General features: G+C 42.8%; 2 protein-coding genes across 13 annotated transcripts; one reads left to right on the forward strand and one right to left on the reverse strand.

Annotated features, from left to right (window-relative positions):
- The first annotated feature begins 2,471 nt into the window (after positions 1 to 2,471).
- Positions 2,472 to 51,364, forward strand: mark2b (MAP/microtubule affinity-regulating kinase 2b). 12 transcript variants are annotated; one of them, XM_027277453.1, is made up of 22 exons: positions 2,472 to 4,019; positions 20,530 to 20,697; positions 22,077 to 22,130; positions 23,864 to 23,912; positions 24,212 to 24,277; positions 24,676 to 24,746; positions 25,100 to 25,156; positions 26,803 to 27,039; positions 28,381 to 28,500; positions 29,361 to 29,463; positions 29,638 to 29,750; positions 30,103 to 30,141; positions 30,520 to 30,586; positions 31,232 to 31,383; positions 31,877 to 31,971; positions 35,344 to 35,490; positions 39,927 to 40,193; positions 42,793 to 42,819; positions 46,378 to 46,416; positions 47,147 to 47,253; positions 48,821 to 49,166; positions 51,252 to 51,364. In XM_027277453.1, exons 1-22 carry the CDS (start codon positions 3,969 to 3,971, stop codon positions 51,256 to 51,258), a joined length of 2,382 nt encoding a protein of 793 aa, XP_027133254.1. In that variant the 5' UTR covers positions 2,472 to 3,968; the 3' UTR covers positions 51,259 to 51,364. The 12 variants fall into 12 exon arrangements, with proteins under 12 accessions (XP_027133254.1, XP_027133248.1, XP_027133250.1 ...); XM_027277447.1 differs by having other exon boundaries at positions 2,473 to 4,019; positions 30,103 to 30,177; XM_027277449.1 differs by having other exon boundaries at positions 2,473 to 4,019; positions 30,103 to 30,177; positions 46,381 to 46,416.
- Positions 51,365 to 54,336: 2,972 nt separating this feature from the next.
- rcor2 (REST corepressor 2) lies at positions 54,337 to 67,887 on the reverse strand. Its single transcript, XM_010729767.3, has 14 exons — positions 67,662 to 67,887; positions 64,282 to 64,407; positions 61,973 to 62,029; positions 61,173 to 61,253; positions 61,038 to 61,090; positions 60,786 to 60,947; positions 60,544 to 60,668; positions 60,160 to 60,226; positions 59,797 to 60,036; positions 59,398 to 59,475; positions 59,085 to 59,142; positions 57,360 to 57,427; positions 56,890 to 57,051; positions 54,337 to 56,137 (listed from the first exon to the last, which is right to left on the reverse strand). Exons 2-14 carry the CDS (start codon positions 64,403 to 64,405, stop codon positions 55,790 to 55,792), a joined length of 1,623 nt encoding a protein of 540 aa, XP_010728069.2. The 5' UTR covers positions 64,406 to 64,407; positions 67,662 to 67,887; the 3' UTR covers positions 54,337 to 55,789.
- Positions 67,888 to 71,809: the final 3,922 nt, after the last annotated feature.

Genomic DNA, 71,809 nt, shown 5'->3' on the forward strand with positions numbered 1-71,809 from the left:
TATTGGACAATACATATGGTGACGTGCTCTCCTGTGATCCAGCATCATATTGGACGAGCTCCAACATGCTGGAAATAAAGAATAAAAGAGGACATACGCTGCCAATATTTGTGTATACTGAAAGATAAGTTACAAAAAAGGGCCCAGCGATACAGCAACAATGTTATTAATTATCTGAATACACTTCTATGCACTGAAAATAGAAGTGTTTGTCTCCTCTAACAGTATATATACCTCCAGGGACACTCTGTCTATCATCAGGGATGTGATTTTTCCCTTGGTTCATCGGGAAATCCTGCCAGTTGGATGCTCTCCCAGTCATTACTAACAAGCCTCTCACAGACCTTCATTTCCTGATTTCTTTTTTATTTTCTCCGTAACATCCTTGCATTGTGCGAATGCTGAATATTTGGTTTTGTGGCCGCTCTCTGCAGACCTCCTGATTGACAGAGTTCAGCAACATCACCACTTCCAAAGGCAGCCATATTGTCTTTGTCAGTCCATGGCTGTTGCTAAGTAACTTGGTAATGTCTATGCCAGCTGGCAGCATCTCACAGTCACACTTATGGGTACATATTTACAAGTGACACTTTATACAGCTGTGACTGCAATGTGCACCCATAATCCAACCGTCACTGTATAGTTTAATAACATGTTATGGCCTCAGATAAATTTAGAAATTATGTGGAAGAAACTCTGTATATAAAAGGAGATATTTTATGGAACAATGACACCTTTCAAGCAGAGGATCCACGGTGTCACTCTGCCTGTGAGCAAGGCACTTATATAAGCTCATTGCTGTAAAGTTTTTTGTGTGTTCTCTGTAAATTTTGCTGTTGTGTAACGCCGTGGCTTGATGAACGAATGCCAAAAAAACAACAACAACAACATGAAGCCGTCTGTTTGTTTGTTTTTTGCTCGGCTGGATTCTGTGTGACCGTTGAGAGGAAATATGGGATGTGATTTCATCACAGAAAATACCTGGCAGTTCCTGCAGGTACCATGTGAGCATCACCTGCAGAACTGGAGTTTCCAGAGAGATGCTGGATAAAAAAATGAACAAATCTTAACAGATTTGAGTGACTTGATATGTTTCCCGGGTAGAAAGAGAGACAAGTAAACTCGATATTAAATCCCAGAATCCTCATGATGGTTGCTTGTACTTTAATCCAGTAGGGTTATAAGACGGGGCAGGACCAAAATAATAATAATTGCCACGTTATCTGATGTCCGGTTTGTTTTGATTTTATTTTTTGGGCTTATGAAAAACCTCATCCAGTTCTTCCAACAAAACGTTGTGAGTTTGTGGTAGAATCTGATGAGTTGTTCTCCATCATCAGTGGCATACTTGAATACAGATTCTCAATAATCCGTCTGGTGGATTGCGAGTTGTACGCTTTAATAAACATCTGTGGAACAGCAGATTGTCTGTCCCTTAGCCTCATTTACATAATAGTGTTGGATTTGCATGTGTCTATAACAATCGTCTCTCTAAAGCATATTTTTCTGGACTGGAAAATTTATAAACTCCCCAGCCTTTACTCGGGAATGGTAGGGATGCTGGCTATCTCTGTCTGGATCTGAAACTTCTTCACAGACCTGAGCTGCTTTGTAGGGATGTTGTCAGGGATTATAGCCTCCCTAGAAGACTACAGTTCTTGGCTCACTTCATTCGTCCTACTGGAATCTGTGCACTACCTGTGGCTCCCTGGAATAATCACAATATTTAACACTACAAGCAACAGCAAGGATACATAACATTAGTTTAGTTACTCACATGTACAGGGTTCCCACACCTTTTTCATGAACAAATTCAAGCACTTTTCAAGCACCTTCAAGCACCAGTTTTTCCATTTTTCCAGCACCTTTAAATAGGTAGCCTACTAGTTGTGTTTGCCATGATGGTCATGGGAAGCGCAGCGGTGCCACTGTATGGCATAATAATATGGGTCTAATTAGCATTATTTCATATGGTGGTAGATTGACTGTTTTGATTTTGAACTAATTGTGAATTGGCTTGTATTCTCAGCTTGTGAGCGGTGTATTGTGTAACTACCATAGCGCAATAACAGTGACAAATAGACATCACACAAATTTCAAGCATTTTCAAGCACTTCACAAAAAAATTCAAGCATTTTCACAACCTTGAAAACACTGAATTGAAATTCAAGCATTTTCAAGGAATTCAAGCACCCGTGGGATCCCTGCATGTAACAAGGAGTGATTGACTTGTTTGTAGGCCCTGGGGACAAAAAGTTGGGACACAAAAACAAAGTAATAACGCAGGACTCGGGTCATGATGTACTATGTATCTAATACATGTGCTTGTATCCGCAGATACATCCCTGCACGAACACATTCCCCTGCACCTGCCATTTACCAACCTGGTAGGAATCGCGGTCACCAGTAAGAGCGACGGAAAAAGCCGAGTACATCCGAAAGCAGACCGAGCCCTTCTCCCTCCCCTCCCCTCTCCAAATCCTCCTCTTTCAGTCGTGGTGCAAGCAGCCATGTTGCCGCGAGCTTGTTCCGGTATCAGGGCAGGATCGTGCGCATAGACTGCAGCTCGGGCGCAGCTCCTCGCCTCTCTCTCTCTCTCACACACTCACTCACTCTCTGTGTCGCCGTGACACGCACCTCCTAACAAGAAAACCCCAGTTAACCGATAATGGATTTTACAACTTGATGATTCCTCTTTTGAGTCGGCTGCTCACGGGAATAACAGCAGGTCGGTGTACCGACAGGACGAGCTGGTGTGTGTATATATATATATATCGCCACACTGCAGTGCAGCACTGGTGAACGACCTTATTCCAATCACGCAAACACAAGGAAGAGCGCCGGTGATTTCCGTGGATTTTTTTTTTTAGTTTTGTGGGCTGCTCTGTGGCAGTCACCGCCGCCGCGGCCGCAGGAGGACAAGCTAACCAGCTAGCTCTGCCCCTAAAGAAACACTGAATCAGCTAGCTACATGGGCTAATATTGGCCAGCCAGTTAGCCAGCGCGACAAATTAAATCGCGTTTCTTCACCTGCCATGTGATTTATTATTTTTTTATACACATGCTGCTGTTTTTATTTTTCGGATACCCCTAAAAAAACAACAAAAAAAAAAACCTGGGAATATTTCACTGGGAATTTTTGACTTGCGTTTCGTGTGTGAGTTGGGGAAGGTCGAGACCTCCTCGCCGGGAATAACTTTGGCCTCCTGAAAGTTTTGTGTGTTAAAGAGACCTGCTTTTCTTTTAAAAAAAAAAAAAAAACTGAGAGGAAACACATCTCTGCCACGAAGAGAGAGAGAAGAAAAGAAAAGAAGAAGGAAAAAAAACAGGCGTCGACACAAAAACAAGCTCCGTGAAAGACGACGCCGGAGTTTAAAAAGATTTGCTGTGAAGAATTTCGGCGACGGTTGGAGGAGACGTTGGTTAGCAGCCGTTAGCATGCTAACCGCCTAACTGAAGCTCGTCTTGTTTCAACCGTTGCCCAACTTTTTTTTTTTTTTCTCTCCGAGCTAGCTCTCAAACGTCACCGCGTCGGTGTGAAAGCTCCGCTGGGGTCACCGTCGACGCCGATAAATGCTAATTGGGAACTGAATGTTTTCAGGCCGAAGCTGAAGAAGACGTTTTTTTTTGTTGTTGTTGTTGTTGCTTTTTTTTCTTCTTCTTGTTGACAAACATGGGACGTGCTGCTGCTGCTAGCTAGTCTTCTAGCTAGCTGGCTAACTCGGCTGATGTGGGATTCAACTTGTTGATTCACGAGCTATCTGTCGTGCTGCTGCTAGCTGGCTAGCACTGGACAACTGTTGGAAATTTATCCCCCCCCTTTTCTCTCCCGTCCTTCACCATCAACTAGACAGGTTTTAAATGCACAATAGACACTGAAAGGTCGTTCTGGTTTTTACCGTTCCTCCCCCCCCTCCCCTCCTTTTTTTTTTTTTTTTTTTTTTGGGGCAACTTCAAGTCTTTCAAAAATGTCAACAAGGATCCCTCTGGTGCAAGTCATTGAAAACTCAGCCGGGCAGGTAAGATACACATCTCAAAATGACTCTCCAGAAAAAAAAAAAAAAAAAAAAAATCTTACTTCCTCATGAAGCCACTTTAGTTGTTTCTGCTTTATCTGCTGTTGAGATGGGGCCCTGGTTTGGCCTTCTACAGTCTCTGCTTGTCTTCTTTGCCTTTTCTCTGTCTCTGTTGTCTTTGCCACACAGCAGTGATTCACCAGCTTGCCTACGCACTCGCACTGGATTTCCCACTCCTTTGCAGAACAGAGGAACAAATTTAGGTTTCTGTTTAGTCTGTGTGTTGGGGCATGTCCACCTACTTGACTTCCATTGCTTTGACCTGTTGCAGCCAGTTCCACATGAAATCCATACAGCTGACAGCACAGAAACACAATATCCACATATTACACCCGATGCATTGTTATTTCACTTTAGTACATGTGTGCTGTTGTCCAAGTGCGTTTGAGATAGAAGAAGAGGGTTGATACACCACGAGAAGTTGCTTTTAATCTATAATATTTATGATAATCCCCTGGAATTAATGTTTAAACTCACAGGGAGCAAGACTTTTTGGTCACTGATTGATAAATATATTTTAGTCCAGAGCATTCCTGGAAAGAGCTGGTGGAGTAACACGAATGGAGCTGTCGTTTTTGGGTTTGGTACGTGGTGCATGGTGTGATTAAAGACACTCATAAACAATACACATCCTCTTCTGACCTAAAACGGCTGACCCTTATCCAGAGGCCAGAGGGCTCCTAAACACACTATAAATATCATCAGTACATGTGTCACATGGCGAAGGACATTGAGAGCTGTAGATTCAAAGAGACGCCGTATTTCACTTTTCCATTCAGCTGATTTGAGGGGAAAAAAAAGCACTTTGGTGTTGGGCCTGAAAGTTTGAGAAAGACCAAGAAAGCCTTTGGCTGCGCTCTGTAAATCATTATTAGAAAGCTGGAACAAAGCCCTCGCTGCTCAGACGAAAGTATCTGTCTTAATGTTGCAGACAGATTTATCTGTAGATTCATTGCAGTTACAAAAAAAGAAAGAGAGGGGGGAAAAAAGCTGCTCACATGAAAACCATTATAGTTTCTGATAGTTGCACGGTACCCACGGTACTTCTACGCAATGGTACCAACGTGGATTACTATACTACCAGTTTCCACTACTTAGCGGCCGCCTCTACTCTTCTCAAGGCTTCTCACTGCATCCTACTCCCTTGTAAACAAACCAACATGCCAACAACTGCAACCAAACTACACAGCCGCTGAATGATTGGCTGTTTCCCTTTTACTGGTGACGCTGTGTCCGCCCGTCTGTTAGCTGATTGGCTGTTCGTGTGCTTCTGCCGGCAAGAACGAACTTCGTGAAGACCGCTCCGCTTTGATAGGAATTAGCTTCAAAACAAACATCAAGCTAAAGTTCTGTCTCGCCCAGACGCGTGCACGCCCTGCCGCGTCGTCGTCCGTGACAAATTTAGCTAAAAAAATCAAACTCGTTTCAAACTTGTTTGTCTAATTCTTACTTCATCAGTATTATGTTTATCATGCACCAAACAACATTATAAGTAATTTATAACTTGTACAAATACATTACAGTTTATAAAAATAATAATAAAAAAAGGCCGCAGTATCGCAATAATACCCGGAACCGTGATACTTTGCCTGGTATAGTATCGTGGTTACTCATTTTGTTACTGTGACAACTCTAGTTTCCGATACACATCTTGGACAGCTGTTGACAAGCATCATGCGATGCAAAAATCTCTCCTGAGCGTCGGATGGAAAAACTTGTGCGTGTGCATGTTGACAGAGTAGCCGGTGGATGATGTCGACACGTGTGTGAAGCTAAACCCCGTTTCTATATTTGTGTGGCCCACAGTATCTAATGGTATATGAATGTAGCCGCTGTGAGGCTTGTGTGCGATATTGTTTTAGCAGTTGGTCAGCAGCTTTGATGAATACAGTGACCTAAATAAATAGTAAATGTGCGCACACGAAGAAGCAGACATCATAAATGAGGAGGGCGTTGTTTAAAAAAAAAAAAAAAAGCACTTTTTGTTTCAATCTGTCCCGAGAGCTGCACCCTCTGTCAAACTACCTGAAACTCTAAAAGCCCAACCCAGGCGCGCAAACTGTGTCTGCGCAGCCAACCAGACGACTGAGCTGCTCTTAAACAGCCAACGGGGAAACCTGTCTGTGCTGGAGACTCAAAGGTTAAAAAGATTTAGTCTGTCTTTGCTCCTTGTACAAATAAAATGCTGACAGAAGTTGTCTGTTGATACCATGATCTCACTGCGAGTGTCAGTGTGTGTGTGTTGTGTGTGTGCGCTGGCTTGTCTCACACACAATGGATCACTGCTTCCATTAGACGGTACAGTTAGACCTGTATGTATCTGTGTAAGTGTAGGCAAAGAGAGAGTGACACAGGCATATTACACAGCTACACCCTCACCTGGAACAGAGGTCATAAACAATACAGTTGATTATATAAGTCTTTGACTGTAACACACACACGCACACACGTGGCCTCTCCATATCCAGTGGGACAGTTGGAACACACACTAACCTTTCATATTGGCAAAGTTTCTCATTGAATTCAAGAGTATCAATTCAATTTTAGTCTACGACGAGGGAGCACGACATTATCCAACAACACACTGTGATGATGGCTTATCAGATACGTGCAAGCGCACACATTAGGTAGGATACTGTGTATCATGCAGCACTGTGCCACAAGAAGATCAGTGGGATATCAACTGCTGCTGTGATAACTTTCTAACAGCACATTCAGGCAAGACTATAAAACTATAAAGTGCAGTATCTCAGGCTGAACTTCCTGATATGCCTTGTTTGTGTACCCTTTTGCAATGCACTGGTACCAATGCAGGCCCTTGTGGTGTTCTGCCGTACTGCTATTGTTACCCTCAACTCGTCCCACGGCACTAAGTGAGGATTTAGGGGTGGAAAGAAAAAAAACTTTGGGGTCATGGCAAGTCCCTAACTGGGTTTGTAGGCAAAAGGTCATGGATGGATACTCCCACACAAACGCAGTCTGTTTTTGAAGGCCATGTATAGAAAGCCTTTGGTGTCAGGTCTCAAGATACAGGACAAAATGGCACCGGACATGAAGACGGGACTCGGTGTTGACATGACTGTCCCCATCCCTGTCCCTGTCAGACACTTGTCAGCGTGCTGCTCGGTAAAAGCAGATATTCTCTGAATATCCTCACCGTGTATCTGCAAAACTGGAATAGAAAGGCGGTTGTAAAAGTGACTGACCAAGACAGACAGACCACCGTCCTGTCATCACAAACAGTCGCTGGTAGAGCTGGGTAATAAAACCTGATGTTAAACACCCCCGGGGGTAAATTATTAAAGACCGTACTATTGATAAGTTCTGACGTTATTGGTTCTGCCTAGCCTGTAGCTTGTGTCTCGTTGTCCCATCCACCTCAGGGATGTTATTTATGCTGACAGCCACACATGGTTAAAGTAAGCCAGCTGATTGTTGGGTATAAATATAGGTGCATTCATAAATGTCAGATCATCATGCAAACTTAAGCTCCGAAATGTAACATTTTATTAATGTACAACATCGGCCACCTGTTGCGTCTAAGATCATTCCCACCTTCCTGGTTGTACGAGATGTGATCTTTGTCTGACTTTAAAGTTAAGTTGTCGTTGTAACATTTTGTTACTGTGGTCTGCTTTCACCCTTTATACATCTAACATCACACAACACACAGATGACACTATCCAGGTGAGAAAGGAAGGCGTTGCCTGACCTTAAATGCTGATGACAACCAACTACCCCCGCATAATCTGTCTGTAACAGTATATACAGGGGTGTCTAACAGATGAACTTGTGAAGCCTGGCTCTCTGTCTTGAAATCGAGTTGAATTTTCATTTAATCACCGGTGAAGTAGTACCGTTAAAATCTTAACAATACCTGCTGCTGGCTGTCAAACTCAGAGGAGTGACTTATGACATCTTCCTGGCAGTGTGAAAGTGGCGTGTTGGTGTATGACTTGATCTGACATGTTACACAAGGTTTTATACTGGCTGTTAGTTTGAGGAACTTATTTGCATATGGCACCCATTATCAGCGTGACAGCAGTTCACTGCAAGCCCAGCAAGAGAGCAGGTTTATCAAAATACACGGCACGGTGTATGTCGATGTATTAAATGAATGCTGTAGGTTCAAAACAGAGTTGTGCACAAGTTGTGTTGGTAACGTGTTTGCTGTTGGTTTGTACTCTTTTTCCACTTCCCCAGACATGATCTCTTGATTGTCTGATTTCCTGCTTTACAATGTTCCCTCTCCATTCATTGAGCCATGTCTTCTGAAAAGACAGACTAATGCAGCCAGAAATACTGGTCTGCCTCTTCAATCGCTACTTCATCCCCCATTTCATTGTTTGGGTAGTTGCTCACTAGCCGAGCGAACTGGATCCTCCCCACATGGACGTGTAATGGATTTGAACCATTAATTTGTCCGAGTGAGACATGTACTCATTGTAGAAGTCATGTAGAGAGAACCAGAAACTAACTAGGAAATGATTTGATTGTTTTCACTGGGTTTACTCTCGGTCCCCAGTGGAAATGGAAAAAGGAACAAGGAAATGAAGCAGGAAGATGGTCTACCTGTATTCCAAATGGCATCACCAACCTTAGTGCTTCACTAAAGGTGACGAAACAATCCCATTTAAAAGCTCAAGAAACTATATGTATGGTATGATACTGAAGTCCTGGAAAGGTTTTCTAGGTTAGTTCAGTGTGCATCTGTTTATTTTTAACCAAATTAATGATTGCTGTTAGTTAATTCTGAATTGAAACAATGTTCTGCTTGTACACTACTGTTATAAAGCAGGAAAAGTCGGGATGGGATCTGTGGGATCCTGCAGGGACAGCAGGACGATTACGTAGTGTTCGGTACCAGATGTGAATAAAGAGACTCTGACAGAGTTTTCATGAGCCACAGTTGGCAGGAGTTCAACGCAGAAGCCTCGACATCCTCATCTAAACACTTAAAAGGGTTGCCTATCTTGTCAAGACTTACCCGCGAGCTTAAAAGTTGTTTTCTGTTATCTGAGCTCGATCTAGATATCAATCTGAACAAACAAAAGTTCTATTTACATTTTGTGACTCTCACCACATCATTAGCAAAGTCAGTTTTTAAAGTTTTAACCCATCAATCACTGTGAAATGATGAAAAATCTTTTTTTTTTTTGGATCAATTTATCAAAAGTGACAACATCAGCAGTCCTGTGATTTGTCTGACTCAAAGTTTTTATCAGATGACCTTCATTTTTAGGAACTAGGGAAGCAAAATGGCAAAAAAAAAATAAATCCATTTATTTATTTAGTCAATTCTTGTCGTTTCTCTGAGCTAATGTCCGGTCTTTTCCCGTATGACCTTTTGTAACGCTCCGCGGCGGGAATAGTGACCGTTGCAGGTTCAAACTGCCGTCAAACGCCACAGCAACAGAAGACAAAGAACACTGTGTTGGAAATATGAGGTTAGCCGAGCGCAGTTTGATATATTTCACCTGACACCTTGGGAGTGTGGAAGCCTCACGGAGAGTCTCCCAGCAAGCTGTTGAGCTGGAAATTCAATATAGATGAGAAAGAAGCGCTGAACGTGTAAGTGTGTTGACACAGGTATGCTGCTGAAGACGTGTTTTTAATATTCTTAGTGTTCACCTTTTGCCTGTCCTCATTCATGCTCGCTTTGAATGAGTCATCTTGTAAGCAATCTATAGCACACACACACATACACACGTACACGTTGCTGTTACGCCCAGGAAACCATAAATTATGCCTCTCTCCTTACCAGACCAGTCACTAGGCAGATGAACAGAGAAAGACAAAGCTAGCCAGAGCCCTAGCAACAGAGAACCTGCTACACACACACACACACACACACACACACACACACACACACACGATCATTCACTTCATCACGTTCACATTTGTTCTTGCCGGCACACAAGCAGGCCTTCATTTTTCACACACACACACACACATGCAGTTACTTGTTGATTGGATTTGAATTGGATTTAGATCCAATGAGTTCTGTTGGCCATTTATACCTGGAGTTCCAGCGGACACATAAATATAGGACAAGCAGGTGCTACCTGGGTGTTTAACCAACAGCGCAGTGAAGTTCAGTGCTTTTTGTGTGTGTGTGTGTTGGATTGTCTCTGGGAGCAGGGTAAAACAGGCCTTTCCTGTTGAGCCGAGCAGTAGGTGTGGCAGCCAACTGTAGACCTGCGATTTGAAGGCCTTGACGTCATTCAGGTGAAGGTGTGTGGACTTCTTTCTCTCACTGCTTCATCGTGTTACTGTTTAGTCAACTGATGTCAGTCTAGCGTCAATACTTGGATGTCGCCCTGTGATTAAATATGTTTTGACATGGAGGAAAGGTTAAATGAATTCTTTAGAAACTAGTTACACACCAGGTTTCATTTTATTTCTGTTTCGGGCATTGTCTGTGATCAAAGTACATTTTTAAGAAATGCTTTTAAGTGCACAGTTGGTAGCAAACATTCACACCTTCCTTGTGCACTTAACGCTACACCCAAGAAATAGTAATGCTCATTCTCTGAAACATATTTCCCAAGGCTAAGACGCTCTGTGTCAGAGGTGTTTGTTGTGGTGTTCCTTGCACTCCGACTTGATTCACCTACTTAACCCGGAACTAGTTCAAGATGCTTTTACTAGCTCCAGCTGTTGCCCAATTTGATTCGGAGGCTTTAATCTGAGTCCTTTTTACCACACGTATCCTGCAAGATAAGCTGCGTCCACGAAAGGAAAATTTCGGATGTCTGTTGCATCAAACTGACTTAGAAATTGAGGCAGAATGGTAACACTTGGTTGGTTGAAGGTCCAGTGTGTAAGATTGGGAGGGCCTCCATTTTCAGAATAAGGCAGACATGGAAAAAAAAATATTCATACATACATGATTTTATGCCTGAAAATAAAAAGCCTGGAACAGACAAACTAAATCCTGACTCTAAACATGGCAGACAGGACACAAGATGCAACTAAAACCTACAGACTTGACCTTTTTTAAAAAGTTTAAATCACATATAGGGAACCCAAAATAAGTAAGCCGCTGTTATCAGGCTAAAAATCAGACCTATGTTTAATTAATGAAGTGTACACCCAAACACAGCCTTGCTATTTGAACCCAGTTGCTTAGTTGAATGTATTCCCACAGACAGATTGGGTTTGAGCTTTGCTCATAATTTATAGCTCTTCCCATATTAACATTTTAGCACTCAAATGGAACACAGGTTGTGTCACTTGCTAAGCTTTTTGTTTGTAGTGTCTTTGCTGTGATTTAGTCTCAAAACCACTCATGAAAGGTGATGCACCACTTAGTTAGCAGATGCCTAAATAATAGTCGTTCTTATTCGGGGTTTTTTGTCCCTTGAGTTGCTTTATTTAAGTTTTTTTTTTTTTTTTTTTTTTAAGTTGGAGTCTAAAAATTTTGCGGGACACCCTGTAATGAAGTACAGGGTACATGTATAGATGTATTAATCAGCTTTTCAAATCAGCCACCCTGTGAAAGCCACACAGTCCTGTTTACTCTGGTGGCTCGCACTCACTCACACACAGTTGCATAGCAGCAGAACAAGGGCATGCAAGGAAGTGCTGCGCAGTGTGTCCCAACTGTGACAGCAACAGAGCAAACAGGAGCTCTGAATTGATTTGACACACACACACACACACACACACACACACACACACACACACACACACAAATGTACACATGCCTCGGGAGCTAGGGTAATTCAGTTCAAGAGAACACACACACAAAACACTACATTGACAGCAAACTGAGACCCTGTGTGACACCACCTTGTTAAAGTAAAGGGCCTCTCAGAAATTTACTTAGCCTTATATGTGTGTGTGTGTGTGTGTGTGTGTGTGTGTGTGGAGAGTTCATATGGCTAGTATGCATATATAGTAGCTATACTGTATATTAGAGTTTCAGAAGAGGCTACTCTAGGGCATGCAAGCAAGGCATAGACAGTGACTTGTATCAATACTTTGAATCATTAACGATTTATTATTGAACCTCGGGCATGATGAAATAATGCTCTGCTTTGTTACCGTGACTCACAGTTGCGTATTTTTTTGCTTCAAACTATAAATGGTCCTAATGACAGCCTCTGCCTTGTGAAAATCGGCACCGTGAGTACATACGAAATAATATGTTGCACAACTGTAACAAAAAAAGGAACTTGGGCTGCTTTTAAAGATGAATGTAGCTCATAAAGGTTAAATGAAAAACAAAGACGGCAGAATGTGCTGTTGATGTGGTGGAAACGGGCTGAGTAAGACTACATGCTAAAAGCTAATAGTGTGAAGCAGAGCAGAGAGATAAAAATATATGTATTTATCTATCAGTCTATATATAGACTGTGTGCTTTAAGATTTTCAGTCTACTTTAAGACTTTTCACTTAGTTTGGCTTGAGTTTTGTATAAATAAGTACAATTTTCCCGTTTGTGTACTGTATGTGTGTGACTGCACTATCTGCTGTGTTATAGGTCATTTTATTTCCATCATCAAAAATATATTTGTGCCAAAGTGTTTACATCCACGTCCAGTTTAACTGGCTTTCCATTTGGAGTTGAATCAGGAGAACTGTCAAGCAGGTGCAGTAACATTTCTCTTCAGCAGCGTCTCTGGCAGCGTCTTAGCTCGTGTCCTTTTTAATTTCCCTCTCATTAGAGTGGTTGTTCACATGATGACTCCCAAAGTCATTCCCTGATGGGATTTCCTTGTAATTAGCTCCAGTTAGTATTTGTGGTTTTCAGCTTTAATGGATGTTTATACGTACGAGTTACTATATAGAAACCAAAATGTGGTGATTAAGAAGTTACATCTGTGTTAAGTTGGATTTCTTTTTTGACAATCTTTGAATATGTCACTGCATGGTATTATTATTAGAATACTGCACACTGCGAGCTCCCGTTTAAGGACAACAAACTCCTTGTCACGTATATTTTATTCTGTAAACCTATCTTGGCATGAAAGAGGAGTATAAATAGAAACATAAACATATGAATAGCAGGGTAGGAAGAGAAAGCGTGGTGGGGGAGGAGGAGAGAAGGGGGGAGCAAGAGAAAATGAAGGAAGCATGAAAGAGAAACAAACCAACATCGAGATAGAGGGCAGGATTCAGCAAGCGACAAATCTCCATGGCAACACAGCCATCACGACCTAGAGTTGGGGAGGTGTGTGTGTATGCGTGTCTTCCCACCCACAAATTTCAGTATAATGCAGCAGCCTTTGTATGTGGTCGTGTTATGTATCCAATAAAGACCTTGTTTGTTCTACATCGACAGTATGTTTGGTTAGAAAGTAGAAGTGGAGGAAAAATTTAATCTTAAAATATTAAATTGTGTTGAATCGACCTTGAAGGTTGACGGTTAAAACTTGTACAAAAAGATCCAAGTACTTATTTAATTGCATTTTTTCATGTCAAGGCCAAAAGTCAATCTGTTTTATGCTGCCTCAGCTTTACCATGCCTAACACAGAAATATAAATAATTAAAATTCCATTATAAAAGCTTAAATCGATTCATAGAGCACGAGTGGAACAAGAGTGCTGCTGTCAAGGATGTTGGTGAGGGGCAATTCTATGAGGCGGAGCAGGCAAATAAAGCTTAGGAAGGGTTTTGTAGTTAAGGCAGTTTGGAAAAGATTAATTCATAAACAAAATGAATTAAGACAAGTGTAGTTAATGAGAATCACGTTCATTAACTATACTCATCTTTCCAGCAAATTACAGCAGGTTCGACGCGTTCCCCAGATTACATGTCAAATTAGTAATATGATTACAGGCCTGCTATGATAGTACGCTTCGACGTAGCTGACGTTACAACAGCTCTTTTAATGAACTCATGGTCTGGCTGTCCTAACGGCGTGTTGTGGATGTACGAGCTTCCAATTAGGGCCGCTTGTCAGTGTAAACGCGGTGGGGAAATAAACACGTTTCAGTTCTATTATCCTCCACAGCATGTCTGGAGATCTTATTAATTAAAGGACCTATAAAACTTGTTGCTGTTTGTGCTATGTTGAAAATACCCGGCTTCCTGTAGAGCAAATCCAAATGTCAGCATCTTTATTTGGCACGTCGTTTTTGATATTAACTCTGACTGTACTGGTAATCTTATATTTATTATAAATGTGTTAGTAATCAGTCATCCCCAGCTCAGACTGCCCTCCATCCACACAGATGACCCTCATATCTTGGGGAAACATGTAATATTAAATGGGGAGTGGGGGGGTCCTGTAGCAGTGTGCAAGTGTTAAGCCCTCCAGTTTAACCTCTTAAATTGGTTTGCAGCTTGTTACTTTAAATATAATTAAATTTGATGCTTTCCCCGCGGTTATAATTGTCTGTCTGTGTGTGTGTGTGTGTGTGTGCGTTTTTTTTTTGTTTTGTTTTTTAAAGCTGCTGAGCGCAAACTGAAATGGTCTCTGTACAGGAAGGGACAAAGTAGTTAATTCTTTCAAACGAGTGAGAACAGTGTGATTACATGTAATTGTTAACAGCAGGTTTGTGATGCAGTATTTTTTTTTTTTTTTTTTTAAATCTGCGTAAACAACTTGTAATAATAGCTGTCAATGAGCCATCACTTTGTTGGCTGCCAAAATTGGCAGGAAAGTCACCGTATTTTAAGTGTTGCGTATAATTGGACTAATACTGGCTCAGTAATTATAATCCAAATCTTAGAAATTAAAAAAACACAAGAATGGTTTGACATATTTTATGCTACATATTATTTCATTGTCTCCCACTAAAAACAAGTGGCTCAGCACAGCAAGGGAAACCACGACGTACGCATGTGACTTTCAGGCGTGACTGCAGACTCAGGTAGTGTAAGGTGAGGCGGTCCTCTTAACAAAGGTGGAAAACAGGCAGAATGATCTGGAAGCCTGATTAGATGGTTGATCATTCGTCAACATAATTGCGTGATGCATTAAGCACGACGGAAGAGACGTCACGTTTTAGTTTTCATAATGTCGTGATGGTGTTTGGTCTTTTCAGCTTAGCCTGGTTTGTCATGTTTCCAAAGTGCGTGTGTGTGTTTTTGAACTCTCCCTTCATTACCACTTCTTTTCCTCCCTACTGTTGATAACACGTTTGCCTATCGCTTTCGGGTTGAGCCGTCTCTTGATAGTAATGTGCTGAACACACCTCGTGTGCGACTCTCCTGTTTTGGGTTACTTTCTGAACCGCGCTGTGTAAAATTCCATCTGGTTGTATCTGAGTGGCTTCCTAACAGAACTCAGATTAGTAAAGGTCAGTGATAATGAGGCTCGAGTCAGAACACAAACCAGTACTGCTGTGGATTAACATTACTGCTTTGTTTGTGTGTGTGTGTGTGTTGTGTGTTGTGTGTTGTGTGTTGTGTGTTGTGTGTGTGTGTGTGTGTGTGTGTGTGTGTGTGTGTGTGTCACGTGCACATGCTTGTGTTTTCAGTGTGGCAGTAAATGGCTCTTAGCTGCAAACATCTTGTCAGTGAGTTTTCACTTGTCTGAGTGTGTGTGTGTGTGTGTGTGTGTGTGTGTGTGTGTGTGTGTGTGTGTTGGGAGGTGGTCTGAATTGCTGGGCCGGATATAAACACTATACTAATGGTCTCTCCACACGGTAGGCAAAGAACGTCAAAGACTGCCACCCCTGTGTGATAAACTCCACACACAGTAGCCAATAAACTTGAGTCTCAGAGCATGTTGTGCCTTTTTTATTGTGTTAAAAATGTATTTAATCACTAAACTGTGACATTAAAATTAAATATGATAAAGCAAATCATCCTAAAGGTAGAAAAGTAGCCCAAGCTTGTATCTGATTCATATAATTTAAAATAAGTGTATATTTGTTCCAGTGTCTATAGACAAGCCCAGCAGCTGATTTATGTGTTGTTCTCTTGCAAGCCGCCGCCATTACTGCGGTGTGAGAGTGGAACTAAACACACGACACCATCCAATCTCCACACGCTACAGCTCTTACACATCCAGACAGTGGACAAGCCAGTTAAACTCAACAGGCTTTACTTGTTAGCTTATGATTCAAATCATCAAACTCCATGATTTGTTGCATTGTAAACTGGAAAACTGGAATAATATACCAATCAAGCTAGAGACATGTGGGGTAGCGGCGCACACCATTATCTCCATGGAGGCAGATCTCTGTGTTTTGTTTTTGTTAGCGAGCTGCTCCGATTGTGATCGAAACAGAAGGATTTAACAGAGATTTAACAGAGTAAATTTGATTTCATGCAGCAGAGGCTTAGGGCTTTTCATTTCTGTTTTTTCTTTTTCCAAATTCATCTTGTTCACTTTGTTTTTGGAGCAGAAGATGACAGTGCAGCCCCTGAAAATATGAAAAATAAATTTAAAAAAATGGAATCCGTTCCACACATCAGTGTTATAACCATGCCAGCCAGCTACACTTGAACCCTTGTTCCCACAGACTTACTAGGTTCCCCTAGTTGAGTGTCACCTGAAGTGGTCAGAGTGGTTACATTACCCAGTGGACACATTTTGGTGTCTTTGTGCCTTGTGTTTCCAATTTACTACCTCCAATCCTTACCCGACATCTCTTTTCACAAGAGGTCCCTTCATCTGGCGTGAATGTCATTAACAAACCCCGAGTGTCAGTGAGTATATGATCAGTATTCAAATGCAGTTTGTCAGCCGTTGTGACTGGAGTACAGTGAAATCTTAAGTTGGTAAACTGTGCATGTTAACAAGTTAGTATTCATGAGTCACATGCCGCATCAGAGAGTAATGTGAGAACAAAACAATGATGTCACTTATTGTTCTCCAACACATCTATAATTATAACTGAGGGGAGAGAGAAGAGGTGGCTGTATGTATGTGTGTGTGTTGGGGGAAGGGGCTTGCTTAGCCTGCAGCTGCCCAAAAATGAAGGAAGAATCAGAAGACAAAAATAGTCGGACATGAAAGAGGATAGGAGAGGAGGAAGACTAAAGAGTTGAGGACTGTGCAAGAGTGAAAGAACTCAGAGGAAACCTGTTGCACCTTGTGCATTGTCAGTCAAATACATAATTAAGAATTAAGCCTGCTAATTACCGGGGAATGGTCCATTTAAGCACAACTAACAAAGACAGAAAGCTTGTCTCGGTCTCCTGACCTTCGTGTCAGTGGTAGTACAGTCGTCTTGTACAGGCTTTGTCAGCTAGTTATGTTTGATTTCAACCCCCTGTGAAACAACAGGAATGTCTAAAAAATAAATCGCAAATCGTAAAAAGAAAAATGTAAACTTCTACAACAAGCCAAAGTCCAGTTGTCCTACAGTAACCTCATTATGTTTTACATTTTCCCCACTCAGAAAGCTGGACAGGATAACAGAGGAGTCGGCCTCGCTGTACACTTTTAAAAGCATAAAGTGGGAAATCTTTTTGTTGTTGTGCTATGTGTTATATTTCTTTACACTTTTATACATTTTTGTTGAGGAGCCTTGATGGACTCCTAGAGAAGTCCTCTTGTCTTCGAACATCGTCAGGTTATCTCTCTGGAAATCAGATGATGCTTCAACATGCATTGTTGTAACTTTTCAGCATGAATGTGTAAAATAGTCACATTTCCAGTGCTGGATATGGACTTACTTCAGATAGTTTGAGGCTAGAAATAATAGACATCGCTACATGTAACGGTCTTAAGATTCATCCACATGCTCTGTTTCTTCCCTTCAGACTTTTGTTGTCTTTTGTCATGCTCACCTGTGCATGTAAAAAAAAAAACTATTTCAAACCTGGTTAGTTGAATTGCCAAGAATCTGTTACTGGGACATGGCATTACTACTCATGTAAATACAAAAACTATTTTAAACTTTTAATATTTGTTCTGCTTTCATGTGAATGTTCTTTTTAAAGTGCATCAAAACAGACCGAATGGGATACTTTATCACTTTCTAGAAGCAGTTGGAAGGCCCGAATGTTTTATTGAGGGCAAGGTTTGACCTCCAGGCACTATTTTGGACAGCAGTACTCCCTGACAGAGGGAGCTAGATCACACAGGCCTAATCTCCGTGAGGACAGCCCAGCTGATCGAGAAGCTTTGTGTGGTCAGATTGGGTCTCATTGTGTCGAATCACGTTCACATATGAAACATTGTCTGTCTCCGTCCCCCCGACCACATGATCCAAAAATAAAAATCATTTGCTCCCCCCTCCTCACTCAAAGCCACATAAGGCCCTTCCGCTGGCCTTAGAGGTTTAATGTAACTGTCATTTGTTTTTAATCTGAAGTTCCCCCTCTCATGCTGAATCTTAATCTGGCCTATTACATTTATGCAGGTCTGCACTGTCAGCATGAGGATGTTGTGGGGAGAGGAGGGGGGACACAGACATTAGATCATACCATCTGGAGCAAGAAACACACAAATACAATGAAGTAATCCTCGTTTCCCATAGCCTGAGATATGGTAACAGAGGGAGGACGATGTTGATAGAAATGTGGTCTGCGGGTGATCTGCGACGTAGAGCAAGCCTCTAATTTGTTCGAGCCAGAAAGAGATAATTAGGCGAATAAAATGACTAGTCGGTGTTGGAGGGAGAGAACAAGAGAAAAGGATGATTTGTGCGAACCTCTTCACTCGGCACCAACAGTGTGAATTTCACTCGACCGTCTCTCTCATTGGTGTCAGATCTCCGAGAGGTGTGTGTGTTGGTGATTTTCTGCGTGTATACCCCGTGTGCACGCCCATGCGCCCCACACCAGTGTGTATTCTTGTATCTGTGCGTGGGCGTTCGTGTCACAGCCCGTGTGTGTGTGTGTGTGCGTGCGTGTGTGTGTGTTTGCGTCTCGTCACCCTGGAGCCAGTCGTCCTCTCCCTCTGACCCTGATCCCTGTCACCTGTCCGCTCAGATCACACACACAACCACACACACACACACACAATTGCCGTGACCCTTTCCTGGAGTTGAAACCCAATCGCAGTTGCCAACCATGCAAAACTTGCCAGCACAGCAAGGTTTTGTTTTCTTTTTGTGGGTGTGCGTATGACTCGAAAGACCTACTGTCTGCTGTAAGATGAACTGAAGCAATTTTACTCCACGCTACCATATAAAGAGACTATTAAAATAACTTTGTACACTACTGGCCTTGTGGGTTCAAATTAAAGTCACACAGATACACTCACACAGGAAGCTGGGGTGAAATATTATTTTATATCATTATTCTCCTGAAGATTAAAATGAATATCTTACCAAAAGATGAATAGTGTGTGTGTGTGTTTGTGTTTGTGTGTGGGCCATAGCTACTTGTGTTGTGAAACATTAACCATAGTAAAACAGTGACTGTAGGAAAATGAAGACTAAGCTCATCGTTCCAGCACTTCTCTTGAAGATTCAAACTTGTGTTAGGAAGTGGCTCTCATTTCTTGTACCCAAATATGAATCAATTATTATGTTATGGCAAATAGAAGACTATAAATTTAAATGTTAGTAGGAAATGCGTAATTGGTAGTCAGAGTCTAAGAAGACAGAACATGAGGGAAAATTGCAGTTTTTTTCCCCGCAGCTTCGCTAAAATTGTACATCACTTATTTGTAATCAGTGCTCTGCTCGCCAGTTAGTTACAGTTTTCTGTGTACAGAGCAGCAGACTTGTTTGTTTTGCCTAAAATGTTGCTTATGGCGGTTAAATGAGCTGAGTGCAGCTTCCAATAACGGCTTTAGGCTGCTGTAAAAAGCTTTATTTTTTTGTGTAAAGATTGAGTTATAAAATATCCACCTCACTTGGACAAAGTCCAACCTGATTATGCTTTATTTACAGTGGCTTGTTCCTTATCAACATCGGCTGTCCATATCAAGTCTGTTTTGGCACCAGATTATAATGCAGAGTTTGGAACGCCTTACTAGCTGCCTGTCGATTGATTTTCTGTCTGTTTTGTAATCCATAATAAAATCTGAAGGCTTCTGGGCAAGTATAATCTGGACTAGCCTGTCATAGACTTGGACAGTTATTCCATTTAAATTTATTTTACCTTTATCATAGTTAGGACTGACCTGAAGTTGAAACCAGAATCTGAATGAGACTCTGTGTGTGTGTGTGTGTGTGTGTGTGTGTGTGTGTGTGTGTTACTTTCAAAGCACTGTTGTCTCTTTGAGATGCAGCCATATTGGCAAGATGTTTACAGAGTTTTGTTGCATATTATTAATATTATATTAAGTGTTTTTTTGTAACTGCTCTAAAAGATAAAGTCTCGGGGCTCCTAAAATGTAGAAATGAGCCAATCGGTGACATTAAAATGGACTTGAAATGAGAGGCTTTGTTAAAACCTTATCTGTCCTTTATAATCTATGAATATCCAGTGATTATATGTCCCATAGAAACAGAGTGTTCAGGACAGCTGATAGCATGGAATGTAAAGCTTTCCCTTCATTTCCCCCCCTCAGTACATATTCTGTTACTTTCTGCCTATGAGGAGTCATTGTGGCCTCTCATGCTTACATATTTCCCTCTCTTCTCTTCTCAGGAGTCCAAGTCGTCCGGCCGCTCCAGCATGCCGCGATGTCGGAACTCCGTCGCCACAACCACATCAGATGAGCAGCCGCACATTGGTAACTATCGGTTGCTAAAAACCATCGGCAAAGGCAACTTCGCCAAGGTCAAACTGGCACGACACGTCCTCACCGGAAAAGAGGTAGGCATGCATGCGCAGACACACTAGATTGTAAGTGAAAGGACAGATTAAAGCTTTCAGTGCAGAGTGACTTTTGACATGACTTTCTGAACTTTAGACTTCACTTTCTGGAGGAAGGCTTTACTAGTGACTCTTTATTTAACTAGAAACTAGTTTGTCACTATAAGAAAAGATGGAAACCTTTTATGTTTTTATCCAAAAATCTAAAACCAAACCACTTTGACTCCCCTTTAAAAAGACAAGCTACCATGAGAAACTGTTTGTTCACTGTTGTAAGAGAAACCTCCGATTTTTTTTTTTGCCAAACTGGTAAAAAAAACAAAAGTATAGCAACACTTTGAATGTTTAGCTGATGTGTAAATGTTAAACTTCCTTGCTGGTTGCTGAGGATGTGGGAAGGGCTCACGCTGTGATACACAGCAGGTCTGGTCTGATCCTGGGCTCGCATGGCTTCGGAGACGGCACATCTGCTGCGGGCGATTAGATCACCATTGTCAGCTTGAACAGAGAAGCCTAAATGTCTCCGGCTCACTGTGAATTCCAGATGTGATGTAACGTGGTGGTCTGTCCCTTTAAGGGAAAAGCTGCGTCTGCAGCGAGCCCATGCCGGGCTCTGTCTGAGGCCCAGTCAAGTCAACGTTCAGTTAGGAGGGAGGGAGAGAGAGAGGGTGGGCGGGCTCTGTCAATGTGTGACAGCTCTGTGCCTGACACCCTGATAACACTCCATGTGACTCGCTGGCACACGCGCACACACACACACACACACACACACACATGCACACACACAAAGAAAACAAGGGAGAGTCAGAGGGCATGAAAGAGTCAGACAGACAAGCACAACCAGAAAGAGGAGTGGAAGAAAAGATTTAGTTGACAGTGAAAGACAGAAATGGGAGCGAGAAATAGACCTCCCCTTTCTGTGTCCTTGTTAAGAGATAATTCTTTGTTTCCTTCACCGCTCTGTGTCCTCTTTTCTCTTGTTCCGTTTCATCCCTTTTTCTCACTTTGAATCTCTCCCATCTGTCTGTTTCTCTATTTTTATTTCTCTCCCTCTCTTTCTGTGTTTTATCTCTCACTGGTGTCCACTTTTGGATTATGAACTATAGACCAGTACGTGCGTGTATCTGTGTGTGTCCCTGTCTGTATGCTTGCCCTATTATGCAACTGCCGCCTGCTGTGATTGTGTGTTTATCACTTAATGCTGTGAGATTGTATCGCTGTGTTTTTGTCTCCAAAAAAAAATGGAGTGTGTTTGTGCCTGCGATGGCTGTAGAACTGTGCAGGTTTGTGTGAGCGGGATGCGTCAAACCGACTGCAGCAAGTGTAATTAATGAATAAAAGTGTAATAATAAATTAACACGTTCTTGTTTTGCTTCTAGGTGGCTGTAAAGATCATTGATAAGACACAGCTCAACTCCTCCAGTTTGCAGAAGGTGGGTCTCTCTCTCCTCTCTCTGTCGCACACACCCATACAGGCACAAAATTCAAACCTCAGTCTTTCTTATCCCTTTTCTCAGAAGTAATTTTCAACTCTTCCCTGCCCCACGTGTCTTTCTTTTTTGCACTCTCTGTCCATCTCTCGCTCTCTCTTCCTCTCTCTCTTGCCCGTCTGTCTTTCAGAAGTGGTCTAGTTTTCAGAGAGAGTTTTAATTACAGGAAACAAGCTGCAATTACTTCTTTTGATCGTGGCAGGGTGGGGTCTGTCCACTTACACGCACACTCTTAACCATGTGTCCCTGCACACTCAACACACACCAAACGCTCATCGCGTCCGCAGACATAAGTCACAGAAAACACACTTGTGTGCAAAAGCAGACACAGAGAGCACATGGCAAGAAAATGTTAAGACATAGCAAAGACACTGACAGGGCCATGGCATAAATCAATGCCAACACACACACATGAAAGTTGAACGTAAATACGCATTCAAATGCAAATCCATGTGTACCACAATTGGCAGACAACACCCAATATTACACTCGCTATTATAATCAGGTCTTAAAGGATTATATATATTTTTTCTTATTGTTAACAAATCCAATGTAAAGATCAAAAGTGTGAGTCATTTAAATACTTCCTGGCTTTTATCGGTGGAACTCAAACCCGCTCATTTCTACTGAATATCTAAATCTTTAAAACTTTATTAATGCTGCTGAAATAGGTGTAAATATTGTCTATGTTGGGGGGTTATTTTTAGCCACAGATTAATACACATTTAGTGCTCTTGTGAGTATTTACAACAGCAGGGCGTCAAAATAAAGTTCACAGCAATGAAGGAATATGTCGCCCAGTGCAACAGTGTAGCTGAATAATGTGTTTTAATAATGTCCTCTATGACGTAGTGGAATAAGATAGATCTAGTAAACCGTATGAGTCGAAAGGATACGTTGATCGTTAGTTTTGGAGGAGTTTATGAAGAATAGTCACTTATATTTAAGATTTGTAGTTCATTAAAGAGTTACTGCGTAGCCACACACAGCTGTAGCTGTATTACATGCTACGTCATAGCTCTGCCTCTTTAAAATATATATTAAAATATACTGTGTTGGTTCCAAACATGATATGGTATTGATGTTTTACTTAAAAAGGGAGCTAATACAGAGTTTGTAACTTTAATAGTTTTAGGCTGTCTTCAGTGTTTTACAGAGAAACTTCCAGTAAGCTTAGTCTGACCTTATCTGCAGACTCAGAGGAAAAAAGTTTGTAATGATTAAAAAATGTTGTTACCACAGAAAGAGGCGGGATGGCATTGAGCCAGACATGAATCAGTACTTCGTATGCAGTATTTTGACTCATCATATTAGCATTAATAAGTTGTCATTTTTTCACTCTGAAGGCCTAAATTATGCCAGACTTTGGATTTGAACTAGTTCTGCTTGAATCTCTGGCAGTATGTCATAACTAACGATGTTTGTTTTTGTTTTCCCTCTCGTAATTTGACCCACGTGCTCAAACAGGAAGTGAATGTTTTCAGTGTCTTTTAACCCACAAACATTGATTGTGTCTGGAGTCTTTGCAATGGCACAAATAGGAACTGTAAAATCAATTGATATTAATTAGCACAAGAACATGTAGAATATAAATGTAATTCATAACAACATTCACACTGACAGTATGTCTGATAGCGTATCTGACACAGTGCTGTGTGGCCTTTTTTTTGTCACAGCTCTTCCGGGAGGTGAGGATCATGAAGATGTTGAATCACCCTAACATAGGTGAGTCACACTGAAACGTGAGCTTCCACTCAGTTGTCACTCACAGAGAACCTGATTTTCAGTTATTGAAAACAAATGATGACAATGTTTTCTCCCTTCTATCTCTCCTTTTTTTCACTCTTACTCATTCTTTATTTCTCTCTTGTTTCCGCTGCTCCTCCCTTTCCTCTCTCTCTCTCTCTCTCTCTCTCTCTCTCTCTCTGTCTCTCTGTCTTTTTTTTTTTGCCCCATCGCTCTTCACTTTTCTTTTCCCTCCCCCCTCCAATCCACTGTCTTTGCCTTTCTCTCTCCACCTCCAGTCAAGCTCTTTGAGGTGATAGAGACAGAGAAGACTTTGTACCTGGTAATGGAGTACGCCAGTGGAGGTAAGTGCGTGTCACTGTGAAATCATTCCCCCTGAAGCTCAGCACTCTGTATGTTAGAATCAAATTGTTCCTCCCATTCTTAATGTTACGGCCTCTTCAGTATTTTATAATACTTTGTCCAAAGGCTTGCTATGAGAACCATTTTATGGGATATTAGATTTTTTTTTTTGGCCACCTCTAACCCCTCACACTGAAAATAACATTGTCAATTAACAATATAGCTTGTTTTTAAGAGATTATGTTGTAGGTAATTTAATTTCATCTTTAGCGCTCATACTTTATTTTTAAAAGACAGGACTTAGTTCAGTGTCCCATTGACCCAGTACTCTGGTTTTAAGGAGACAAGTATCAGGTTCCAGCACTAAATCTGTTCTCCTCCTCTTTCTCTCGTCTCCCAGGAGAGGTCTTTGATTACTTGGTGGCCCATGGCAGGATGAAAGAGAAAGAAGCCCGTGCCAAATTCAGACAGGTGTGTGTGTGTGTGTGTGTGTGTGTGTGTGTGTGTGTGTTGCTGTTGTTTTAAGGCACGTTAGACTGACATTAAAAGTGTATTGCCACTGAACGGTTATATAAATTTGGTGTCATTTGTGGAGTGAGTGCAGCTGCAGCAAAATTGAAACAAAGTAAACTAAAACATGCATTTCGTATTTCAGTGTTTTTTTTATTTTTTATCTCCAGCACTTCCTCATTTGCCTCCTCCGTGAAATTCTAGCGAAGAGCTCTGTTTTACTTCATTGTCTAACCATTTCAAACCTGTCCATCTTGTCATCCTCTCTCTGACTCCATCTCGTTCTCTCTCTTACTCATTTTCTCACTCTCCAGATTGTGTCAGCGGTGCAGTATTGCCATCAGAAGTGTATAGTACACAGAGACCTCAAGGTGAGAACACACACACGCATTATTGAATCACAGTAAGTGTCAAAACGCAAGCATGCTCGCTCGCGCTCGCTCTCTCTCTCTCTCTCTCTCTCTCTCTCTATCCATATTAATCTTTATGTCAGGATTTTACTTTTTGAGATGAAGCAGGCGACCCACAAGTTAATCACATAGATGATATAATGTCCCTCTTTGAGTGCTATGGCTGGAACACACAAACCTATACCCATACACTCATACACACACACACTTATTTCTTTGTAATTCTCCCCTATTTGATCCCCTCTCTCCTTCGGGCCTCTTCATTTATTTCTCCTTCCGTCTTTGATTCACAGTAGTTGGTGCCAATAATGAAACACAACAGGGTACACACAGGTCTAATGCATCCAGGTCATTTTGGGTCATAGTTATTATGCCGAGTTGTAAATCCTCTTATTGTCCCAGCAACAGACCTTTAGACAAGACATTATCGTGATTACTTTTACAGTAAGCATACAGGAAGCTCTAATCTCAAAGTTGTTTTTCCCACTCAGGGTTATTTTTGTTTTTTTAAATAATCATTTTTAATGCTTTGGCCGAGGTCATGAAATAGCTGCTAGACTTTTGGCAGGTAAAAATGGCTGGCCTTTACAAAGAAGGCAGCATGGGAAATGAGAGGACAGACAGTTTTCATTACTGTAATGTGCACCATCCAGCACATTATCTTAATCTCACGCGATCTGTGGGTTGTGATGTGAAATCCGGTACATGAGTCACTTCAATAGGTCCCGCACTGCAAGAGCAAACTTTGATGAGCGTGTATTTTACACCATTTAAATCACCATCCAGTATGGCTGCAATCAGGCTGATATGGTTAATAACTGCTTTGTCTGCTGTAATGGTGGCTCTGTTTTCTTAAAAGTTTAAAAGTTGTTGGTGTTAATCAGCTATAGATGTTTGTGCCTGTCTGATGCTCATTTATTTCTTAGGTCAGAGCCTAGAGATGATGTCAGTGTTGTATTCAATGTGCATGCACACTCTCTCACATGCTCAAACACCACAGAAGCAGCAGAGTATTCAGAGCAAGTGAAAAGGAGAGCGCACCTGTTGCTAGGCAACCCCAGCCTCCTTGCTCACTGGCTCACTTAAGGCTTAGGGATACACACACACACACACACACACACAGGAATAAACTGTGGCAGCTCACTTTGCCCGTTGTGTGCTACTTGTAGGCCCCAGACCATTACTCTGAAATCCCCCTTGCTCACCCAGCTGTTTTTTTTCCCCAGAGAAAGGTGTTTCAGCCAACTGTCTGTGAAATGTATTATCTTCAGACCCATTTGCAAGTCAGAGAAAAATGTGTTGCGCTGACGCTGGATGACGTGGTGGCCTATTTGTTGACTTCTTATGTAGCTCTGACCTTCCCGTGGAAGGAGGAAAGCAGAATAAGAGATTCCCTGTGTTGAAAAATTAAACATTGACTTAGCATATCACACAAAGTAAATTTGAAATGTTTGTGTTTCATTTCTTGGCACATGTAATATTAAGGGAAAGTCCCGGCATATTAATAATCTTTCGTCTTCTCCATCTTCTCCCTCTACATCCTCCTGCTCTCCACATCATAATTACGATTCCTTTCCTCTCTCCCCCACACTCTTGTCCATCCGCAGGCGGAGAACCTGCTGCTGGACGCAGACATGAACATCAAGATAGCAGACTTTGGCTTCAGTAATGAGTTCACTCTGGGGAACAAGCTGGACACGTTCTGCGGCTCTCCGCCCTACGCTGCCCCGGAGCTCTTCCAGGGGAAGAAGTACGACGGGCCCGAGGTGGACGTTTGGAGCCTGGGGGTGATCCTCTACACACTGGTCAGCGGCTCGCTGCCCTTCGATGGACAGAACCTCAAGGTCAGGAAGAGTGTGTGTGTGTGTGTGTGTGTGTGTGTGTGTGTGTTCGTGTGCGTTACATAAGCGGATATCTATATTCTGTGGGTGTTTTGTAGTATTTGTCATGCTAGTTTCGGTTCCCTCTGCCCTACAAAATGCAAAAACTGAACTCAAATGAGAGGGTGAATGTGTAGACAATGACTGCCAAGCAAAGCAGTTTGTCTTTAAATTGGGTGTGGTGGTGTGATGCACCAAGCGGGCGCTGAAACCTGGTACTTTGTTTTTAAACAAAGGATTTAATGCTTCCACTGAACAATTATTCCTACCATGTATCACACTGCGCGTTCAGTCAGTACTCACATGACTCACTCTGGAAGTGCAGACACATTTTGGGTGGGCGATATGACATTGAATGTGATGATCTTGATATTAACATGCCTGCAAACTGCCATCCAGCTTTATCTAGTATGCACTAGCTCCTGCTGTGTGGAGTTTTGTTTAACACCTACATTATTGGTCTTACTATTTATTTAAAAGATAGGAGCCTCAGTGTTTTCGGATTTCACTCACTGTAATAAATAAAATGTATTCTTCCTTTTTTCAATGTGTCAAAGAAAAGCCAAGATAGTTTTCTGTGAACGTTTCAGCACATCAATAGATTAATCTGCTTTCCTTTTTCTTTTTTTTTATAAGCCTCAACACTCTGTATGTAAATTCAGCACCTCCTGCTTTAAGCTCCTTGAACGCTTGTTACATACATCACAGCAGTGTTAAACATGCATTTATCCCTGAGTGTGTGAATACATTAGAGTTATTAAGACCCCTCTAGTGGGACGGGTAACGTTAATGAGGTTAATAAGTTCACAAGACGCATCATTAAAATGTAATGTGTGGATAAAACTGATGTAAATTACAAATATTTGCCATGTGATGTTGACTATTTGTGCCAGACTGACGCTGCTTTTCTTAACAAGTGCAGTATCTTGAATTAATCATGAAGTACATTATCAATATAGCAGGAAGTGTATTATACGTTTTGGTAATATCCCCCACATACTCTAAGAAGCAGTAAGTGCGGAAGCTAATGTAGCTGCTTTACTAATTCAGTTTACTAATCCAACCTCTCTGTTGAGACACTGGATGAAGTCCTTTTATCATTTAACATTTTTTCATAGACCCTTTTAACTTCACTGAATCGTTGGAAACATTTGGACAGTCTTGGGTGCAGTCTACACTTCCATGGGAGGCCGTTCCCTTTAAAGGAAACTACGAATGTGTTTTAAAAAAAAAAAGGATTGTGTGCATGTTTGAAGTGGTGGATTCTTCGAGTCTGCTGTTGACTCTGTCGTTGTCCTTCACCAGGAACTGAGAGAGCGCGTGCTGCGTGGTAAATACAGGATTCCTTTCTACATGTCCACGGACTGTGAGAACTTGCTCAAAAAGTTCCTCATCCTGAACCCCTCCAAAAGAGGCAGCCTCGAGGTACGCTGCACTGCATTGATACACACACACAAACACACACACACTGCATCAGATTGAAAGTCCCTTATATTTAACTTAATTAAACTTGCAGACAGAAAGAAACTTGTCCATCTCCTTATAGCTTAACCAGTGATTGTTTGTTTGCTAATCTCATGGTGCATGTAGCACACACAGTACCAGCTATATCACCAGCTATATGTGAGTTGTTGCTGAAGTGTAAAGTGCTTTTTAAAGGCATAGTAAATACTTGTTAGTTTGGGACCCATGAGTTACTTAATCTGGTTGCGCTATGGACAGTCACTGTTTTTAATTGTTAGATATCGATTAGAAGGATGGCAAGATAAATCGATAAGTTGTATAACTCTTGTTGAGTTTACCAGATTACAAACATGCTCTAATTTTGGCTTCAGCTTATCTCTGCTTGACCTGCTAAATGTTACAGCAGCCCTGTAAAAACGGACCGAAAACTCAAGCTTTAGTGAGAGAATTCAGGCTGCTGACTGTTTAATTTACACCTACCTTAAAGTTTGTGTATGATGCGTGCAGATTGATAGCCTTCACAGAGCGTTTGGATCAGTGTCGCTTGTTTGTTAAAGCTAACACCCCTTGTTTACTTCTTGAAGATTTATTTGCATGTTGATAATAAAAGATGCCTTGATTATTATTCAAGATTAGTTGAAATATATTAATTATATTTAGCTGAATTCTGCGTCCTTCTTGTTGTGTTGCTAACTTGTCTTGAGGAGGCACTTTCTCCTGTCTCTCATTCCTTAACCTTTCTTCCCTCCTCTTCTTTTTGCCTCTTGATTGTTTTTGACATCTCATGTCTCCCTGTGTCTGTCTGTTTGGCTTGCTCCCAGCAGCAGATAATGAGGGACCGGTGGATGAATGTGGGCTACGAGGAGGAAGAACTCAAACCCTACATCGAACCCCAGCCAGATTATAAGGACCCCAGGAGGACAGGTAGGCACAGAAACACAACTCAAAAAATGATAAATGTAATATTTTCTTTAGCCGCGTACAGACACACAGATGTTCTTTTCCTCCACTCCACACACAAGGTTATTTATCTCAAAGAGAATTATGGACCTGCAGGAAGCTCAGCATTCTAATTATAAACTGGTTTTGTGTGTGCAGACATCATGCTGCAGATGGGATTCTCTCAGGAGGAGATCCAGGACTCGCTGGTGAACCAGAAGTACAATGATGTGATGGCTGCATATCTGCTACTGGACTATAGGAACTCTGAGGTATCCTGATTCTTTCTCATACCTACATGCCTTCATTTTATCATGTCAGTTATTATTGGTTAGTCAGAGCTCCCTTAGCTACAGCTACACTGATATCATACATTCAACTGTCAAACCAGCTCTTGTGAGATCATCTTTATATACAAGAAAATGTAGGGCTTCACTTTTATTTTGCCTTCAGGCCATCGGAGCACACAATTTGCTGTCAGCTCTGAATCTGAACGCTTATATTTATGCTCCAAACACACAAAAAAAGTCTATTTTTAGTCCTTTGTGTTTGTTGGAGCCACACTACAGTCTCTCTGCGTCTCCTCCTGATATTCATATTTTTGTTTTATTTCTTCCCCCTCAGCTGGATGAAGGTTGCATCAAGCCCCGGCCAGGAAGTGATGTAAGCAACATAAACGCCCCCTCCCCGCCTCACAAGGTACAATGAGAACACATAATGTCTTCTGCTAACAAATAATGAGGTCTCCCAACTCCAGCCAGTGGTTACACTGACTCTGCCCCGTATTTTAAGCAAAAACACTCTGGGGATCGACTCTGATGTAGGTAATCTTTAGGTTTTAGATTGTGGACCTACATACATGTGAAGTGCAGCGCATGTATGTAGATGCTTGAATTCAGCCGTGCGTAGGTTTCATGTGTGAATGTCTTAAAATTAACATCAGCTGTACTTATAGCTTGTCCGCTATCACACTTACATCCCAGTGTGTGTGACATAAAGAAACCACCTCGCTGACCTGTGTGTTTTCTTGCCTCTCTTAAGGTACAGCGCAGTGTGTCGTCCAACCAGAAGCCTCAGAACCGCAGAGCCACTGATCAGGGTGAGACTGGTGTGTGTCGGAGGGGATTAGGGGGGGGACAAAGCTTTATGTGTTGCAGAAGGACAAGTGAACACAGATTGAAATGTTTATTTGACACAAACGTTGCCAGCAGATCATACAAAAGTCTTTTATGTATTTTTAAATTGAATCATCTCATTTCAATCGTGGTGTATTCTGGGATCGCCTCCAGACTTTCCACACTGAAGCAGGTGAAGCAAATAATTGAATAAAAGATTCAAGACCCTTTTAAAGGCTGTGAATAGGGTGAAAAGTTCTTCTTTGCTTCTAAAATCGTTTTTGGAAAATAAAGCTTGAGCATCACATTCATTTTGTAGATACCTCTAGCCACATTTTGAAAAGAGAGGACAGCAAAAGGATGAGGAATCCATGAAGGAGCAAGTGGAGGGAGGACAAGATTGATGTGTGTGTGTGTGTGTGTGGAGGGTTGGTAACATTGAATGAAAGACAGCCCCAAAAGAAGGTGGACTGATTTCTGTTAGAGCTGAATGATGACATGAAAAATGACAAATGAGTGGCAGAACAAACGGTGGTGCTGAGATGATAATGATGATGGGAAGAGGGGGGGTTGTCGCAGCAAGTGATGGCCGTTCTCATGCGTTCCCTCTCTTTCTTTCTTTCTTTCCCTTTCTCCAGGCTCCTCCTACTCCAAGAGGGGGGGTCAAGGGGACAACAGGACTGCAGCGGAGGACTCTGGGAGGAAAGGTTCATCAGGCAGCTCCACCACCAAGGTGCCGGCCAGCCCTCTGGTCTCCTCTGACCGCAAGAAGAGCGCCACGCCCTCCACCGTGAGATCAAACACCCACACTGCTTACCTGACATTTGTAACTTTGACTTGTCATACTAGGAGATTCACCTACACCGCTGTTTTCCTTTTTATATGGCCTCTTCAAAGGACTCTCTCACTTCCTTGTCACACCCTGTTAGTTAACATAGACTAATCATTTTTATTAGTATGTGACATTGTGTAATTCCCAGTATAGCTCCGCTCAACCTCGACCTGAGCAGATGGCTAATGTGTCAGGGTAATGGAAAACACCTGTGTGGGAGTGTAGGGCCTTTTTAAATGATAATTCAAGAACACTGAGGTGAAAGAGAGATGGTTTTGTGAAAGAACAATGAGGAAGTACTGAGAAGGCGTGTTGTGTCAGGACAATTAAAGTCTTTTGTTTACATCGATTGGGACATGCGAAAGCTCAGGGCTGTTTCTGTAATAATTGCTCGCCTTTAATATCCTTACTCGAGCCTCCGTCCAACTTTCCTCTTATTTTCCCCCTTCAGAATAGCATCCTGTCCACCGGTACCGGGCGCAGTCGGAACTCTCCTCTGACTGAGAGAGCTACGCTTGGCCAGGGCATCCAGAACGGCAAGGACAGGTACACATACGAACACCTACATAAAAAATAGACAAAGGCCAAGTACGGTCACACACACACTCTTTCTCTCCTGTCACCGGCAGCTCACGTAGCTGCTGTGAGGCAGCGCTGCTTCCTCAGTAACGCGCACATAATACAAACACACTCAGCATGGTTTGTGAATGAAGCAGTCCCACAGCTGTCTCAGTGACTGAATCCCAGACCTTGGCTGGTACTCTCCAGAGCTCTGCCAGCTGGCTCAGGGAGACCCACAGCCTCCAACCCCCCCACCCAGGGCGGGGTGAGCCCTCCTGTGCAAGGAAATCGGGCTCCCTTGGGAATTTAGGACAAACCTGCAGTAGATTACAGATTACAATGATGGTCCGATTGAAGCCTGCCAGTCAGATCGGAGGCAGGGTTTCGATGGACATACGCTGACACATGGAGACACGTTTGTTCCTTAGACTCTTATCCTTTTTTCTGTTCTTTTCCTTTGATAAAATCTTCTTTTCAATGAACTTTAACTTCCCTAAACTTCCCTACAAAGTCAGCCCGGGATAGACGGGGAGAGAGAGAGTAATAAACAATGTTAATAGAAACAAAAAGCAGGATTTTGGGGACTTTGGGGGGAAAAAATAAATTAACATTATCTAACACAGAACTCCCGTTCTTTTTCACTATTCCTTCATTGAATTGGGATACAGCAGAGTGAGAGATTCCCTCCCCTTTCCATCCTCCGTAATGTAATTCATCCTTCCAGCTCTCCTTTCTTCCACCACTTCTGTCGATTCCTCTATGGACAAAATAACATTTTGTTCATAGAGGAGTTACGTAATTTTGGATTTGTCGCTCCAGGATTGTGAACCGTCGGCGTTCATACATGTCCCCACATACATCTACTCATGCTTAACCAGCCATATGCTTTGTGTGCTTTTTTCCCCCATGAGCATTAAACATTAAGCCAAACCATAATCCCTACTATGATGCAGTGTTCATCGTCATTACTGCTTTATTGTACATCAGTCTCAGATGACCCCCTCGCTTCCAACACAGTGCCCTACATGCAACATAATAAAAATTATTACATTGAATTTATGTATCAAGTTTGATACATTGAGAATTTTCTGTTTGTTTTTTTTGTTTTTTTTTTGTCATCATGGCACATGGTGACGATGTGGTCATTTGAGACAGTATTTTGTTTTTTTATTTGTACTGTGGGTCTATTAGCCATGGTAGGCGCTGCTAACTTAGTGGTTGTCATCTGCTTTGATTTTTTTAATGTTACTTTATTTGATCATCATTAATGCTTTGAAGTTTGGGCTTTATACTTGTTACCTCCCCGTGCCCCAATCCCTCCTTTTCTGCTTTCTGTCCTTTTCTAATTTCCTTCGTTTGGTGTTCTTTTATCTGCGTCTGAGCTCTTGTCCCTCTGGATTTTAAGTCACACATTTTCTTGGCGCCTCCTTTCTTTTCTGTTCTCCAGCTTCCTTTTTCCCCCTTCTTGTCTTTTATATTAATCTTTCTTCTCCTTCTTTTTCTGCTCTCTCTCTCTCTAAGGAGATTAGGAACTTGTGATGGAATATTAACTCTTAGTGGCACTATATGATCCCTGTACTTGCCTCTTAATAGGCTTACACATGCGTAAAAAATATCTACACACACAAGCTTAAACATGCATGTCACACATGCTCAAATTATTGCCACACACTGGGTTGTCCGGTGAATGCAGTTATTTTTTTCCATCACTTGCGGCACTAATCCCTGTCAGAGAGTGTGTGTTTGTTTTCTGTGTGATTACCAGCTGTTTTGTTGACCTCTATAAACGTCCGTCTCTCTCTCTCTCTCTCATTGCTCATTCCTCCTTCAGCCATCTCTCTCCCTGACTGGTACCACTCTGCCCTGTCTCTGACTGTGTTTGTTTCTGTGTGTGGATAAAGTCAAGTCGGAGCTGTCAGTAATGTGCAGAGCTTTGTAGCCCTTAGCAACCTTGCTGATTAAGAGAGAGTTCGGGAAATAGGTGACGGTGTTGTTTTAAGTAAATCAGTAAAATACTCTTTGTGACAAACAGAAGCAGGTTGTAGGAAAGGATGGAACTCTACAGGCAGGTCAAATCTGTAAAACTGTAAGCTCAGAGGTCAGAGCGATTACACCATAACAGGACGGTGAAACAGCCTTGGACATGGACAAAGCTTAACACCTTACCTGTCCATTACTACCTGAAAAAGCGAATAAACAAATATATTTAAGTTAATTTAAACTGTTTGCCTTGAGGGCTGCAATTACACTATTAAAGCCTGACCTATCGCAGACAGGTATTGGCTCACGTGTTATCCAATATGTGCCTGAAACTGTTTTTTTCCTGGCACATGCTGATAGTGATATTATGCTGTCACTGCAAAGTTTATTCAGCAGAGTGAGCCGTGATGTAAGATCTTATAGAGTTTAAAAAAAGTTTTAAAGTTATTTGTTTATAAAACAGCCTTCTGAGGACCGTTTGCACAATCCACATCGAAAAGCTTTTAATCTCAAAAATGATGTTGGTCGCCATATTGATTATTTTTGCTGAACTGTATAAGCTCTCATGTTGAGCCTCTTAAAGTCTATTTTTATCCCAAAAACTCTTGTTTTATTTATTAAGTGTCGTAAGAGGCAGTCTGATGACAGCATGAGTCATGAAATTGTATTTTAGGAATATTTTAGGTTAAAAATCTATACTATATATAACAAAGCTTTATTTGTATGTCACAATTCTTAACAAATAATGTAATGTGCTTTACAAGAGATGAAAAACAAACCCTCCAGATATTCTTAAAATGGAAAACCTTGAGTGGCTGTGCACATTTCTTTAAACCTGGTAACTTGACTTTGTCCACATAATGTGTCATGAGTGTTTTTCAGTCTTCCTAGCTTAGAGAAAAGTGTGTTTAAAGTTGGTCTTTTGTATCAGGAAGATTTTACATGAAAAGATGAAGGCACACTTTGATTGTGGTTTGTTCTTGTTTTTTTTGTCGAACCACGATGAAGCAACTTTAGCAGCAAAAAAGACCAACTTCTCTTCTTGTCCTTTCGCTCTGTGTTTTCTGTCTTTCGGTCTCTATTTCCTCTGTTCTTCCACTTGTGTGTCTGTTCTCTCTGTTCTCTTTCCTGCCTCTCTCCCTCCCCCCTACCCCCTTACTGTGTTTGATAAGTGCTGCTTCTAACCATGCTCCACCTCACCTCCCCGCCCACCTACACACAAACCCCGCCCGGTGTGTGTGACTGTGTATGTATGCTCGTACGTATGTTTGATTTATGTGACTTTTCTGTGTGTTCGTCGTGTGTGTGTGTGTGTGTGTGTGTGTGTGTGTGCATTGGGCGGGGCACTCCTCCTGTTCCTCCCCCCCACCCTCCCAGCCTAAACACTCCGGGCTCCCGTGCCTCCACTGCCTCGGCCGCTGCCGTCCTCTCATCCTCCTCATCCTCCTCGCGTTCCCGCCACCACAAGTCCCTGTCCTCCTCCAATCATCCATGCCCCTCTGACCTGCACGCACCACGGCCCAGGCAAGTCTCTCCTGCACTCACTCTCACTCTCTCTCTCACACACACACACACACACACACACACACACACACACACAGAGGCAGACAGCCCCCAAAGCCCCTTCAACCACAGATCATCATCCTTCCCGCAAGAACTCGGAAGGACAGAGAGGAAAAAGGAGAGATGAAATGATTTGTTGGCTCTGAAACCCTCAACTGCTACTACATCAAAGTGACAGCACCAACTTTTTTTTGTCTTTTTGGAAAAAATAAAAGCACTTTGATTACTTTTTATACTTGCTGTGACAAATCCTGGCACCCAGCAGTGGCCACGTTGCCAATATTTCCCCCCCTAAATAATGAAATGGATCAAAGAGGTTGATTTTCATCCCCAAAGACTTTATTTTTTTATATATATAACACAAACAGCTGTGCTTGTCAACAGTCACCTCACATACATATTCCGTTTCTGTATCTCATTTATTCTCAGATATTTTAGACCTTTTTGGTTTAAATAGTCTTTTTAATAAGTTTAGAATTTAAGGAGTCTGACCATGTCTACACATATATATACGTTTACCACTACAACCCAACATTTCGAACACCAGTTATCATAGACTTAGAGTTACTTAGCAACAGTCAGGATTGTGTAGATCGTGGCACTCGGAAAGCTATACAAGCCCAACTCAGTGTGGAGACGTTGACATATCTTGTCTTTGGCCAATCACTCACTCTCAGGCCTCACATTTACCCAGTCGACCATAACTGAGCCGTCAGAGCTTCGAGAACAAGATGAACAGGTTTTTTATTGTACTGCACCCCTGACAGACGGACAAGTTTTTTTTTTTCTGCTTTTTTGTTTTCTGGCAGCCAATAAAACAAACAAATTGAGAGGACAGATATTTATGGAGCAGCAGAGATTAGGTATCCACACGCAGAGGTCTCAATGGCTAATAAACGTGAGTGCAGGCTTGATGATGAGGTGTGCTATACATCTGCCTCCTAAGTCAAAGAAACCGAATACAGAAAACAAGTTGCGTGAGATGGCACTTCCTAGAAAGTTTCTGTTGACATTACAGGATAGAAGTCTTATGTCAGCTTATGAATGACCTAAAGGTTATAGAAAGCTTTAAAATATAGTTTTAATATAGTTTTTTAAAAATATATTAGGAAAATTAGGAAAATATATAGGAAAGAAAGAAAAACGTCCTTGATTCTCCAGCTAGCTTTTCAGCCTGCAAAATGGCATTAGTGGGAGTCTTTGTCAAAGGTTGCTGCCTGAATGTTGGACATCATCATGATGATTTGTAAAAAAAAAAAAAAAAAGTCTGTTCCTATTTTATGCAAATCAGAGCTTAAAATAAAATGTTTTAAATAACTGCAGGCAAAGATGTTCTCCCTATAAATAGATAGACAACAGTAATTACACTTGTCATAATCATAAAAATACCCCAATGTCTTGCTCATTCGGCATCTCAAGGGACCAATTAAGACATTTAACTAAATTTTGAACTCAGTTTCATCAGGAATTGACAGAACTATGGCTTTCATCACCAGATTATCCGAGCTAATTGTCATTTTAACTATTGATGCATAAACCTGCCTCAGTGAGCCTCACTCACCTGTATAGTCTACCTAGACTGGTAGGCTATGCAGTTGCAGTGGTTTAAAAAAAACAAACAAAAAAAACTCTTGTTTGCATCATTGTGTATTTAAAAAATATGCTCTGGGGAGAACCAGACAAAATGCAGATGTAATAATTGTGTTGATGCATGTCTGTATAAACTGTAATATTGTTCCTGTTTGGTTTTCTGACCTGTTGTGTTTGTGGACAAAAGGATTTTCCCTGGCGTGTACAAGTGAATATCAATGTAAAGAAGTGCAGAAGGTTCCCTTCTCTGTCATACAGTTTCAATCTGCTGTGTAAACCCTTCTCAGTTATGAAGTTGCCTGGGAAAACCCCGTCTTCATCTATTAAGCGTCAACTATACTGTGTTATAACAGTAATGACCTGACTGTGGCTTGTTGGTCATCTGCGTGTACTCTGCGTGTGTGTGTTACTGTCTACGTTCTCAGTTTGTGTGTGTTGCTTTGTTGTCTAGCTCGCCCGTTCGACAGTGTCTGTTTGAAGGGCTGCTTTGATATTTTGAGTTTTAGTCTTCTCTCTTTTCCCTCCTGCCAGCAATGTCACAATACAGGGTGAAAGGTCTGTGAATATGTTCCTCAGCTACCTTAAACACTGTCTGAAGCTGAACTCATATGCCATTTGCACAGACACAGACCCCCACCCTTTTTGTGACAGTTGTCTAGTGAAAAAAAAAGCACCCCCCCCCCCCCCTGCAAATGTCAGGCTAAAATTCCAGCAGAGCAAATGTCAAGGTGGCCCTCTGGCTGTATGTAGTTTTGTCTGCTCCATGTTGAAGTCTTGTTCTGTTGCATGCGTCGTTCAGCAGTGAGCTTGGGCTGTTCAGAACCTGGTTGGGAACGCTGGAGAGAAGGTACCGCTCCAACACATAGACTGTTCCGTGAGTGAGGAAATAGGCACCCATCCATTCCTGTTTTATTTATATCCAGCTGTCCCCAAATACCCTCCTGGAAAAACTTCCTCAAATGCTCATTCTCAACAAGTTGTTGAAAGTCATGTAAATGACCTGACTTTCAACAACTTGTTTTACAGCATGTGTATTCATGTACAGTAATGAAGCAAGCAGTGCTGCAAACAGGCAGCTCCACAGTCGTATAAAGTAGATGTGCAGCCTACTACACGCTAATCAATTAATGCCCAGTATGAAAATCAGCTGCACCATAGTGAGACATCCACCTCATGCCACCACGCCTGGTCTTCTTTAGATACTTCTAGTCTGTCGCTATTTTCCTGAAATTTGTGAGTGACACTTGAAATGTTTTTATAATTTTATATAACAAATTGGAAAATATCAAAGCTATTATAAATATCTAATCAGCAGTCATCTTCATATCTAATGTGTCACACTGGTCCCCACTAATCTGCCTGATCCAGCCTTTCTTTCCTTGCATCTGTATCCATAGGAGAACTCTGAGTGTGTGTGTGTTTTATGTATACTTCTTCCTGGGTGCAGAACTTAAACACATTCACGTCAAATTAAAGGATGTGTTAACGATGTTCATCACCGAGCTCGACTGTAAACTTGAAAACTGAAGAGCCTCTTCATTTTCGAGTGTTTCGAGGCCCTGCATGGGACTGTTTTTGGGTTGTTGTTTTTTTAATCGCTCAGCAACACATATAGTGCCTTTTTTTTTTAAGTAATTTTTCAGCTACTCATCCGTGAAAGGAGAAAAATCAGCCTTTATATGATACGCATCAAACAGTAACAATATAAAAAAAAAAAAGGCTTTCACTAGAAGTGGAAACTACAAGATTACAGATTGTGCCTCTTTGTTGATGTGTAATGTTATTTTCCATAGCAACAGATACAATACAGAGGCTGTAATGTTAGACTACAGATTGGCAGTGATGGCATGTTTCTTTACAGATCAGTTGTTAGTTGTAATGTCTAGTCTAGAAAAAGAGACAGTGATTTCGGCAAGTGAGATATTATAATAAATAATAAACCGAACTTGTTTTGGTTAATGGTGGGCAACGCACATGCATGTTTAAGACTAACAAATACAATTACAGAGCCACCTTAGAGTATCCTGCACCTGCAACATTTGTGTTGTTACGTGGTGTCCCAGTCCCATTGCAGCTGTCTTCAGTGGATTGTCCATCGATATTCAGATCTCTATTTATTATTCTATCTGTATTTCTCACTCTGTATCTGTTTTGTCTTTCAGTGTGTGTTTGTGTGTGTGCTCGTGTTTGCCACCTGCTGCAGGTGTAGTAGTGCTACATGCTGTCATGGAAGATGCATGCACACATATTTACAAAGCAAATGCAAGCTTTAGCCTTTAGCACCAGTGTTAGCCTCATATGTGTGTGTCAAAAGAGAGAGCTTGGAGGTTTATAATACTTTGCCCTATGGCTGAGGCAAAGAGGATTAACTGTGTGTATCTGCGTGTGTGTCAGTGACCTGATGTTGCCCTAAATATTGACTTGGCTGACTTTATGGATTATATGAAACATCAGGCTGAGCAGACGATCAAACATAGATACTTTTATGACTTGCACTTAGGTAAGTAAGACATGAGAAGGAAGTGATTTTAGTTTTTCTAACTGTGTTTCTCTCCCACACCCCTCTTTACTCCTCCTTCTCTTTTTGTATCTTCCGTCTTCTCTTCTGTCTACTTCTCTCCTCCTTCGTCACCTCCTACACCCCACTTTGTTCATTTGTCTTTCATACATAATTTCCTGCTTTCTCCTCTCCAATCTCCGTCACTTGGAATTCTTCATTTTCACCTCCTCTTCTCTCTCCAATCTTTCCGCACCTCTTTCTTCTCTACATCCACTTCCCCACTTTTTCCTCTACATTTCCTCTGCAGCGCCCCAACTCAGCGGGCACCCGTTGCCTCCCCGTCTGCCCACAACATCAGCAGCGCTGCCGCGTCCGACCGCCCCAACTTCAACCGAGGGGTGGGCATCCGCAGCACATTCCACGCAGGACAGCAGCGGGGCGCCCGGGACCAGCAGGGCTCTGCCTACACCGGCGGGCCCGCGTCCCCGTCACTGTCACATGGCAACAGCCAGGCCCGGAGGACACACGGCGCCACCGGGATTTTCAGCAAGTTCACATCCAAGTTTGTACGCAGGTGAGTGAAAAGAGAAGCAGGAGCATGGGAAAATGGGAAGGGTGACTAGTTAAGACTGTACTCTGTGGTCGTGCTGTTAAAGAGGGGGAGGAAGCTGTGGGACAGATAGGACAGGCGAGGAGAGGCTATGTGGCAGAAGGAGAAACTTCATAGCTTCTTAAATGCAAAGCAGTTGTGGTAGCAGCTGTTCTGCTTATTATCCAGCTACTTTGCAGCACAAGTACAGTTTAAAGTTTTTTCTGAGTATTGAGGTTTGAGCCCAAAACAGAAAATAACCGGGTTTACGTCGCAAGTCATTTCATGTGCTCATTTCCTTTCCGGAACAACATACTGTACGTCCATGTCATCACTGGGTTTCAGAGTATTTCTTTAAAGGGGCCGGTCTCATCCCATCCCTATCACTGGACTTGTGCTGATCTGTAACTCTGCTGGGAGTAGAAAGGGAGAGGAAAGGGAACAGCTGTGTCTGCTCTATAATTTTGTTTGAAGCAGCGGTGACTGAGGAGTAATTTTGGTTTTGGTTCCGCGTCTGGCCCAGTTTTCCTCTAGTGCAGGTTGCTAAAACTGCTCTCATGGGTACCTGGTTGTAATGAAAGCTAAACTTGTTTTTTATATATATATGTATATTTTTTTTTTGCTCTGGAAGTGGAGTCTCGCTTTGATCCAACTCTACTCTGTAAATACAGTGAGGTGAAGACAGCACTTTGTGGTTATGAGAGGATTGGAGGGAAAAGTCTGCATAGTAATATAGTAAATACCAACTCTTGTGACCTAGACTGATAATTTTGCTTGCTGATTTTGGCCTTTGACAAAAACAGTAGTAAAAAAAACATCAACACAAAAAAATAGATTTTGACAAACATGAGATGAGGACAGCGATGAGTTATGTTAAACAATACTCATGAGGAATTAGATTATATGGTGAGTGTTTACAGCAGCAGGAAGGCGAGATAGAATCAAAATAAATGGCAGTCCACATATTTTTAATAATGGAGGAAGTGCAGCAGTGTGACTCATTGATGTGTTTGGTAATATTTTCTATCCTGTTACGTTACACTGCCACTAAAAGCTACAGACGTGTATTATACATATACATTACATATTCTGACTGAGGAAAATTCTGAATTATGTTGAATAACAAGGCAGATATCATTCACAAAATGTTTGATCTGAACCGTGTATGAAGGGCGATGGAGTCTGTACGCAGCTGAGTCAGAAAGAGAAAAGTAGGAGCTGCGAGGCGGACTGGCATATTCTAATCGGAGGCCGCTGTCAGAGTGGAAGACGTGGAGGAGAGGAGGTGACAGGAAGTGAGGGCTTAGGGTGGCAGAGACTGAAAAGAGGAAGCTCGAGGTGAGCAACGAAATGGGAGAGCAGATATGGTTGATAGTTTCATTGTCACTGCTGCTGCTGCAGTGTCACCAGCCAGACCAGAGATTCATTATGAACGGTTGAAATGCGAGCAAGGAAAGAGAAGGAGAGTGTACGGTTGTATTTTTGGTGGGAAAAAAAAAAGGTAGGAATTGAGAATGATTGAGTGTCTCGCCCGCATGCGTGGGTGTTGGTGTAGAGCTGGTGTAAGAGGCGGAGGTACAGGCGCAGCCACACTTTAGGCCTCCCACTCAGAGATACTGTAGCTCCGTGGCGACAGTATCCATGGTTACACCGGAGATATCACTTTTCCCTCAACTATAAATACCGCTAGTGGGGACACCTTGACACACATGCACACCACCACCACCACACACACACACAACTTGGCGTGCTGTTAGGAAGTAGAGGTGGTAGAAACAAGAGAGATTGTGTTGCATTTGTACGGTTTGACCAAACACACACACACACACACATACATATATATACTCTAAAGCTGTGTGTTTTATTAACATATCATATAACCTCACCTCTGCACTTTACCGCTTGGTCTGGAGAGTGATATTTCTCTGCCCTTCAAACACATCAGTGTGTGTATACGTGTGAGCGTGTGTGTGAAGGAGATTAAGTTACTCAATGTGTGTTAGAAGATTAAGTTGTTGCCTAACCTGTGCTTTTTCATCTGAAATGTGTCTTTGTGTGTGTCTTTTTTTTTTTTTCTCTTTCTCTTTTTTGAAAACTTTGTATCACGTTTGAACTTGTCACCTCACAAACACTTCTTTTCAGGGTCACCCAGGACTGCTCCGTATGTGGAGGAGCGCTTCATTTGATGTTAGGAAGGTGGGGCGGGGTGTTCAAACAGGGGTCTCTGTGTGGAATTTTCCCCACTGAGCTCATTAAATCCCTCTAAGGTGCTCTGGTGTGCATTTAATAATGCCTGTTCACACATTCACACCAATAATTCCCACATTTAATCACATTCAGATTGAAAGTAGACACTGATTCTCTTTTTTGTTGTTGTTGTTTTTCATTTTTTGGTTATTTTAATGTTGGTTGTGCTTGCTGCTTCAATCCCGAGTGAGCCTGGTTCATGTTGGACTTTTTTATTTTATTTTTGTGTTTGCTACTCATAGGGCAGCTTGTCTTTTACAGGAAAGTCATAAATCTATACGTTTTTATACAAACGTTTGTTTCTCTTTCTTTCTTTATCCCTCTTTTGTTTTTGTAGAAATCTCTCGTTCAGGTTTCCGAGAAGGTAGGCAACACCCCCAACGTTAAATTATATAACCCCTTTGATATATATACATATATTCTCTTCTTCAAATATATTTTTACATATATATATATTTCCTCCCCTTTTGGTGTTTCGTGCAGCTTTTTGTTGAAATCCTCCTTTTGTGCCTTGAGCCTTTTCTCCTCCTTTTTTTCTGTGGACTTGGACTTTTTATTTTTGAGCCTTCTGGTTTTGAGTGCCGTGTTTTGGCCCATTTGTATTTATTCATTTTTTTTTATTTATTCTTTTACTAACTTTTCCCCCTCACCCAGCCACCAACTCACCGAACTCATTCTCCAGCATCATCGTCATCATCACGCGGCACAATAACACCTCACTTCCTCTTCGTCCCTCCATCGTCCCTCCCATCCACCTACGTCTTCCTCATCCTCACCACCCCTCCTCCCCTTTCCATTTATTTACCATGTAAAGTGTGTGTGAGTTCGTATCACCCTGTAGTGTCCCAGATTTAGGTCGAGTCTTAATGATGCGATAGATCAAACTACTCCCCTCTAATGCATCATTTCAGATCATAATCATTTCAGAGCTTCAGATGCAGTTAAAGTTGTCCCTCTTTTGAGCTTATTGGAGATCTTCCTCTCCAAAAACCAGTGAGGTATTAGTATAAAATGTCATCATGTGAAGAGTCCTTCACTAAGTTTTAGAAGAATATGAGAAAGAAAAGAAGCCCAGAGGTAGTTTTCTGTTTATTAGGGTACTGTGAGCAGGTGTCTTTTATTTTTAGTCTTGCTGTGTCACTTTGTACAGGAGTCTTTAATATTGCTAACCATTAGCCAAGCTAACGCCACTTACCAAACCCTCCAAACCATCACCCATCTCACCTCTCTGCTTCCATCAGTTTGGTCACAAAATAATCAGGTTTCCATTGGCCGTAGAGGGCTGGTGTTTTTAGCTTCTTCTGGTGTACGTTTGTGATCCCGCAGGGGAAGTCATTTGTTATGTCCCTGGCTGTAGTTGGTAGTTTTCAGACGGAGGTAGAGAGGAGGAGAGGACCCAGGAGGGACGGGGCTGCAGTGTTTTCTCAGGCTGCACTCTTTTCTGGAGGCTGCACTCTTCTTTCCTTTCATCGCTCTGTTCTCACTCTGGCACTGGCTCTCTAACAGCAGCAGCAACAGAACTGGATGGCTTTGACCTACTCTGGCTGGAAAAGACCTTTATACTGTGGACACACACACACACACACACACACAGATGACACATCATGCATATATTCATACTGACACACCCGAACATTTCCATAAAAACACATCTCTCCGTGTTCATGTAGATTTTTGCACTATATGCAGATGCTAAACACACAATGACACATTTTCCATTCATATATGCACATGCTAAACACACATTCACAACCACATTTATCTCACACACACACACACACACACACACACACACACACACACACTCACACACACTTGCACACACTTGCTTTCGAGTGTGTTGGCTGCTTTTTACCAGCAGGTTGAGCAATTTTCTTTTAATCTGGACTATTGCTCCACCTGGTGGTTAGATGTTGTAATGCTGTTTTATTATCAGTGTTATGATGAACTACCTTTCAGTTTTTCTAGATAGGTAGCAATGCCTTTGGGCTATTTAAGGATTCTCATAAATCATAATAATATATAATTAATTTGCCTTTTAAAAATATATATATATATATATTATATATATGTGGCATTATTATGTTTCTGAGTATATAAATAGACTCAAGTTACATGTATTTACATGTATGCAGTGGGCAGTGAAAGTTTGATATATTTGGGTTAATCAACATTTTAGTCCTTAGTTTCCTCTTGATTTCGCAGCACCCCTCCTCTGGGAGCCATTTTGCATCCCTTCATGTTTAGCTAAATCATACAGGGCATGCAAAATGGCACAAACAACTTAATTTTACATTGTTGACCAGTTTACTTTTATTATTTAAGAACTCCTCGTCTAACTTTTCTCCACTGCTTCCACTTGTCATTTCCCATGTGCTCTATTTTTAATCATGTTTCTGTTGCAGGAGATATTTTACATGATGTGTTTGGTTATTATTTCTAATGGGGCAAAACAGGATCATTGTCTTTTTCCTAAAACGGATTGAATTTCAGAGCATACGTGTTGAATTTGTCATGTGTCACTTTCCTTCCATTGTCTGCATGTGTCTTGCTGTTTGTCTGTCTTTGTGTCTCTGTTATCGTCGACTTTGTCCAATTTGTGTGTCTTCTGTCTCGTCTGCTGGTATGAGAGAGTGTGTGTGTGTGTGTGTGTTACATAGGAGTTATACAGGCAGTTACAGCGCTGTTTTAAGAGTGTGTGTGTCAAACAGACTCTGTGTAGATCCAATGTTACTAATACAGGATTTAACGCAGTGCTGGGATCATTAATGCTCCTAACCTCCTCTAGCCGCACGATTCGCCGTCACCATGCCGACCGTTCTGTTCCAAACCATCCTGTTTCAAAATCCATTTCACATTTTATTCCCAACATTACCTCTTTGTCAGAATGCCATCCATTACGAGTCATTCCTTTCAGCTCCACCACGTTGGAAATACTTAAAGTTCGATCCAAAATAAACCATGACGCCTTGAAGTATACTTCATATACTTTTTGTCCAAACTTTTCATTTAATTTGAACCAAATCGATAACCCGCTCCACACCTGTTCTCTTTCATCCGTCACTTTCTTCTGGCCCATCCTGCAGCTGATTGCACCACCTATTTGTAACCTCCAACATAGCCTTGTTAATAATCACAGCGTTTATTAAGTGGAGTTTATTCACTCATTAAAACTGATTGCACCACACACATTAGAGATCAGTGGTTACAAAATATTTACACCTGTTAACTGGCAGGCGTAACTGTTAGCTATCTAACTCTAACTAACCAGTTTAGCTGTTTCCCAAAATTTTCACAATGTACCTCAAATGATGAAATGTTAAATCCTAATAATGTTATTTGTCCTCTTTGTGTAAGGCACATGATTTCTCCATATAAGTATGTTACAATTCATGTGACACAAGTGACTTCCTGTTCGCACATATGATTGCTTTTGATTGGAACTGCTATAAATGTTTCCTAGCAACTAATTCACCGTGAAAGTCAGAACTAGCTCAGACACTCCTTTGTGTTTTAATGGTGCAGTCCAATTTAATCACTTGTTTGAAACCAGTAGAATGTAGGAAGGACTTTACACATGAACTTGGTATGAATAGCTGGTGCAACTCAGTCCTTGACTCATCTTTTCAACCCATTCAACACTCATGACGCCTCCTCAGTGAGGAGCTGTGATGAAGTGGACTGGCATTGACCTGCATTGTGGGCTGTGAAGTCCCCAGTTGGCTCTGGACTTGAATTTGAGCAGTTGGAGTGGAAATTAGACATTTGGCATCGGCGCACGACGAGGTTGGATTGGAACATTCAGGCAGGCATGGCGAACAGCGCGACTGTGTTCAGCCAGCTGATTTTACTTTCTGTTTAAAGAGTCCAGTTGTTGCCCTTAGCCCTCAAAAAGACTAAACTTGTGTTGATTTTTCTCGAGGAGTCCGTATGAGGGAGAGGGTCGGGATGAGGGGAGCAGGTGAGATACAGAACGGCCCGATAAACCGAAAACCCTACAAAACCCCCCAGACTCTACCAAAAACCGCCTGCCAATCAGTAGACTGGAGCCAATCAGTAGATGATCTCTGAGCTTGTTGTGAATGGCTGGGAGAGGGGGGCTCGAGCTGGGATGTAATTGGTTGGTGATGGTGATAACGGCTTAACCAATCATGGGACGGGAGATTCAGCAGTGAATGGTAGCATCCCAGAGAGTGCTGGTGTGGAGGTTGACCTGCATGATGATGGTGGTGTGTGTGTGTGATGGAAAATCGTAATCGAAGTACCCAAATGTGTGTTTGTGTGCAAACAGACTTGAAATTCACTGAGTCTAACACGGATAGAAATCCACACGCTTCAGTAATCTGAGAGACGTGCACACACAAACACACACAGGGGTACTTAAAAGAAATTTTGCTTTTTGTCTTCATTCATTTCCATGTCCTCATCATCTCCCTCTTCCTCTCAATCATTCCTCCATTTCTCCCTCCTTCTTCCCTCCCTTTTTTGTCTCTGCTTTTAAATAATCCTCTCAATTCTCACACTTTTATTCTTTTTCTCTCTTTGCTTATCTCGTCCTCTTTCCTGTCTCCCTGCCTCTCCTGTTCTTCACTTTATCTCTTCCTACCCTGTTCTCTCTTTATCTGTCCTTTCTTTCCTCTCCTCTTTGTCTTCCTCTGCCTCTCTCCTCCACCCTCCCATCCCTCACACAGATCTATGCTGAGCAGTACAGTGGACAAGTCAGAGAAGACGTCCGGTGTTCTCTCCTCCTCTTCCAACAATGATGAGAACAACTCCTCACCAGGATCTGGTAACACTGGTATGTTGTGTACTTTTATTACTGATTGTGAATTGTGTCACAAATCAGAGACTTAACAGTCACTGGTAGACTCTTTTTGCCCAGTAATCCATCTTAAAATCCAATCGTCTTGCCATGTTGCTACTGTGGTTTATTTTCAAGATGAGGAATAATTTCTTAATACTAATTAGTAATTTCTTGACAAAGGAATTCATTAAAAGAGCTTGATATTAGAGGTGAAAAGTGTAAAAGACTGCTGCTTTGAGCACTCTAAGGACCGACTATGAACACCTGTGTTTTATCCTCACTTTTGGACATCACAGAGAGTCCAGGCTAAATGACAGCTGTTTGTCTGCATAAAAGAAAAAAGAAACGCATAATAAAATGACCCAAGGCCCAGCAGTAGCATAAATATGTAAAAATAAAATGGGGCCAAGCATAGACCTTTGAGGTACTCCATAACTTTGATTATCTTAGATGAGACAATTTAAACCTTGTCAAATCTTGTCATGCTGCTACTGTGGCTCATTTTGATTCAAGCTGAGGAATAATTCTGAAGTACTAATTAGTATTTTCTTGACAAATTAATGAAACAAAAGACGTTACAACTAAATTCTTAGTATGCAGCTTGATATTAGAGGTGGAAAGTGTGAGACTGCTGCTTTGAGCACTAATAACACCTGTGTTTTATCTTGGATTAAATTTTGGAACATCACAGAGGGCAGACAGGATAGTTGACAGCTGTTTGTCTGCTTAAAAGTGTAAAGATATAATAAAACCATCCAAGGCCCAGCAGTAGCATAAAGATGTGAAAATAAAATGGGGCCAAGCATAGACCCTTGAGGTACTCCATATAAGATAAGTTCATTCATCAAGTAGTCAACAAACTGAAACTTGTATTAGTTTACTCATCTGCTGGTTCTAGCTTTTCAAATCTGGATTTTGAAGAGTTGCTTCCACCGTTTTACATAATTTTATATATAATAATAATTTTATTGATTAAAAATAAAAGTGAAAACTTGTATTACAACAAAAGAAGCACAAATTAAGGGCCCAGAACCGATCTATCCACATTAGATCTAGTTTCTCAGTGTCATGATAAAATTCACTGAATAAGTCATTTTTGTCTCATCCCTCACAGCAAGGTAGCTGCTGAACAAACGTCAGATTCATGATGCAGTGATGTTTTCATTCTCTATCAGTTATTTTACAAACTAAATGTAACCGAAACACACATCCTGATTCAGTCATACTTCATCCAACCATAACACCATTCAGGTTATGGTAATCAATTCTTCTTCAGACAGTTGTCTTAATGAGGTGTTATATGAGAGAATATTTCAGTCATTATGTGTTCATCTTCATTTTTTATTCTACGCTCGTCTCATTCTTCTTGTTAATGTTTCTAATTCTTCTTTTTCTGCTTTCTTTTCTCTTCCTGTCCTCCGTCACGTTCTCTCATCACTCTTTGCCTCTCACATTTGTTCACTTTGCCTCTTTTATCTCTCTTGTTATTTGTCATGGTTTATTTTGAATCTATCACTGCTATCCATGACTCATCTTCTACCCTCTCCTCCCTGCCCATCAGGTGGCACCGGCACCCCACCTGCCATTGCCAGCCAAAAGGACTCAGCCAAGCCTCGCTCTCTTCGCTTCACGTGGTCCATGAAGACCACGTCGTCCATGGAGCCCGCGGAGATGATGCGCGAGATCCGCAAGGTGCTCGACTCCAACAGCTGCGAGTACGAGCTGCGCGAGCGCTACATGCTGCTGTGCGTGTCGGGCAACCCGGCCCGCGACGACTTCGTCCAGTGGGAGATGGAGGTGTGCAAGCTGCCGCGGCTCTCCCTCAACGGCGTGCGCTTCAAGCGGATCTCAGGCACGTCCATCGCCTTCAAGAACATTGCCTCAAAGATTGCCAACGAGCTCAAACTGTGAGTGCAGAGGAGCAGCGAGGAGAGATGAGATTAAAGGGTGGAGGTGGAGGTGGAGGCGGGAGGGTGATAGTGAGGATGAAGATGCTGTAAGCGGGGTGGGGGGCACTGTGGAGATCAGGAGGTAAGCTAAAGGGTGGGATCACTTTAAAAATAACACGATTGTTATCTGGACAAAGGTCTGAAGTAGGGCTATCGGTTCTCTGAGACTAGAAAACGTTTCTTTTCTAGAAGTTTTGTTCCTTAAGTTCCCGACGCCCTACGATTAGAAACTCTGAGTTCCTCTGAGTTGTGAAGTACTTATAGACCGAGGTCTTCTCTCTTCCCTGCTGTTATTTTATTTTTTTGTCACGTTCTACTTAGACGTTCCACTCTTCTGCATGTCCGATCTGCTCTCTCTTCTTTTTTAGAAGTCACACTTGATCACTTTGACCACTCCTGTCACTTCTTCCTGCTATTTATTCAGTTTTTCTGCACGGTTCTGCTGCCAGGTCTTTTTTTTTGTTTTGTTTTGTTTTGTTTTTTGGGTAGGGGGGAAAAACCGGGTAGAAATGGAGGCTGGATGGAGGACAAGGTGGGCGGGGGAAGAAAAAAAAGAAACTTTCTACTTTCTCTCTGAATTTCTAACAAGTGGTGATGATTGACGGAAGGTTTGGAGCCTTTTTTTGCTGGAAAACTCAAAGAAGTTTTGATTGAATTTGTTCTCCTCCAAAACGGAATGGACTCCAACTGAGCCAGGACTTTGGTTACTAAAGCCCACTGTCTCTCTCACACACACAAACACTCATATACACACACACACACTCATACACACACACACACACACACAGATGGACTTTGGATGGACGAACTCTGCTGTTGTTGGTTCAAGGACCCTCTCCATCCTCCACCTGCCCGCACAAACCTCTCCTCCTGCCCCCAAAATGAACTTTTGAAAAAATCCATCCTTCCACAACTTCACTGCTCCCTTCTCAGACAGACACACACACACACACACACACACACACACACACACCTCCTCCCTCCCTCTGATTTCAAACTGAGCTCAGCACAAACACATCCATCTTTTTTCACTCCCTTCTTCTTCCTCATTTTTAATTTCTCTCGCCGCCATCAAGTCCACGGAGGCCAGTTAAACTTGATGTCGTCATCTATTGTGTTCGGGCTTTAACCCTTCGAGTCCGTACTTGTTTTTTTTTTTCTCCTTTTAGTTACTACTTCTTCTTCTTCTTTTATGGCTTTTAAAAAGAGTTGTGCACTGGAAAAGAGGGGCATCTGGGAAACAGGGGAGGGAAGGACAGTTCATGGACGGGGTTGTTGATGGATTTTATGTTGCCTTTCTTTATAGAATAAAAATTGGGGTTTTGTTTTTGTTGCATACGTCAGCACATAAATGCTCAAATGATTTATTTGTACTTTTTTTTGTTGTTGTTGTTAATGTTGGTATCACTTCGGTTGGCATCATGCCTTCATATCCAGAATGTCAACCCTGAACCGACGCATTTCTTGTCCCTCCCTTCCCCCTCCCCTCCTTTTTATTTCATTCTTTTTTCCTTTGGGTCCGCCCCTCTCATCCCTCTCTCTGCTACACGTTTTCCCAAAGAGCAAACACACACAAAAAAAGGGTGTCTTTGGAGTATGTAACAAACAGTATGTGTGTGTGTGTGTGTGTGTGTGTGTGTGTGTATTCTAAAAAGATCACTGGAAGAAAAAAAAAAGACAAAAAAACAAAAAGAATCGACAAGGACGACGACGAATGGTGAATTATTTTCTTCTACTTTTGATTTGATAATATATTTTTGTGTCGTTGGAAATTTTGGGTTTGTACAGATTTGGATTTTTTTTGGGGAGGGGGAGGGGGAGGGTGTGAAGAGTCACGTTGGATCATATCATTGCTGCCTTTTCAGTGTAGTGCACCTTTAACACACACACACACTTAACGCACAGCTCACACAAAAAGAAAAAGAAAAAACAACCCCACGAGCAAACAGGAGTTCTCGATGTATTTAATGTTGATGGTGGTGACGACTACTGCTCGTTCATCTTCGGCCTTTTTCATGTTTGTTTTTTGTTTCGTTTCGAAAGGCCTTGAATCGGTCCAGGACGGAGAGAGAAAGCAGGAGAAGCATCAAAAGGTTTCTCATATCAGAGCACATGTTCACGTTCAAATAATAAACAAAACAAAACAGAAGAAGCCACTTCCTGTTTCTCTCTCTTTGCGTTGGCGCTCCAGTTTGTCGAAGCAGAAGAAAAAACACACACACACACTCTCATACACTCGGGGGTTAGAGAAAGGGGAAGGCGATGGGGACAACACCGGGTCCCGTCAGCTGGTTGTACCTAACTTAACACTTTTCTTTCTTTCTTTCACGATGACACACTGTCGTTTTATTATTTCTTTCAGTTTTTAATACGTCAGATTTTTCTTTAAAAAGTTGATCATTGTATTAAGGTGCTGGGTATTGGATTCTAATTATTATTCTGGCTGTTGCTGTTATATTATCTCTTTCAGGGTTGATTTTATTTTACATTATTTCGTTTTACATTGCTGTAATTTACATTGATTTTAAATGTGTTTTTGAGCAAACTGTAACTGTAGTGGTGGGTTTGGGGTTGGGAGGGCTGATCAACTCCTGAAAAATGTATTATTTGTTTTTTGTTTTTTTGTGCAAAGACAAAATGATGAAAAATTACAATGATAGTAATAAAAACAATGATATAATGATAGTCCGCCTCTGAGATCCATTATGTAAAAATCAAGACAAATGTGTTGGGTTAAATAATCTTCTGCTCCTTCAGGAAACTCTCGGCGGCTCTGTAGCTGACAAATCTCACCACAGGGTTCTTTTTAGTAGCTGTTACTGAAGCAGCGTCATGTCACGATGTTCAGATTTCCACTTTTCCGAGCACTTCGCGCTTCTCTCGTCCATGCTGGCTCAAAAATGTGAGACTGAAATCAGCCCTGTGGTGTAACAGATCATCCTGGGTGCAGATGACACGAGACAAACTTGGAAAATCTTCTTTTGTTTTTCTCACCTTCACACAGTTTGTCCACCAGAGAGCACCAACAAGTATATTCTTCAACTGCAAGAAGTCCTCCTCAACACATATGACCAGGATTTTTGTAATTTAATCTGCATTATGTATATGATTTTCATCAGGTGTCCAGTGGTTGTATAAATGACAGCTGGGTGTCAGATCCAGCATGAAAATGTGTTTTTCATCTTTGTGAAATTCAAGTGTTGGTGCTTCAGACGAGCAGAAGGGGGCGCTGTGAGAGAAACTCTAAACTGATCCGTTTCCTGAGCAGGTGTGAAAATCTGAATCCGGAAATGACAACTGGGTCACTCACAGGTGTGCAGGAAGTATTTGAGGATTGTTACAACCTGTATTTCTACATGTTTGCATTTTGTAATCGGCACCATCTTCATAGATCATACAGCACATAGTGTCGGCATTAATCATGGCTGGGTTCATTTATTAGGACCTTATAGACCTGCCAGGTAACACACACACACACACACATCAGAAATCCTGCTTAGCACCTGTACTCTTAGTGTAAGATCTGCTAACTGGAACGCACCCCCACCTACTGCTGTGTTGTGTATTTCCCCTGTCACGTCTAAGTTCAGACTGATAACTTCATTATTGTTGGTACGTAGTCTTAAAAAACAAGCAGTACTAATGACGCTCATGTCCTGCAGTGTTTTGTCGTTCTGTGCTAATTAAATAAGCACATTGTAAACTAAAGGACAGCAGCACAATGAGCTCATAACACTGGTCTTGTCCTGGTCTTACTTGATTCATCTAATTGCTGCACTGGAAACTTTCGTGTGTGTGTGTGTGTATAAACGCTACAGACAGGTCATATTACAGGAAACTCAACTTAAATGATCCTGTTTCCTGCTATGATTTACTTTTGATTTATGTTTTTCAAGTTGGAGCTCGTCTTTGTACACCTTAAAAACTTTAAAGCTGACTTCATGTCTGTCCACATTCTTGTCTTTATGTATGTAGACCAGCGTCTTGTTCACTCTGCTGAGCAGGTGAAGTCCAACAGAGTGCTCTGAGTCCCCGGCCCCGCTCAGGAATGTGAGCTGTCGGTGGCCGAACCTGTCGGGAGTCAACAGATGGTGTTTGGTTTTTTGGGGGGGAAGAGACGATGTGCACATGAAGCTCACAGAAAACAGTCAGTCAGACCCTAAACTTCCAGCTAACATTAACATGGGGTGTGTGTATGAACAAACACTGAATGATTTGGTCATTTCTTTATTCTAAAAAAAAACAAAAAATTCTCAACACAAACCGTTCAGTTTCCACGATGTAAACAACTTCTCACATACAATACACACAAGCAGTTTTTTGGAGGAAGAAACAAACGTAAGAAATCAAGTCCACACAAAGTCAAAAAAGGCAAGCCACTTTAAAGCCAAACGTAGTGATGGGCCGCTTTGATTCCTGCTCAGTGCCACGTCATACTGAACGCTGAAGGCCTCTGCTGACAAAATAAGTGATGTGAGACGTCGATTAGGTGGAGAAGCACCGAACGCACTTTGAAGAAAAGGTTTGTACATGAGGTGTGATCCCAGATCTGCTTGAGAAGGCAGTGATACACAAAACAGGAAGAGATTCAAAAGAAAACTCACAAATCAGTAACCAGAATATCATTCAGTCATACGCTTGTTCGCGAGGTTGCCTGATCTCCTCGAACACGAACTGGAGGAACATTTTAGAGGCAGAAAACTGCACCATGGCAAGACTGGGGAGACGAGATGCAGCGTTTCCTGACACGTCCATGGCTGAATGAATCCTTTAAGACCTCCGACCTCACACCTCTGGCCTCCTGCTGTGAGAAAGCTGCACCTTTTGTAATAAGACGGAACAAAACACTGAACTGAATCAGCAACACACTTCTAGTTTGACTGTCCTACAGGATGAATAGTTCAACATTTTGGTAAATATTGACGACCACTTTCATCTGTACAATCGATACGACTCTACTGCCAAGAACTAGCGAACTCTGCATTAACACTGGAATCCTGGCTCAGTCCACCTGTTTCTTGAATAAGCAGACACTTAAGACTTTTTGTTTACAGTTCAGTTTTTGTGCTAAGCCAAGTTAGCAAGCTGATGACAGTAGCAAAAAAAAAAAAGATTTCCCAAAACGCAGATTTAACACCTTTTATTCTACTACAGCAAACAGGCCAACAAGTGGAAAACACCAAACTTTTCTTAGATGTTTAACAGCTAGTGGAGACGTGGGGATTCTGTGGGACGACGAGCTTTTAAAGCAATAACAGACTTTGGCAGAGCGTTTCAGTTTTTTGTTTGTTTTTTTCCAGTAAAGGTCGACTGTGGCCTTCACTTTGTAAACCTGCTTTAAAAAAATCACGTTTTACACGGACGCCTAATGTTTCGTTCAGCTGCCGTCCAGAGCGGTCAACTGCGGAAGATATTCCTGGAAAGTAACGGACAGTAAGCGACACTGAACTTCTCGAAATGTGTCCGGTCACGTGTGTTAAAAGGCTCTTTTTTTTTTTTCTCTCCTCAGTGCTCGATAATCATCGTCATAATAAAGATTGCACTATCTAAACCTACTTACAATAACTAACCGCCTACCTAGAGCTCACTTTAAAAGTCTAGTCAAAAAAAAAAGGGAAAAACATCACTCCAGTTAATAATAGTAATACATGGCCATGAGAGAAGAGGAAGAGGAGGGATCTCCCACTCTTTTGTTTTTCCATTTTGGATTTTTAAATTCAAATAAGTCGGAACGAGAAACTCACAGCACAGCTTCGCTTACTAGCTCAGTTTCTTGGCAAAAGTACCTTTTTAACTCGTACGGGGCTCCAAGTTTTAAAGCAAAGCTCGACAGGGAAAGGCGCGCTTCTCCACATCGTTTCCAGCCGTCCGATGATTTCCTACAATCTACGCGACCTCTCAGGTTTGGCTCAGATGTGGGAAACTCTTCCTCCGTCTCTCTCGTCTTTTCTCTCCCTCGTTCCCTCGTCATCTCATTTTCCTGAAGGTTGTTTGGATGACTTGATACCTGCCCAGTGGAACCTACAGTATAGATAGAATATATATATAATATATATATATTGTGTGTGTGCGCAATCACACTCCTCCACAATCCAGATGTTCTGCAGTTGCCATGGAAACTGGCAGGTGGGTTTTGCTTGCTCTGTGGTCATGGCTTTCTTCAACAGCTTGACGATCCAGTGTCTCTTATTTTGTCTTCTTCAGGGAGGTGTGTGTGTGTGCGCGCGTGTGTGTGTAAGGTAGTGTTTGTTTGTTTGTAGTGTGTGTGTGAGCTGGAGAACAGTGGTCTGGAGGTAGGTGGTGTTTGTTAGTACAGTAAAGGGGCTTCAGGCCACCGCCTTACAAAGTGGACCTGTGGGGGCGTCCTCACACACTTCCTGCCACATTTTAAGAGCTGTGATGTCACCGTGGGGACCTGAGTGTGTTCAGTCGTGGTCATGTGATGTGTGATGGTCCCGGGAACAAAGGCGAGGAGCGATGAAGTTACAGGCTAAAGTCTGCATGCTAATTTATGTGTGTGTTTTTCTATTATCTGTGTGTGTGTGTGTGTGTGTGTGTGTGTGTGTGTGTGTATATGTGTATCAGTGTGAGTTGGGCTGCTCCACTTTGAGCCCGACCAGCGACGGAGGCATCTGCCCTGCAGCGGAGGAGGAGCTGGGAGGTGAAGCCCTGAGGCTGGAGCTCCCGGTGGAGGTGGATGAGGATGTCACCGCGGGTCGGATGAGCGGAGGCGGAGGGTGGTTGTGGGGCGCTCGGTTCTGGAGCGGGCGCGTCTGCAGAGGCGGGGGCTGGCGGAGGAGGCTGGGGGGAGCCGACGGGGGTGCCGGGCGCAGCAGCGGAGGGGGCTGGGAGAGGGAGGAGGGGGTCTGAGTGGTGGAGGGCGGAGAGGAGCCTCCGGCTGCGTCTGTTGGAGAGTCCTCCATCTTGACCTGTGGGGAGGGCGGAGGAGGAGATGGAGGTTAGGAGGGCAAACAACACACAAGTGAGAGAAGACAGCTGGAGAACAAAGACGGAGAGGAAGTGAATGTCACTTTCGCTCCGTGATGAAGCATCGAGCGCCGCAGACGACACAGCAGAGAACTTAACCACCACCTGCTCCGTCTGTGCAATGCAGCGTGGAGCTGTGATGTATGAATGTCACGTTAAATCCGCTGCAGTCAGGGCGCCAGCGAGGATTTCAGGCTGCCAGAGAGTCGACATGTGGACCGCGTGAGTCAGCATCGAGCCGACGGTCCTGTTAACGACACACAGACCTGAAACCTGACAAGATTTCCTCCTGCACTTCTTCCTGTGCCATCTTTTCAACATATTGTCTTGTATGGCAAGCAAGTAGGGACACAGTTGTAGCATCTAGTCTGAGTCCAACAGTTAGATGAGAGGCTCAATAAAAGTCGGCCACGCCTGTTTCCTCCTAAATGTTTCAGAATACACCTGCCGACACATCTTAAGCTCACTCGTTGACCCGTCGTATCTTGTTTGGGAGATAGAAATTAAACTCTGTAGTTTTGTGGGAACAATTTCTCGACGGACAAGTTCCCAAATGCCACAAACTCACTGCTGAAGAAGGTTGCCAAGAGTAACTGCTTCTAAACAGACGACTTCCTTATTACTCTGTTTGAGTACGGCTCAAGAGGACAAGATACAACATGTCCATGTGTGAGCTATAACAGGTGCTCCTCACCTCGTCCTCCTCAGCAGCTCCATCTGTGGTCGCTGTCATCTCCTCGCCGCTCCTCCTGGGGTCTCTCTGGTCTCGGCTGGTGGCCACCTGTTCGGCCGCCCACTCCCTCAGCACCTCGTCCAGGTTGAACCGGCGCCGGTAGCTCACGAAGAACGAACTCACCTGGGCGGACGTGCAGAGATGGAAGAGTCAAGACGAGGAGAAAAGCAGAAAAGTTTGAATGTGTGTTCAAGGACATGGAGGAGGAGAGACTGGAGGTCAGACGATAAATGAGGAGGGATGATGGAGATAATACTTCTATGAAGAAAAATGCTCGTCCAGACAGAGGGATGAGAGGGAATTGGAGAGGAGTTAAAGAGCTGATAGGCAGCTCACAGAGGGTAAACGGATGGATGGATGGATGGATGGATGGAGGGTTAGACAGAGGTCAGAATCAGAGATGACGTTTGAAGATTTTTCAGGATTCTCACCTGAGCCGGCGTCTTGGTCCCGATCACCTCAGCGATGGCCGAGAAGTCTTTACCATAGCGACGGATAGCTGCAAAGGAGCCAAAAGAATGTGTCAATATACGTCACTCACACAAATGTGACTGTGTGTGTGTGTGAGAGGAGACAGGCAGAGTGAGTGTAGTGTCAGCAGTCTCGTTGATGCGTGCATTTTCTGTTGACCTTCAGCTGAGGTCGGCCGCCTGAGTGCACCTGCTCTTTTCCAGGCCCGTCCTGCTTCACACTCGTACCACTACCCACATCCACGTCTTTCAGCTTCTGCCGTCTCTCCTCCTGTTTGCACTGCACAGCTGCAGAGGATGGGGCGTTTGCTTAAAAAAGGCACACTGGCCATGTTTCCATCCAAATGCGTCGCAAATTTGAACCAAATTTCGAGTAATTTGGAAAAAAAAAAAGATGTGGATAATTGTTTGTTTCAGTCCTCTGCCCTTATGCAAATATTAGGAGTTAGTTCACAAGATACGCAGCAGGTGGTGTGAGATAATGTAACTAAAAGAACTGCAGACGTGAAAATGGGATGGAAATCAGACATTTGTGCTCGTTTACATCAGAGATCGCGGATGGATCGTAGAGCCACGAGGAGTCAGTCGCGTGACTTCAATCTTGCCATGTTGGAAGTTGTTTAGAAAATTTTTTTTCCATCTCTAATTAAGAGAGAAGAAGAAGTTTCTTTGTTTTGAAACTTTTCTGATGAGATACCTCAAAATCTGCATCAAACACGTTGATGGAAACACGCTGACTAACTGCAGCTGCCAGGGGACGATGGAAGTCGTCTTTCTGACTCTAACTCATGGATTTGAACCACAGAGACTGAAATGTCCACGACTACAGCTCCTTTGTTTCTCGCTGCTTTTATTCTGATCGAGCACCGAGACTTTAACCTCTAATTCTGTGTTGGCGGTCGAACGGCGCCTGAAAATCCCCCTTCAAACTGAGACTGATTTACGCAGCGACTGGCCAGGTGTGTCGGGGGAGTTGAAGAAGTCATCATCACACAACTATCTCAGTCATCTGAATGAAACGTGAAGGTCTTTGAGGTCTTTTCTTGGAGAGAGGTCAGGGACCTGTCCTTATTTTGTTGTGCAATAACGTGTGACGACTTAGATATTATAGAAGCACGCATCTACTTCCACATCAGTAAATCAGAACTTCGAATGAATGAATCCTCTGATGACCTGAAGGCCGCTCTGTGACACAGCCATGTCTTTTTAAATGAGGAAAATGCTGCTTTACTTTTCTCTAGTTTACTTCAATCACAGCTGGAATCTGAATCCATGAAGCTCCTGATTGTTACAGTTTTAGTTATTGACCATCCATCTGCACTCCTTTATGTTGCACTGTGGAATCATTCGAGTCCACTACATCTGGTGTAAAAATTCAGACCATACAAGTGGCCTGATCAGACAGAGAACTTTATTTTGAAACTTTTAAAATGAAATTTTCCAGCCACCCTCCAATAAAACAAAGGCCTGTGGTAATATTTCAGGAGAGATATCTCCTGCACTGCATGTGTCAGTGATGCGCTTCTACAGGCAGTTTCTGTGGAAAGTATGAATATGAATGTGTCTGACTTCTGCCTGTGTGTGTGTGTGTGTGTGTGTGTGTGTGTGTGTGTGTGGCAGGAAGAGGAGAGCTGGCAGCATGAGGTGACTCTGGAGGAGGGAGGCGATGCTGCAGCCTGTACTCACCCTGCACAGCCAGGAGCTGCTCCTCTGTGGTCCAACGGGAGTTCATCTTAGGGGCAGGCTGAGGGAGAAAGAGGGGTAGGTGGTAAGATAGGAGGCGAGAGAGGGGCAAAGTGCAGATTAAGACTTAATCTCAGTCCCACGAGGGGGTGGAATAATATCTGGAGGGAGTTGGGGAAGGGCAGAGTGAATAAATGAAAGAGGAAGGAGACAAACTGAAGAGGGATCAGTTTAAGAGATGTGAATACAGGCAGGTAACACAAATCAAAGAGGGGAGTGATGAAGGATGAGAGAACGGAGGGGAAAAGGGACTTACCTCAGCAGGTCTGTAGATGTCGAGACCTTCACTTATGCTCTGTTTCAAACTACTGTTGTTCTGTTTAATGGACTGAACCTGAGAGAGAATGTGTGCGGGGAGGAAAGAGAGTAGTATGTTTATTTTTTGGCAGACAAAGCAGCGTCTGTTTCTTTGAATGCAGTTAAAACTTGAACAGTAATCATATGTCACAGTATCATTTTTCTGTTTTTTTCCACCAAACAAAGCAGCCCCTCACTGACACTGAATTCGTTATGTCTGTCGCATACAACTGTGGCAGTTTATTCACATGTTGTTGCACCATAAAACTCTAAAGAGGTTTTAGATGTTCACCTTTACCGACAGATAAACAGTTAAAGACATCATGGTGGTGCATTTACTAATACGTGAGGTGCATACCTGTCTCTTGAGGGACACCAACTGCGTGTCCAGCTGCCGCACAGTCAGCACACCGGCATCGTGGGAGGCTGACAGGGACGTGATGTCTCCTTGCTCTAGGTACATGCCTTTGGGTGGTCTGCGGCGGGCTCTGAGCGGGTGGTGGCGGTACTGAGCCCCGAAGTTTTCCTTCTTGACCGGCCCGGAGCGGCTGGGCATGGTCTTGTCGGTGTTGGCGTTGTTGGGGTTCTGTTTCACGGCCTGCGTGGATAAAGAAATCACAAATAGACTTAGACAAATACTTTTTTTTTTTTTGCAAGAACAGCAGCTCAAAGAGTGCAGGATTACATTTATGTATAATAAATGAAGTTTTCTGCTGCTCACCTCTTTCTTGGTGTCGATCTCAAAGTCACTGTCACTGCCGGGGTCACCTTCCTCTATGTCGTCGTTACTGCAGGAAGACAAAGAAAGGGTTAAGCGTCGCTCCCAGCCGACTGTTTCGAAAAAATGCTGGAGAATGTCAACCCAAAATGACAAGAAATAATATCGAAGTGTCTCATTCATATTCATGAGACTCTTGTTTCCCGGGATGACATGCTCATCGCGTGTCATTTAACAAAGGAGTTTTTGTAAATGTCAGATCTCAAATGAGTCGTTTTGTCAGACTTAATGTTTCCTTCTTCCAGCACTCATTCTTTCCTCTGTCCGCCCTCCACACATGCACAGTTTCCCCCTGTGGGCAGTTAAAAGTTTTATGGCATCTCCTACCTGTCGTCTTTCTCTCTCTTGTTGACCAGCCGCCGGGCCTGTCGGTCCATGACGGAGGTCCTGGTCCTGGTCTTCTTCCAGCTGTAGTAATACTTCACCAGGCTGGAGATCAGCTTGTCTGGAAGCTACGCACAAACAGAAATCAAAAATGAATTAAATAAATATCACAAATGTTTTTTTAAAACATAATTAATATTCTGTGAGGCTGCATGCCTGTGTGTTTTTTTTTTTTTGTCTCTCACCATCTGCTGGATGCGGTGGAAGCTCTTGCCGTGGAAGCTGAAGGCCTGCTCGAACAGCACTTTATCCTCCACAGTCCACTCGTCTGGGAACGGGGTGAAGTTGGCCAGGTCGGCGAGCGAGCGCTCCACGTCGTGTTTGTGCCATAATAACATGCCGAGAGCCTGAAGGGACGGGGAGGACGAGGACAGAGTCAGCCAAATGGGCACAGTGACGAGTCAGAAGAGGGAGACACAAACAAGCAGCGAGCGTACCTGCTCCATGTTGTAGCCATGTTTCTCTTTAGCCATCAGGATGTACTCGTCCACTGGGAGAAGAGAGAAAAACATCTGTAAGAGGAGATGAAGCTTGTACCAGTGAATGTAAGGTAAGGTGTGTGTGGAGCTTACACATTGCATCAGAAAGCAGACTGTTGGGACACCAGACCAACATGCTCCTCTGGTCCTTCTCGTTGTAGCGGTTTGGACTGTCTGGTGATGAAAACAAACGCACAGTCAGTATTTACATCCAGACATCATTTGATCCGAATCCCTCCGTTACTGCGTCACATCCTCCGTGCGTGCCTCCCTCCACCGCTTATTAACTTTTTACTTCCTTCCTGCCTCGTCTTGGCATGTTTCCTCATGTCGAGGCTCCATCTTCGGCGTCCTGTTCATTAGCGAGAAAAACGAAGAGGAGACGGTGGCCCGTCGGCCCGTCGACTCTCTCGCGGGAATTCAACACCTGTGCACTGACGTTAAGAGAGGAGCTGCTTCTCTCCTCCTCTGGTGCAATCTGATGATTGTAGGCCGACTTCAGCTCAGGTTTTACAGTGTTCAACCACTTTACTGCTAATTAATTAACATGTTTCCTAACTCTTAAGACATCAACTCCACCTTTATAGGATTTAATCACTGTGCCACAGATACATCATACATCAAGATCAATAGGCTGAAACTATGATTTCGTATGTAACAGGGAGGGTTAAACATCTGGAGGGAGACAAACATCATTTTCTTCCCATCTCTCCATTTCCCCGGATCTCCACAGTAACACGTCATTTGACCTTCATTTCTCTCATCATCAGTATTCCCCTCCTTCCTCCATTTCAATGTCCTCCACATTACTCCTGACCTCCATGTCTCCTTCTCAGCCCTGATTTCCTCCCACTCTCTATTCATCCCTCTTCCTCTCTCCTCCGCCAGCTTACCTGGTTTGAACTCCGGGATCTGAGCCTGGTAGTCTCCTCCCACTCTGATCATACTGTCTGTGGACGGAGAGAGAGAGACACAAGACCAATGTGAGTTTTGATTTCCTAGAAAGATGGGTTGAGACAAAGAGGATGGGGAGCATGTATTTTTTCGTGAATTTCCCCAACAGGTTGCAGAGCTGGATGGACAGGAGCATAAGACGACAGATAACAGGAGAGACAGAAGGAGAGTCATCTGCTGCGTGCCAGAGTAAATAAGTGAGAAGGATAATCATCTTCTATTTCGTACCCACTCGGCCCTGAAACAGGCTTCACTATTGCTTCATCCCAACATGGAGTATGTTTCTCTCTTTAGCATCAGCTGGATCATTTTCCAGTACAGATATCCCGGTCAAAGTTTTTGGCATGTGAATGCTGATTTAATATCTGACAAGTGAAATAACAGCTAGAGCCTGTTTAAATCTACTTTATCCAAATACTGAAGATCCTGGTTTAAAAACTTGAAGTTTATAAGCTTGAATATGATTGATATGAATAAAATTAGACTAGTGCACTAGAGACGAGAGGTGTCACTGTTGGAGTTAGGGTTAGCCTCTGTCCAGCTGTGTTTACGGAGTGGACACTGTCCCCTGTGACAGAGTACAGACAAGTTTCATTTAGGTTTGTCATCAAGGTCACGTAATGAGCTTTGCTAATGACGATTAGCGTTTGAGTTTAGTGGATCTGTGTTTTTCTCGCCAACCTCTCTGTCTGTTTGTGTCTCAACTTGCCTTATAAGATGACTGGATATGGTGGCTAAGTGGTTAACGCGGCCCAAAACCGTCCAACAAGTCTTAATGAGTTTTTAGTGAAACTAAGGACAACAAGTTCTCAGAAACGCAGCTCTGGCTTTGAAACCTGCAGTAAAACTTAAACAGCCTGCTCGTTGGTTTCCACTCACACAACTCTGGGATCAGGATTAGTGGAGTCGATTAGCGCTGCTCGCCAAACTGATTTTCTCACACATCAGAACTGGACTGTGACCTACTGGACTGTTTGTCTCTTGTTTTTTCCAACTTGGAAAAACTCAACGGGGCTTTTTTTTTCTTTTTTATTTATCCCCCAGAAATTGTGACATGCTGTTTTAATTAATCACTGCGAACTGAACATGCGATGTGATCAATCGATGAATCAGGCAGATCCTGACACATCTCAGCTCGCTATAAATGTGGCTGGTGGAGAATGATTTAACGTCATTAAATATGTGGCCTTGAAAAATCTATTTTACAAAAATGTGATTGTTTTAATGGATGCAGAGAGGCTGCTTTTAAATCAACTATTTAAACTATAGTGAGTCTAATTGTTCTAAGAGACGAGGATCTGCTGACTGTTCATCCAGGATACAAAGGAGGTTTTTACTCAGCATAACGTTTCCCTCTCGTTACAAGAAACAGCTTATATCAGGATAAATAACTTGCATGATATCTGTATCGTGACAATACATTCACGTCTAACTCATCACTAAGTGACATAGACAGACACGGATGGAGCGGAAAGAGAGTGAGAGGTGCCACAGCGGATGGCAGACAGACATTAAGTAATTAGAAAGCAAAGAGTGAAGAGAGACTGTGAGAGACGCAGGGGGAAGCAGACCAGGAGGAGGAAGAGACATATTACTGTTTCCTCAGGGACGGAGGACAGGAAGGGAGGAGAGGGGGATGATAGAAACTAGAGGAGATGGGTGGAGGGAGGCAGGAAGGGGGGGTAAAGAAGATGGAAAAATAAAAGCTGGAGGATTGAGGGTGGAGGAGGAAAGTGTGTTTGATGTTGGGAACGGTGGGTCGTAGATGTAAGGTCTCAACTGGGGTAATATGGGTAGTGTTTGAACGCCAAGTTAAACTGTTGTGTTTGATCTCAATATATTTTTAGCCCGTGTGCCTAGTGAGATAAAGAAAAGGAAGAAAAAAAAGAAAAGAGAGATCAACAGCAAGTCGGTGGGTGAAGGAGAGAATGGAGGAAGGAAAGATGTATGTGGGCAGAGGATAACAAGGATGGAAGAGTGTGGGAAGGGGGGGTGGAGGAGATGACAGAGGAGAGCAGTGTGCGAGGGACTGGAGAAGCACTGCAGCAATGCAATGAATGCAGGGAACAGCTGGCGTGATGTGTGTGTACAATGCAAACGTGGCTCTGCTGCGAGCACACTTTGCACATGCTTCATGTTAGGACAGCAAACCCAGACGCTAAGTAGCTGAATCAACCTCTAACTTGGAGACAATTGAATCCAGAAGAAGTCAGTAGATTATATTTCAGTTTAATGTGTGTGTGTGTACCATGAGCATGCTCTTCATCGCTGCTCTCCTCTTCAGAGTGCGGTTGGCTGTTGCCGTTGGTTACGGTCTTGGCTCTGCTCCTGGACAGGACCCCGGCCCCCGAGCGCTCCATCACTGAGGGCATGGCTGCAAAGACACACACACACACACACACACACACACACACCCTAAAAATTATACACTTAAGCACCAACATCATCAACAAACACCACCTCTGTCTTAAGTATGATTCAATCTCCCATAAAACTAATAAATACACCTCATTAGTGAGCTGTCCGCTGGTTGTTTTCACTTGAAACCCCGTAAAACCTTAGTCACTCTTGTAAAGTACAACGGCACCTTATGCTTTTTGGAAGAACTATTCCTATTAGTTTCCAAACACTGGTTTACAGCATCACACTCAACAACCCTCAGTTATTTCAACATGACCCTCATTATCAGTCAATCGCTCCCAGCGTCACCTTATGACTCGGTATCTCTCTAATTACAAGAACCTTGCACTGTTGTCATGTTTTTGAAGTTCAGGTCATCTTCCTCCGAGAGCACCTCCACATTCACACACTCCATCTTGTTCTTCACACATCCAAAACTGATGAACTCAAGTCTTCTTTGGTCACTCCAGCTGTTTAAGAAGGAGCTCCTGTCATGGGGGGCACCACCCACCAACAGACCAGAGGGCTGTTTCGTGCCAGAGCTGGAAGCCCACGGTGACTGGATGAATGTATCTGACAGCAGGAACGACCAACGACACTGATGAAGAAACTTTATTTAATGTCGATCGATCCACCTGCATGTTAGTACCAGCGATATGGCTCAGGTGCATCCCTGTAATCCCATGTGATATAAACTGAATATCTTCAGGCTTTGCAGATTTTCTGTTGAGGGCACCGGGCTAATCATTCTTTGCTATTATCTGACATTTTATGAACAATAAATAAATAATAATAAATTAATGTTTGAGTGACTGAGAACGTATTCAACAGATTAAACAACAATGAAAATAGTTTTAGTTCAAGCTCAGTCCAAAACAACATACGCTGCTGAAACAGTCGAATGTTTTTGTCAATTTTTAGTCAATTAATCAATTAACTGGCAGGAAATCTGCAACAATTTTGATCATAGCGTTAAGCAAAAATGCCAAAATACTTCCTGTTCCAGCATCTCAGTAAACTGATTAGTATTATTATTATTGAATATTAATCTAAGAGCCGTCTCCTTATGTTCATTTAGGCATTAAAATTGCTGCTTTGCACTATTTTGAGATACTTTATAGTTCAATGGGTTAATCAATAATAAATAAATAATCAATAATCATGAACTAATGATTAGTTGCAGTCCTTAACATTTCAGTGGACATGAAACAGACAGACAGTGATGCTCTTATCTTCCATCTGTCCGTGCACATTCAATGTCACTATTAAGATGTCCAAAATGTGATGTCCTATTTTTAGCCTGACATCATTTCCAGCGTGCGGTATGAAAATCTATGCATCACAGAAATCACAGTCTGTAGCACGCCGCGCACCATCCCAACTGCACAGCTAACAAGTGGCAGCATCTGGAAAACAACGTGGATAACACGAGGGCCCTCCTGCATGAAGGGGGCTCTCATTTTAAGTGCCATCCACAGTCAGTGCCATATCATTACGTGGCCAAGCATCTCTCTCTCTGTCTCTCTGTGTCTGACTCTCTCTCTCTCTCTCTCTCAGTGTATCTCCAGGCCAGTGAGTCTCACAGCAGCACAAAAGACCAGACGGTCAGCTCAGGACACAGCAGAAAGTAACCCATCAAAGCTGCCTCCTCACTTACAAACACGGGGCAGTTACAAACACACAGGTGACCACAAACAAACACCTCTATCAGCCGGTCATATCAAACCACTCCTCGGCTCTCACACTTGCTTTCTTTCACCAACTTCACCTCAGGTTTCCTGACTTTAACTAAAACACCAGAACAAAGCAGGCACACATGAACTTATCCCCCTCGTTATTCAGATTAAACATGATCCAGTTATGTTTCTGGAGAGGGTGAGGGGGGGAAAAAAAAACAAGCCGGGAGATTAAACCACATCCACCAAACTCTGGCAGACAATACAAGTGTCTGAGGCTCTCTGGGGGTCTTTGTCTGTCGCGGTGGCCCCCACAACTACAACAGCTGTCCCCTCTCTCACTCTCTAACTTCACGGAAAACTCACATCAGCTAAACTCAGACACAGATCTGTGCATTTACTCACACATCGACACGTTCAAGCTGAGTGGAAAGTCGCTAAAGCAGCCACAGAAGGAGACGGAGGGGAATAATCCGGACACGGCTCAGTTTCACGGAGTTTCAGGAGGCTGTGGTAGCCTCGGACACAGCCACGGTAGCCTCGATCTCTCTTTTCTGAGCCATAAAGAGCTCAAACTATTAAAAAATTAAAAAACACACCATCTAACGTGACTTTCTGAGTCTAATCACAGCGATACACATTCCCAAAACACTAGTTTGTGCTCAGTAAATCATTTTTTGACGACCTCTCACCACCACATGGAACTTTTAGCTCTTTTAATTTCAAATATTGTGAAATCTAATTATGAATACGCTCACAGCTAAACTAAACACGGCCGGTTTATGTGTTAAAATAAAGTTTATGCCATGGATTCAATCGGTTTTATATAATAAACGTCGGTTCAGCTGCTCATTCATGCATCATTTATGACTCAAACTGACAATAGTTATTCCTAAAATGTGCTATAACAATGGCAGGACTGAGTTCACGGTGAGCCTGGTGTGTTTTGTTGTTGCTACATTTAACAGTATTAAAAAAAAAAAAAAAAAAAAAAAAAAAGTATTCATTGCAACGTTGTTAAAGCTTGTTTTTGTTTAAATTCGTTTTAACAAAAGAAGTGTGGGAGCCCGGTGCTTCATGTGAGCCACGTTTGTTTTTAAAAAAAGAAATAAATCAATATATTCACAGCTTTAAGTAGTGATCTGTGCCGTGTGTCAGACTTTGAAGTCCTTTTGTTTTCTCCACGCTGGCTTCTCTGTTACTAACTAACGCTACTGTCTGCTGCTGCTGCACACATTTAAAAAAAAAAGGTTATTAAAACTGAGGTCGGCGGTCACTTTCAGGACGTTTAGCCACACATGGCAGCAGTTCAAACGCTCCAAGTGATTTCTGGTGGCTGAACAATAAAAAATAAAAAATAAATCCGGCGACATTTCTCCCTCTCCTCCTCCTCCTCCTCCTCCTCCTCCTCTCTCCAAAGTATCAAGTCTAGTTGGGGTCGGTTGGGATGCTAACGTTAGCCAGTTAGCTTGCAGCTAGTCTCACCCCCCCCTCCTCGCGTTACATTAGTAACGTTACTAGTTGAAGTGGAGATAACAGTCACTAACTGTACCTGTGTTTCGCTCCCGTCCGCTTTCCCACCGCGCTCAAAAACTTCTCCGGCAGCTCCGTCCGCGGTTTATAATCCTCTGCGAAGCGCCGAGACACAATTACGGGCTTAATTCTGGTCTTAATTGATGAGCGCAGTCGGTACAATGAAGTGAGCTGCTCGGAGAGATGTAGTGTGTGCCGGGGAGGCGGACAACACCCGGGGAAAAGTGAGGTGGACATCCGCCCCGCGATGCCTTCGCCTCTCCCAGCCGTTTGGATTGACAAAAAGTAGTCCCGTAAAACTATTAACTACAGCTACTCTCAAATCTGTACGGTGCTCAAACGTGTAATCTGACACGTTAGAGTGGTTTTTAATACTAATCGTACTTGAATAGCATCTTTAAAAAAAAAAAAAAAAAAAAAACTACCCATGAGCTAATTAGTGTTATGATTATTATTTAAATTTAATCTGGTTTAAATGCGTGGATTAAGAAGAGGTGGTTGTGTTGTGTGTAAACAGTAGATGTTACACACTCTTAATCCGGCGTCTATCAAAATCCCGTAAATTAGGCACTACTTGCCAGTGTGTCGGCGGAGGGATTCGTCAGCTGTGCATCTCTGTGCTGAGGCAGGCTGTCCAGACTTGTACTGATGTATGCATGGTGGAGAAAAGGGCAGCAGAGTGGGGCGCAGTTGAACCTAACCTACTGTGTGTGTGTGTGTGTGTGTGTGTGTGTGTGTGTGTGTGTGTGTGTGTGTGTGTGTGTGTGTGCGTGACTTTATGCACGCACTATTAATGACTCAGACAAATAGCTCCAGTGTACTTGTGTGTGTGTGTGTGTGTGTGTGTGTGTGTGTGTGTGTGTGTGTGTGTGTGTTTAAAATGTCTCACAATTCAAAGAGTTATGCCTCGTGCCTTTCTGTGTGTGTGTGTGTGTGTGTGTGTGTATGTGTGTGTGCACAGGTGGATGAGTAAGTGTGTGTTTCAGTGATAGCTGTAGCAGGATTTCTCACACCTGATGCAGGCAATACACATAACACACACACACACACACGCACGCACACAGCCTGCTGACATGTAACAGCCTGTTACACACTCCTCCAGCTTCTCCTCTTTCTACTCTCTCTTTGGCATCACCACCTCCTCCTCTTTTTCCCCACCTCCTCTTCATCGTCCCAGCTCTCTCGTTTTACCACCTCTCCATCATTTCCAAGATTTGTCTTGTTTATATCTCCCCCCTCCTCTCTCTCTCTCTGTCTCTGTCTCTCCTGGTCCTGCCTTCTGCTCCTCTCTTCACCTCCTCTATCTGTCTGCTTCCTTTCCCTGCACTTCTTCTTTTTCATCTCCTGTCTCCATCTCCCATACTTTCTTCCTCTTCATTCCACCTCCAGAGTATCTGCCCTATTTCTCCTCCTCCTCCTCCTCCTCCTTCCTCTCTCTTCTCACTGTCTGCCTGCTGCCTCCCTTATTTGTTTCTCCTCTTTCTTCCTCACATCTTTACTCCCTCTTTTTTTTTACGCCATCCAATTTCCTCCCTACACTTTCTCTTTCCAGTGATGACTCCTCTCCTCTTGTCTTCCCTGCCTCCCTCCCCTCCTTCCTGCTCTTCATCTCCTTCCTCACCCCCTCCTCCTGCTCCTCTTCCTCCTTCCTGTCTCTCTCTCTGGTTACTTTTGTGCCTCCTCCTCCTCCTCCTCCTTCTCTTGTCGTCTTCCTCTCATGTCGCTTTCGATTTCAACAGTGTGTGTGTGTGCGTACGTGCAAATTCTTCCCCTCCCCCCATCCTCCCCCTACGGTGACACAGTAAAGCAGTTTCGCTTCGCGCAACGCCAGCCCCCCCCCCCCCCCCCCCCCCCCCTTACTCCCTTTCCCTCCCTTTCCTCCCCCCTTTCCCTCTCCAGTCTCATTTTCACCCCTGCCACCTCCACCTCCTCCTCTCCTCCCTTGCCTCCTTCCCTCCTCTCCTCTCATTAGTCAGTGTCCATGAAACTCACCATTCCACTGTCTCTCCCCTCGCTCACTCCTCCAGTCCCTAACACATCCTCACTAATGAACAACTGCTACATCCCTCTCCCCTCCCTTCACCTCTCAGCTCCCATTTCATCCTCCTCCTCCACCTCCTCCTCTTCACTCTGTCCTCCCCTCTCCTCCTCTTCTGTCCTCCTCTCCATTCGTCTCTCTCTTCCTCTCTCTCTCTCTCTCTTTTCCCTCCTCTTCCTCGCCCGGTTTCTCTTCGATCTCTCAGAACTGAGTGTCCCTCCCACTCTCCCTTTAGCTCACTCTTGTTTCCACTTCTTTCCTCACCTCCCCCCTCCTCCTCTCTCCACCTGTCTCATTCCTCCTCCTTGTTCGTCTATCTGTCTGCTCTTCTCACTTTTGTCGAGGTAAATGTCTGTCTCCCTCCCTCTCTATGTCTCTTCCTTCCTTCCTTTTATGCCTCACCCTGACTCCAATCCCTCCCTCCTATGAATCCTCTCTGACTTTCTCTGTTATCTCAGGAGATGCCTGGTCTAGAATCAGATATGATAGAACAAGCTCTTCCTGTTGTATCCATTAAGTAGTTGCTGTCATATAGGATGTATGTCTAAATGTTCTGTATTGTATTACTAACCTTGATGTACAGTAAAACGATGCCCTCTGCCAACTCATTATCACATGATCTTATGTCTGCATGACACAAGAAGACTCACACACGCTTTTATGGTGCAAACAGATCATAGTTTGCACATTTAAAGACAATATACCACAGAGCTGACCTCCCGTGTAGCTTACAGACTCCTACATAATAGGCAGCATGAAAATATAAAGAAAAAAAATTAAAATCATAATCATTTTCGGCCCTGGTGCTGTATTTACCCACAGTAATTTGTGGTATGCTGAGGATTGGAGATATCTGTTGTAGCTGTTGCAGTACTGCACAGTGGTTTTCCACACTACACACTATTTCTAACAGGTTCTGATAGTGTTCGCACACTGGAAAAGTAACATATTGCAGTATATATGTTGTGCATTGCACAAAGGGGAGTTGCTTAACTGGAAAAAAAGCAGCAGAAACAGAAAACAAACAAACATTTTGCTTCTTATTTGAGAAGTTTAACTTGATGAGTAACTTTTTTAATTTGATTGATATTATTGGTGCATGTAAAAACAGTATACTCGACAAGTATTATTTGTTATATGTTGCATACAGTGAGTATAGAATTGGATCACACTGCTGGACTACTAAGGTTGCCGTTGCGTGGCTGTGTTTGATATAACCTACATAAGAACAAACAATATATCGACTTTGCTTTAGAAATAGTGTTGTAGCTAAGCTGTAAAACAGTAAAGGAAAGGCACCATGGCAATCAAAGGTTTTCATAGGAGCATGAATGTATATAGTAAATACCATGGCAATCTGGCTGTTAACTCATGAGAAACTGAGTGTAAAAAATGGACAAGGATCAGCCTCTTGGGATCATGAATATCTACTGAAAACTGCACAACAATCCAACTTTTAGTCTTCAACATATGCTGCCTTGTTTTGGACCATAATGTTGTAAAGGCGTTTTGTCCGTGAAGAAGATTAATTAAAATGATCTTTCATGGGTCATACTGCAAATATTCAGAACAACTTTAATGCCAAACTGGCAGGTAGTTGTTAAAATATTTAAAGTTTTCTGCACCAGCTCTGGACTGACATCACCACCCTGAGATCCTACCTCTGCTAGAACAAAAAAACATCCTCCATGTCAACACTTTGCAGCCAGGATTGTATTGTTACTAGTGTGGAAATGTGTATATAGTAGATATATAGTAGTTCGAATGTCTCCACTTACATCCACACAAGCTAAATGCAGACGTTTAGTGGAGCTGATGGAGATTTGGCTCCACATAGTTGGACACAATCAGCAATAAATCACTCCTTATCATTGCACAGACATTTTCTAGGCATACTGTGCAACCATTTCACCTCAGCAGAATAGCCATGTAAGGTGGATGCTCCGGTCTATGTGCTGTGTTTCTGTGCTGCAGGGCTCGCCGTGTGGAGAGAGGCCTCATCCTCATCCACCATTCTCCTCTGCTCCTCTCCTCTCCACGCTGCATCTGTTGATTCCCTCCCTCGTCCTCCTCCCCTCTCCTTCTCTCCTCACTCCTGTTCTCCCCTCCCTGCTGTCTAGATTTTCCCC

This window comes from Larimichthys crocea, chromosome III (assembly GCF_000972845.2).
Source record: "Larimichthys crocea isolate SSNF chromosome III, L_crocea_2.0, whole genome shotgun sequence".
NCBI lineage: Eukaryota > Metazoa > Chordata > Actinopteri > Sciaenidae > Larimichthys > Larimichthys crocea.

Coding starts and splice junctions, on each gene's coding strand:
- mark2b (XM_027277447.1), top strand. CDS start 3,969: ATGTCAACAAGGATCCCTCTGGTGCAAGTCATTGAAAACTCAGCCGGG. Junction 29,464..29,637: donor TAAGGACCCCAGGAGGACAG/GTAGGCACAGAA, acceptor TTGTGTGTGCAG/ACATCATGCTGCAGATGGGA. Junction 47,254..48,820: donor ACCAGGATCTGGTAACACTG/GTATGTTGTGTA, acceptor CCTGCCCATCAG/GTGGCACCGGCACCCCACCT.
- rcor2 (XM_010729767.3), bottom strand. CDS start 64,405: ATGCCCTCAGTGATGGAGCGCTCGGGGGCCGGGGTCCTGTCCAGGAGC. Junction 61,254..61,972: donor GATCCCGGAGTTCAAACCAG/GTAAGCTGGCGG, acceptor TTTCATCACCAG/ACAGTCCAAACCGCTACAAC. Junction 60,948..61,037: donor ATGGCTACAACATGGAGCAG/GTACGCTCGCTG, acceptor CCGTCCCTTCAG/GCTCTCGGCATGTTATTATG.